The sequence below is a fragment of the Sminthopsis crassicaudata genome, chromosome 4 (assembly GCF_048593235.1).
Source record: "Sminthopsis crassicaudata isolate SCR6 chromosome 4, ASM4859323v1, whole genome shotgun sequence".
NCBI classification, from domain to species: Eukaryota; Metazoa; Chordata; class Mammalia; order Dasyuromorphia; family Dasyuridae; genus Sminthopsis; species Sminthopsis crassicaudata.
In genome coordinates, this window is record NC_133620.1 from 17,233,239 (window position 1) to 17,305,327 (window position 72,089).

General features: G+C 41.8%; 2 long non-coding RNA genes across 2 annotated transcripts; both read right to left on the reverse strand.

Annotated features, from left to right (window-relative positions):
* Nucleotides 1-9,593: 9,593 nt before the first annotated feature.
* Nucleotides 9,594-12,894, reverse strand: LOC141540500 (uncharacterized). Its single transcript, XR_012481553.1, has 2 exons — nucleotides 11,946-12,894; nucleotides 9,594-10,197 (listed from the first exon to the last, which is right to left on the reverse strand). It is a non-coding gene; the product is annotated as an uncharacterized LOC141540500 (long non-coding RNA).
* A 10,325-nt stretch (nucleotides 12,895-23,219) lies between these two features.
* On the reverse strand, nucleotides 23,220-44,572 carry LOC141541573 (uncharacterized). Its single transcript, XR_012481841.1, has 5 exons — nucleotides 44,141-44,572; nucleotides 38,213-38,352; nucleotides 31,334-31,446; nucleotides 31,011-31,133; nucleotides 23,220-24,112 (listed from the first exon to the last, which is right to left on the reverse strand). It is a non-coding gene; the product is annotated as an uncharacterized LOC141541573 (long non-coding RNA).
* Between the last annotated feature and the right edge of the window lie 27,517 nt (nucleotides 44,573-72,089).

Below are 72,089 nucleotides of genomic sequence, written 5' to 3' on the forward strand. Positions count from 1 at the left end.
GCAGCTAGGTGGCGCAGTGGATAGAGCACCAGCCTTCAATTCAGGAGGACCCAAGTTCAAATCTGATCTCAGACACTTAACACTTCCTAGCTGTGAGACCCCAGCCTCAGGGAAAAAAAAAATGAGAGAGAGAGAGAGAGACAGACAGACAGACAGACAGACTTGGGCTAAGACTACGTAGGTAAGAATAGATATTTAAACCCAGATCTTCTGAAATCAGATCTCACATTCAGTCTCTACCCATAGCATCCATGAGATTTGGAACTAGAACCTGGAGTCCATGAATTCCTTGGGGCTTTGGGAATAGAATTCACAAAATGGTGGACTTTGGGGAAGAGTATATTTCTTTTTCATTAATCTTTAACTGAAATTTAGCATTTCCTTCCATTCTAGATAGAGGCAATAAACCACAGTAATATGAAGTATCGCCAGCCTGCCAAAGAATCCATGACACACAAAAAAATTCACCTTCCCGACCATGTTTAGCCCCCCGATTTCGTATGTGAAAAAAGAAAAACCCTCTGTGGGAAGTTAATTTATTCCAATTCAAAAGTGGCAGAGGCCAGATTAGAACTCAGATCCTTTTCTCCCACGTTCACTGTTCTTTCCACTGCCCCAGGCTGCCTGCTCCAAGACCAGCCCCAGCAACCAAAAGCAATAACAAACCAAAGGCAATAACAAACCAGTAAACAGGCTTTTCTTTATGTTTTTTCATATGGTTCCCATGCAGATGAGGGGTCTCATCACTGGGAGAAATTGCAGCTTCTAAGCCAATTCCTATCTACCCCTCCTTGGGAATGATGTCCCAACTCATTGCCTCAGTTATTAAATATGGAAACTAGCTCAGGCGAAGATCCTGGATACCTGTATTTGTGATGATGCTGACCCAGCAGGAGACCGGCATCCTCCTGCCAACCCCATAGATCCTGTTTCTATAAACATCTGCCCTGTGAGAAGAAGTGCTCAGAGTACAGGCAGAGACTTTATAGGCCGTTACGTGCCAACATAAATCAATCGTGGACGCCAGCTGGGTGAAATAATGTTGCTCCTTGATGAAATAAGGTGAGCCTGAGTCTATGTCTAAGCTGAGTTTCCCAACCAGTTATTGAGCAGATATCCCTCTATTTGGGAGGGAAAAAGGGGTTTTGCCAAACTCAAAAAGAAAATAAAAGATCATCTAGTCTAACCCCCTGATTTGACAGAAGAGGAAACTGAGTCTCAGAAAGAAGAATCATGGAAAAAGCCACAGGGACCATTTGGGCCAAATTTTTCATTTATTTGAGGCTCAAAAAGTCTTGAGTCACTTGGCCAAGGACACATTGATAATGAGACCAGAACCAAATTTTTAATACGGGTTTACTATTTCCTTATTGTTGCTAATTATTCCTACTTATTGGGGCAGCTAGGTGATACAATGGATAGAGCACCAGGCCTGGAGTCAGAAAGGCTCATCTTCCTAAGTACAAATCTGGCCCCAAACACTTACTAGCTGTGTGAACCTAGGTAAGTCTCTTAACCCTATCTGCCTCAGTTTCCTTTTCTGTAAAATGATTTGGATAAGGAAATGGCAAACTACTCCAGTATCTTTGCCAAAAATTTAAAAAAAAAACAAAAAAGGGTTAAAGGGTTATAAAGAGTCAGATATGACTAAAATGACTCAACCACAAAATAAACCATAGGAAGTTACTTGTCCTCTCTGCATCCATTTCCAATTATTGCTCTACTCTTTACCCCATACTGCCCCTATAGAATCTCCTCCTTGAGGGCACAGTTTCCTGCTCTCATTTTCCATCTCTTAGGAATTAAATAGAGGGGAGGCAGAATCATCCAGTGAAAAGAGCAGCAGCCTGAAGTCAGAGAGAACCATTCAGATCCTGGTTCTGACACTAACTCTGGGATCTTGGGCAAGAGATTTAATATCTAAAGCTTTCATTCTGTGGTTGGATGAGGTTAGCTCTCTGGACCTTGGTTTCTTTATCTGTAAAATGAGAGGATTGGATTAGTTGGCCCATAGTTCTATCCCAATGATACTAATATCATGGACAATTCTCTCCTTCTCAGATGAAATAGTGTGCTTCACACACCCTAAAAAAGTCAGCTATTGTTATTATTCTTATTAATTATTATCATTATTCCTATTCCTATTATCCAGTTCTTCTCATTTTTTTTTTTGCAAGGAATTCCTGGTTCTGAAATAAGTCACTATCCTGCTATTATCCTTTTATATTTAATAGTCTGTGGACATGCCCAGAGGGGAAAATACTGGCTTTTTATAATTTAAAAAAATTATTGAGATATGTTCAACATTTTCAACAAAAGTATCCTTGAAAATTTCCAGCGGCAGAGGCAGCTAGATGGCACATTGGATGGAGCACCTAAAATCAAATTTAGCTTTGGGCAAATCATTTAACCACAACAGCAAAGAAAGGAAGAAGGGGGGAAGGGAAAAGAAGAGGAAGAGGGAGAGGTGGAGGGAGGAAGAGAGAAGAAGGAATGAAGGATAAAAGAAAGAGAGAGAAAGAAAAAGAAAGAAAAAATTTCCAGTTGCAGAAAAAATGGTATGCACTATAGCCTAGTCTTACATGGTCCATATAATCGGGAAATGTTGAGTATTTGATGTAAAAATCTATGGAAAATGCTGTTCTTAATCTCATGCATCAATGTTATATTTGGGCAATCATGGGCAATGGTTTTTTCCGTGCTCATGTTTGGTTCTGGGAGTTTATGTGTTGCCTTTCCAAAGATATTCTGAAATCTCTGTACCCAAGAAATTTGTAAGTCACGAGTTTATGAAAGTGAGTTTTTATTCTCGCCTCCAGGTGAGGTCCTACTAAGTATTTGACAGATGCTAAATATATTGTTACACTACTGCATATGTGTTATTACTATTGTCATGGTTGACTCTTTGTGACCCCATTTGGGCTTTTTTGGCAAAGAAAGCTTTTTGTCATTTCCTTCTCCAGTTCATTTTACAGAAGAGGAAACCGAGGCAGGCAGGGTGAAGAGTCTTGCCCAAGTGAATATCTGAAGCCAGACTTGAACTCAGGAAGATGAATGTTCTGGACGCCAGGCTCAATGCTCCATCCACTGGGCCACCCAGCTGTCTATTTCCCATATTATCGACATTCATTTAATCAATAAGTCCACACTCAATATAATGGCTGTAATTATGATCATTATTATTTTATCATATTTATCTTTTGATTTGGGGCTTTCTCTGATAGTTGATAATTATCTGATAATCTGATAAGTTTGACATTATTGTGATAGAGATTATCTTTCCCCTGGGACTTTTCACTGGCCCTTGAGGACACAGAGAACCACGTAACTCCATGAGCTCCTGAGAGCTCACGTCACAAAGTCAAACAGTCCCCGAAGACAATTGGCAAGAAAATGACGGGTCCTTGTTTCCAAGAGAAGCTTTCACTCGTCAAAGGAGCTTTGCAATTTCCTAAATGTAATCCAGCCTGCCATCCTCCCCTGTCTAATTCTGGGCTTGATATGTTTCATTTAATAAATGATGGCTGAATTAGATCGAATGAACCTTTTTCCCAATCTACCAGCCCCCTCTCTTCCCAGACTCATTTCATCTTACTACTGACACATTCTCTGCTCTATTTAATTGAGACTATTATTTTCTCCAAAACATGCCTCCATATTTTTACTCATCTCTCCTACATTTGGAACTCCCCTTCACCTTCCATCACTACCTTTTGAAATCCTATTTGTCCTTTAAGATGTAAAGGTCACCTCACCCAGGGAGCCTTCCTTGATTATCCACAAAAGGTGTTTACAGGAAGATACCCTATCTCTAGGACATGGGGACTCACCTTCTCTTGGCTTTTGACACTTAGCTGTCACTGATACTAAAAGAGGAAGTCCTTTTTTAGCAGGAAATCAAGGGCACGACAGTGTCCGGCACCTCTGGGTTCTAGTTAGCAGCTGCCAGCTCTCTCCTCTGGGCTCAGGAGAAGGCGGATCTGAATGTCAACCTAGTTTCAGAAAAGTCCAAAATAGCCCTGGCTTCTCACCAAAGGTCAGGCTTCAGACGCTATTTGAAAAGGGCAGTTTTGAGGGCCAGTTTCCTGAGGATGGGGGATTTCTAAGATCTTCCTCTGGCTCAGAGCTAACTGGGAAAGCCTATTATCCAACTGAAAGGAGAGACGACTAAGACCTGGACTTCTAAACGACAGAGATGAAGCTTTCAACTCTTTATTGGATCATCTGTTCCCAGCATGGGCAGCCAGGGTATGAGAAGGCACGGGAGTAGATTTCATTCACCTTGAAGTTCCCAGGTGGCATTTCTTCTGGCCCAGAGATATTTGTTTTCATCTGTTCCCCAGTTTCTTAAACTGTGGCTCATGATTCCATGGGGGGGGGTCGTGTAACTGAATGTGGGGGGTCCCAAAATTATGATTTATTATCAGTAAATTGATAAACTTATTTTGTGTACCCAGGTTCCAAGGGTCATGTCAAAATTTGAGGGGTGAAAAGGGTCATGAGTGGGAAAAATTTTAAAAACTTGGCCTAGTCCATCCATCTATATTAGTTAAGAGCTTCCTGTGTGCCAGGTTCTAGGAGCTGGGGATACAAGGACAAAGGATGAAACAATCCCTGCACATAAAACGTTTTCATTCTACTAGGGAAGAAGAAAAGGAACAAGCATTTTAAGCACCTACTATGTGCCAGGCATAACACTAAGAGTTTTACAAGTGTGAATCTTACTAGAACCCTGTAAGATAGGTACTGTTATTATCCCCCTTTTACAGAGGAAGTCACTGAGGCAGATAGAAGTTAAATGATTGTCCCAGAGTCACACACATAATAAGCATCTAAGTTTGAATTTGAACTCAGGTTTAGTTAACTTTGGCCCCAGCTTTCTATTGATTGCCCCTCCAGCTTCCCCTGCTTCTTGAAAATAAAAAGGAAACGTGTAAGTATATATGGGATCCATAAAAAGTGTTTGTTTTTCAAGTCCCTAGCATTTGAAGGATTGGGCTGATAGCAGGGAAAGGCCTCCTGTTGGAAGTGGTTTGGACATTGAAGGAAAATGGAAGTCATGAAAGGTAGATGAGGGAAGGGAACGCTTCCCGATACACTGGCAAAGGCAGGGAGGTGGGAGATGGAATGAACTCTATGAGGAATAGCAAGAAGCTCACTTCAGCTGGACCACATAGAGCATCAAAAATATGAGAATATTTTTAAATATTTAAATATTTTATATTTAAATAAATATATAAATATATATATTATATATTGTATTATTTATATATAAATATATATATATATATAAAAATTTATATATTTAAATATTTATATGAGAATATTTTTTAAATATTTAAATATTTTAAATGAGAATATAAAATAAGCCTAGAAATGGAGATTGGAAGTAGGTTATGTGGGGCATTCAATGCCAACCAAGGGAATTTATATTTCATCCTAGGGAAACTAGGGAGCTATTGAAGATCCTTGAGTTGAAGAGTGATGACTCCAGACAGCATGATAGACTCCAGACATTAGCCCATAGAACTAGATGCTGTATAACTCAGACTCAGAGAATCTTGCAAAAACATCAGTTGAAGGCAGACTTGAAGAGTCAGCACGGAAGGACTGGTAGATTTTAGCAGAGCCAGGACCTGGACTCAGGAATATTCCCAGGTACCACCTCCATCTGCTTGCCCCTCCTCCTCTGTGCAAAAGAAACCCAATCTAATCAACCTACAGCAGAGATCTAGGGGGAAGGACCCACAACTTGGAGACAGAAAACTCTGGGTGTGTTTTTAGGCAAGTCTCCCCTCCCCCCAGCACTTAGAAAACTCCCTGTGAAATGAGGGTCCAAAGAGATGAGCTCTGCCGGCCATTGTAAGACCAACATTCCACCTCCCTGAGACACTTTCAGCTCAGACTTTCTGTGCTTCCTGAGTTACACAACCTCTGCAAGTCCAGTAGACTAGCTCCTTAAATCCCCTTCAGCTTTGAAACTTTGTGTTCTAAGGCCCTTTCTAGATATAACATTCTAGCCTCCCACACTCTTTTTGCTGCTAATAGCTTCAATTCCAAAAGCCTTCTCAACTTCCTTCTTTTAAACCTCCTTCCAACTCTGACATCCCCTGTTCTAAGCCCCTTCCCAGATCTGACATCCCCTGTTCTAAGCTCCTTCCCAGCTCTGATATCCCCTGTTCTAAGCTCCTTCCCAGCTCTGACATCCCCTGTTCTAAGCTCCTTCCCAGCTCTGACATCCCCTGTTCTAAGCTCCTTCCCAGCTCTGACATCCCCTGTTCTAAGCTCCTTCCCAGCTCTGACATCCCCTGTTCTAAGGACCCTCTAAACTCTGACATTTTATGATTCAAATCAAGTTATCACAAAATAAAAACCCACAGGCCCAGGAAAGCAGAATTTTCTGGTATTAAAGTGAGGTGCTTTTTAAAAAAAGAAATCGTATTGAAAAGTCCATGTCACGCTTTAAGGTTTCTCAGCACTGCCCCGGGTCCTCGCTCTGCCCTGGGTCTCCTAAGCCCTGGCATAGAGGTTGGGGAGGGGTGGGAGGAGGCTCAGCCAGGATGGGCTCTGGGGATCACAGGCACATGACAACGTCTGACAGAAATGACAAATGTCAAGACTCTCCTCTTACATCTGAGGGCAAGATCACAGGATGTAGAGCTGAACCTCCATGTCATCTGGGCCAGCCCCTCTTCTTACAAAGTAGAATGGAAGCCCCTGAGGGCAGGGGGTCCTTCTCTTTTGTCATTGTGCTCCTAGCACAGGACCTGGTATATTTTCTTCCATCAGAGTAAACTCCCTTGGTTGTCCAGGTAAGGAAATTCCCCCTCCCAGTTCAGATCAGCAATTTCTCTGAAACTTCCTGGCTAAGGGAGTTATGGGAGGCAGTGAAGTAAATAATGGGGTTTGTGGGGCAGCTGGGTAGTGCAGTGGATAGAGCACCAGCCCTGAAGTCAGGAGGACCTGAGTTCAAATGTGACCTTAGACACTTAACACTTCCTGGCTGTGTGACCCTGGGCAAGTCACTTAACCCCAATTGCCTCAGCAAAATAATAATAATAAATAAATAAAGGGATTTATGTTGAGATTTAGAGACTAAAGCAGCCCCAGAGGCCCAGAAGCCCAACCCTTCCTTATAGATTCTAGCAGCAGTGACCAAACATTTAAGCACCCACTATGTGCTAGACACCACATGCCCTAAGTTCTGGGGTTACAACAAAGGGACAAAATCAGCCCACGAGGAGCTCACAGTCTAATGGGGGAGTCACCTGCCAACTACCAAGTCCAAAGCACACCCAGTGTAAATGGGAGATTATTTCAAAGGGAGACACAAGTAGTGGAGGGAGGAGGAGGGAGGCCCTCTTGCAGAAGGTGGGATTTAAGCTGGCTCTCATAAATAAACGTTCAGAGTAGAATCCAAACTCAGCTTCTTAATGAAACCCAGCATCTAGCCACCAGGCCACCTTGCCGTGACTCAAATCACAGCCAACGTGTGTCAAAGATGGGACTCAGACTAAAACTTCAGACCTCTGTCTACTATGTGACCATATCTCTCATACAAAAGGAGCTCGATAAATGCTTAAAGAAGATGAGGAAACTGAAGCCCGAGGAAGGAAGAAGTTGAGAAAACTGAAACCCAAGGAGGAAGACCTTCTCCGAGTGACTGAGTCACAATGTAAGGAGAATTAGGAGGAAATATTTATTTGTATCACAAAGATCCACAGAACCCACACATCTAAGTGAGAGTTCCTTGAGCAATGCACCTGGAGAGGGACAGAAACCTGATAAAGAGAAAGAGAAAAGGTGATTGCAATCGCCACAGTTCCACCGAAGCCATCCCAGGAGACACTTGAAGATGGGTGCTTGAGGCTATCAGCCCTTTCTGTTGTCTTATCTGGGGATATATCTTGGGAAAGATCCCTTAAGGTCCCTTCAGAGTCCTCCCTGGGACTCCCGGACAGTTTCTGAATGGAATTAGAGAAAGACTAGCTGAATCACTCACCCCTCAACCACTCACCGCTACCCTGGGGGTGGAGACAAAGGCCAAACAGGAAACTCTGGTGACTGGTGACTCTCCCAAAGATCAGATGCAGGTTTCCATCCCCAGGGCCCTGAGGAGCTTGCTTATTTGAAGGGATTGGAGTTTTTTAGCCTGGAGAAAAGAAGACTCAAGGCAGGAGGAATGTTCCCTGGGTCCAAGAATTTGAAAGGCTGTCACATGGAAGAAGGATTCGATTTGCTCTGCTTTCCCTCCCAAACCTCACCCCAGAGGACAGAGGGTGGAAACTGCAAAGAGCAGATTGAGAATTGATAGTGGGATAAAATTCCCTTTCTGTGGGAGCTGTCCAAAATTGGAAGGAGCTACGCGGAGAGGTAGTGGATTCTCTCCAAGAATAAGATGGAGGATCGATCAATCCACAAGCCTTTATTAAGGAAGTACTGAATACTCAACATTATGACTTAAATCGAATGTAGATATTGTACTGTTCACTTCTCGTGAACATACAGCCTATTAAAACACCAGATGTGCTTTTGTTGCTTTTTTTCCATAGAATTTATTCTTTAGTCATTTCTTGTCCATCTTGTATTTGTGAGATTTGGTGGTGGTTGTGGTTCTTGTTGTTAGCCTTGCTGTTGTTTTAACCCAAAACTTTATCTTCACATTTATCTCGATTACTTACTTCTGAGATTATTCATCATTCTTATCTGTTTTCATTCCTGACTGTAATCTACTCTATCCAATAGTTCTGTTGGTTTCAACCTTCTAGGCCTTGATCCAAGTCCTTGATTAAAATAAATAAACAGGACCCAGGATAGATCCCTGAAGTATTCCATTAATGACCTTATCCAAGTTGAAACTGATCCATTCTTTAGATATGAACATTTAATCAGTTTTTAATGTACTAGCTACCATCTTGTTGTCCACAATTCTCTGTTTGTCCATGAGAGAGAAACATAATAATGCCTTTCAGAAATATAGATCTACGTGGTATCTGTGATTTTATTCTGATTTAGCAAAAATTACTCAGTCATAAGAGTTAATAGCTTGGCAAGGACTGGAAATAAAAACCTCTAATACATTATATTAATCTCATATAGAAAGTGAAGGTGGGGGAAGAGGAAGGAAGGAAGGAAGGAAGGAAGGAAGGAAGGAAGGAAGGAAGGAAGGAAGGAAGGAAGGAAGGAAGGAAGGAAGGAGGGAGGGAGGGAGGGAGGAGGGAGGGAGGGAGGGAGGGAGGGAAGGAAGGAGGGAGGGAGGGAGGGAGGGAAGGAAGGAGGGAGGGAGGGAGGGAGGGAAGGAAGGAAGGAAGAGAGAGAGAGAGAGAGAGAAAGAAAGAAAGAAAGAAAGAAAGAAAGAAAGAAAGAAAGAAAGAAAGAAAGAAAGAAAGAAAGAAAGAAAGAAAGAAAGAAAGAAAGAAAGAAAGAAAGAAAGAAAGAAAGAAAGAAAGAAAGAAAAGAAAGAAAGAAAGAAAAGAAAGAAAAAGAGAAGGAAGAAAGGGAAAATACAAAGAAGACAGGGAGAGAAAAGGGATAATAAAGCTTTTTAAAAGAAGGAAGAAAAAGTTCAGAAAAATGCAAAAAACATTTTAATATTTTGTTTACTGTAGTTACATTTAATAAACACTTAAAATGTAACATAATTACATCATTCCATATTCAATCTTCTTTGAGTTATTCCAGTTTAAACAGCTCTTCTTATCAAGTTTTAGATCTTGTCACAGTTCTGTTGACAGAGAAAAGAGAACTTTGGAACATACCTAACTGCCATTGGATAAAAGCCTCTGAACAAGACAGCTACCACTGGAGAAAGAGATAAGAACTTTCACAGAATTTAGACCCACACTTGGACAATAATTGATAAGAAGAATTGAGAGCATGTTTTGGGAAAGAGACTTTTTCCCAGATTGAAATAGATGAATACAGAGACCTAGAAGTTCCTAAGAAGGGTGGCAGGGGAAGAGACTCGACTGGACCAGCAATTGATAGTTAACAATTACTAAAGACATCTTGTCAATATCTTAGTCATTCCCTTGATTTTCCAGAACTCAGGAAAAGCTCCAATTGGGCTCTCTATTAAAGCCAATACATCATTCAAATGTTTTATCTATATTTCTTTATAATTAGACATTGTTAATAAATGCCATGGGCAGCTAGGTGGTATAGTACATAGACCACCAGTTGTAAAGTCAGGAGGACCTGAGTGCAAATCTAGTCTCAGACACTTACTAGCTATTGATCCTGGGCAAGACATATAACCCTTGTTTACCTCAGTTTCCCCATCTGGAAAATGAACTGGAAAAGAAAATGGCAGACCATCCCAGCATTTTTGTCAAGAAAACCTCAATTGGGGAAGTGGAAATCTTCAACATAAAGAAGATCCAACTCACTTCCAGTTGATCAATGATGGACAGAAACAGCTACACCCAGAGAAGAAACACTGGGAAGTGAATGTAAATTGTTAGCACTAATATCTGTCTGCCCAGGTTGCATGTACCTTCGGATTCTAATGTTTATTGTGCAACAAGAAAATGATATTCACACACATGTATTGTACCTAGACTATATTGTAACACATGTAAAATGTATGGGATTGCCTGTCATTGGGGGGAGGGAATAAAGGGAGGGGGGGATAATTTGGAAAAATGAATACAAGGGATAATATTATAAAATATATATATATAATTAAAAAAAAAAAAAAGAAAACCTCAATTGGGGTCACAAACAGTCAGACATACTAAACAACAACAATAAATCTCAGTCAATAACAGTCTCTAAATTCAACTTTTGATACTCAGAGAAGATAATTCATGGGAGAAGAAACTTCCCACATCAATTCCTTACCAGTAGTAGGGGAGATACAAACTGATTAGAAAAAAATTAATAAAACCTTTTTATTTAAAAAAATACTTGTTATTGATGATATAATTAGAAAATCTGACCCCAGATTACCTAACAAATCAAGGTCAAAGATTGAATACTATTAAGTATATATTTATATAATAATATGATTATTATATCATAATAAACAAATATAATCATTTTATATTAGTTTATTATTATATAATTATTATATTTAATGCTTTTATAGAAGATATTAATAATAACTAATAAAGCATAGATATAATGTTTTTGAGAAAAAAAATCAGCAGCCTAAGGAATGATATATGTTTATCCCCAAGATCCCTAAAAGATTATTCACAACTCAGATGAAAAAGCCCCCAACCCATAGGGATGGCTGCTCATATACCGATTCTTTGGAGTGTTTGTGTACAGAGATGATTGTTAAATGCACAATAAAAGAGGAAAAGGGGGAGGCAGTTAGTACAGGATGGGAGAGACGTGACTAGAAAACAGTTCATGAGAAAAAAGTCTGAGGAGGGTTAGAAACTGCAAGCTCAATATGAGTCAGCACGGTAACTCCCAGCCAGAAATGCTAATGCGATCTCCCTACTTCCGTGCTTCCTCCAAGATCCAGGAGTTCCTCCCTGTGGGTGCCAGCAGAGAATGGTCAGCAGAGTCAGGGGAAATGGAAACTGCCACACAGAGATCCGGTCACAGAATGGGGGTGTTCAACCTGAAGAAGAGAAGACTGGGGGCGGGGGCTGAGGGATTCCCTAAGAGGGTGCTGTAGCAGGGAGAACTTGGGCATGTTCTGCTTGGCTCCAGAGGGCAGGGCATAGAGGAGTGAGCTGAAATCCCAGGAAAGTGCTCAGTGGGAGAGGAAAAATCTCTTAACAATTCTGTTCATATTTTTTTCAATCGCCTCCGGTTCTTGGGGTTTCCTTGACAAAGATAACTGGAATGCTTGGCCATTGCCTTCTCCGGCTCATTTTCCAGGTGAGAAAACGGAGGCAAACAGGGTTAAGTGACTCGCCCAGGGTCATACAGCCAATACGTGTGTGAAGCTGCATTTGAACTCAGGTCCTCCCGATTCCAGAGTGTACACTCTCTACACTGTGCGAGCTGACATTACAATGGTCCAAACCTTGGGAAGTAGTGAGTTCTCCATTGCTGGAGGTATTTGAACTGCTTGCCAGGAATAGCACAGAACAGATAGATGATTTAGGTCAGTCTGTTAATCATCCAAGATTTATTAAGTGCCTTCTTTGTGCCAAGCACTGGGCTAAGCCATGGGGAGGAGTCCTATCAGAGGTCTCCTGAGATTCCAGATAAAATAAAAGGGTTCCATCAGCTGTGTTCTAGCTTTAAATCTATACATGATACTGTGTCTCCATCCAGCAATGGGTGCATTGCCCCCACTTCCTTCTAGCAAAGGACAATGTCCGATCCATCTCTCTGGGCTGTCAGATGGATGAATCAGCAAGCATTTATTACACACACACCCATGTGCCAGGCACTGTGCTAAATTGTAGCGAGACAGAGACAAAAGTAGCACAGCCTCCCCTCGGCAAACTTCCTTTCTCTCAGGGCAAAGATACATATAAGTAGATGCAAAGTAAATAAAAAGACTAAGACCAGCCAGCATTCACATGGCTCTTTAAAGTGTACAAAATACACAAGAGTTCTTGACATCATGGAGGTGCAAATTGGATTTAATGGAGGGAGGGCTGGGTAAGGTCACTTTCCCTTCAAAGTTTTCTGGGTCCAGAGCCAAGATATAGATCAGGATGACTGAAGATGGTCCCAGATGCAACAGGAGGATTTCATCTCATTGGATGTTCACAATCCCCCTATAAACAAGGGGCTGTAATTATTCCTGTTTTTACAGATGAGGCTGAAAGAAATTAACTCATTTATCCAGGACCACCAGGTGCCGTCCAGCCGAGAAACTGCAGTCCATGGCAATTTTGAGGGGAAAATGGGGGCCCTGGGCCCTGGCGGTATTAAGAAAGGCTTCTCCCTGCTATCTGGGAGTCCTTCGTCTCCAAGCTGGAGGCTCTGGGCGCATATTTGAGGTCAGCCAGTTTGGGGGAAAAGATACTGACTCTTTGTTCTTGGGAGAAAATAGCCCTGACTTCTCTTTCTTTGAAGTTTCCAGGATCATTCTTTTGAACTTCCCACAAGAGAAGAAAATACCTGCAGAAGTCCCCAGATCCCTAGTCAGAGGCCGTCACGTCGCTTTCTATAGGCTCCTTTGAGCCTTTCTCAGGCCGTGTCAAATGAGTCTTTGAAATGATTTTGTTAAAAGACTCAATAACCTTTGGGGTGCAAGCTTGGGCCTTTTGGAGCTGTACATAGCTCCGGAGATAAGAGGATTTAGAAATAGGAGAGATCTTAGACCACAGTCTTGAGTTACCCAATCTTGGAAGTGAGCAGCCTGAGACTGACAGAAGGCACATGATTTAAACAGAATTCTGGGATCTGTTATTGAGCACCTACTGTGTACTAGGCACTGTGCTCAGAAGTGAGGATTCAGACAAAAACAAAACCTTCTCTTCTGTCAAGTGAGAGCCTTACATTGGGGGGAGGACAGGAAACAACATGCCATAGATGAATAAACACGGTATACATATGAACTATAAGCAAAGTCACTTGAGGAAGAACTGTGGACAGCCCTTCTCTGAAGGCCGGCTTCTTCAGCTTCCTTCAAGCCTCTGCTAAAGTCTCACCTTCCAGAAGAAGCCTTTCCTGCTCCACCTTAACATCAGTGCCTTCCCTGAGATTCCCTCCACGTGATCCTGCAAACATAGCTTGTGTGTCGTGTCCATTTTTAGATTAAAAGCTCCTTGAGGGCTTTTTTATTTCCATGACTTAGCACAGTGTCTGGCATCTATTAGGTGCTTAATAAATGCTTATTAATGGAACTAGGAAAGGTCTGTTATATGAAATAGAACATTAGCTGAGCCCTAAGTGACCTAGGAAGCCTAAGAGGTGGAAATAAGAAGGGGGAGCAGTCCAAGAATATGAGAATCTCCGAGGGGGAAAATGGAATGGCACGTATTAAGACATGTTCTGTAGTGGTCTACCTGACATCTGGAGGAGAGGGTGAGGGGGGGGAAAGTTGGAACAGAAGGTTTTGTAATTGTCAATGCTGAAAAATTACCCATGCATATATCTGGTAAATAAAAAGCTATGATAATAATTTTTAAAAAGACATGTTCAAGGTCACACGTCCTTGGGACAAGGTTCAAAGCCAGCTCTTCCAACTCCAAATCTTCCCCCAACACACACACCCTATCCCTATGACTTGGCAAGATACATACTTGAAATCCTTAGAGAAACAGTGGGGCGCACTGGTTGGTACCCCAGATTTCCAGAATACTAGGTCTGAAAGGGAGATCTGTTGACTTCCTCTAATCCCAAACCCTCACTTGCCAGCAGCTTTACTGGCTGAGCTGAAATGACTTTTCCAAGGTAACATAGCAATTGAGAGAGAGACTGGATTATAATTCACGTTTCCAGTCTTTGACTCTTTCCCTTCAGAATCAATCAAACATTTACTCAGTACCTCTTCTATGTCAGGTTCTATGCACTGAACATATAGATTTTGCTCCTAAGTCTGCTGCTTACTAACTCCATGAACTTAGACTCGTCATTCAGCATCTCTGAGCCTCTGTTTGCCCATCTGAAAAAGGGGAGCAATAACAATTGAACTCTTGCTCTGACATAGGAATTCCATGAGATTCAAGCCAAAGAATGCCTTTTATTTATTTATTTACTTACTTATTTATTTGTTTGTTTGTTTGTTTATTATTTTAGGGCCTAAAAGACACTGATGCATTTAAGCTCCTTTCATTCTTCTCCTCTCTTCCATCATTGTATTGTTATTATTAGGAGCAGATTTCAAAGTTCAGCATGAGGGCATTAAAACTAGCCATTCTTCTGAGTTGTAGGATTTTTTTTAATGTGCCTTTTTTTATTCCACTGAATGAGATTTAAATTTAGTATCCTCCTTTAAGGAGGAAATTCTGTCCACTTCCTCTTTACAAGTTATTTCTGACAGTGTCTCCTTTCTCAATATCTGACCTGCCCAACCATACCCTCCCCACTCAGAAGAACACGAGGCTTGTGGCCTAGGTAACAATCTCATTTCATTCTCCTTCTGAGTTCTTCAGAAATTAAAGCAAATCGTGCTGGCTTTGAGGATCTTATTTCCAGCCCCTTGGCCAAGTAAGCCAGGATATCTTTCTGATAAGTTTGATGACTCCCCGACTTTCTCTTCTCCACATATTCTAGATTTTTAAGCCCATTTCCTACCAAAGGGACATGCTTTAGGGACTTTGCCAAATATGGCCCCACTCATGAGATGATGGGATTCAAAGTGAGAAGGGATTTTATACTTAGTTATCTAACCCCCATATCTTAAAGAAGAAGAAAGTGGTCAAGGGAAAGGAAGTTACTTGCCTGAGGAAATAGGCATTTATTAGGCACCAACTACCTACCAGTTGCTGTACTAAGTTCTATACAAATATTTTCTCATTTGATCCAGACATAACCCTGGAAGACAGCTGCTACTACTGCCTTCATTTCCCAGTTGAGGAATTGAAGAAGGCAAAGCCTTGTTAAGAATTACCCAACAAGTGGGTTTCTAATGCTGGATCCGAACTCAGGCCTCTCTCCCTCTAGGCTCAGAACTTGAGATTGTAGGAAGTCAAAGATCTGGCCAAGCTACACTGCAGCACCTTGGGCAGTTCTTAGTGCCCGTTTTAGGAAGGGCATCAGTAAGCTGGAAAGCTTGGAGAGGAAGAGAAAGCAAGATGGAGCAGCCATTGGAGACCAAGCCACTGAAGAGCAGGTGGAGAGAGGGAGGATTCTTCATTTAGAGAGAGCAGGACTCTGATGGGGCCATAGAAGGGTACCACATGGCAAAGGAAACTTGCCCACAGAACTTCCAGGAATAGCTGAACGTGGCAGAAAGGTGGGCTCAGGAAAAGGAAAAACTTCCTCCCATCTGGGCCCCCACAGAGCAGTCATCCAAAATTTGGAATCAGAGAACTTGGGTTCGAATTCTAGATTTCTTACATCCTAGAGTTCTGCTTCAAGGTGCCAGTCAGGGGGACTCATCACCCTGAGTTCAAATCCAGCCTCAGATGCTTCTCAGCTGTGTGACCCTAGCCATGTCACTTCACTCTGCCTCAGTTTCCTCAGTTGTAAAATGAGCTGGGGAAGGAAATGGCCAACATTTCCAGTCTGTTTCCTAAGAAAACCCCAGAGAGGTCGGACACTACTGAAAAATGACAGAACAGATCACCAGCACCTAGCACACTGCTGGGAGGTTCCTTGGTTTAATAGCTGATTGCAATTGAGATCAGTCAGTGTAAATGGCAGTCAAGATCATCAAAGCCCAAGAAGTAGACAGAAAGGAAGGGGGAGATGGGAAGTAGCCATAATCTTATAATTGACATGGTTTTATCAGAAGACATCCTTTCCCCAGTGAAGGAAGATCGTCCGATCTAGGAGTCAGTGTCAGGCGGGCCTGATCCCAATGATCTGATATTCCCATGAAACAGAATATAACCCAAGAAAATGGTGACTTTGAGGAGATAGTGTCTTAGATGTGGATCTATCCTGAGACAATAAGAAGAAACTGAGCCAGGCTAGGAGGGCCGACTACCACTAGGGAGCCCTTTGTCTCAAGCCAGCCTAACCAAGGTTTTACCTGAGAGGGTCTCCCCCAAGACCCACTGGTCCTTTCTTTATCTTATGATCCTCCAGCATCAAGAAGAGTTTGAGTCTCAGGGTTTTTTTTTTTTTTTTTTTCCATTTGTAAACACCGATAATCTTTGCTTTTTGTCAACGTGGGGACTCATCTCAGAAAGGCAGATTAACAACTGTTCTATAACTTATCCGTAAAATCCTAAACACTTGCCTAAAGTCCAGAGATTAAGTGATTACCCCATATCACACAGTTAATAAATATTACATAGGACATTCAAACCTAAGTCTTCTGGACTTCATACCTACTAGGCTAGCCACTATGGCACGTTGCCTTTCATCTGGGAAAATAACAAATATTTACATTACCTACTTCACAGGGTAGCGAAGAGCAAATAAAATAGCATATGTTAAGCACGATGGGCCCCTAAATAAGTACTATCTCTTGTCCTTAATAAATCCATTGTATTTCAACAAAGAGAACAGAAGAGGTATCTCGAAACTGAGCCATGTTGGAAGGAGATTTCAAGTGTAGCTCAAATAAGACCTGAGCCAGATGCCAAGAATACAAACAGTTTCCAAACCACCAAAACAGAACTTATCTTAAATCCCCTGGACTTACTTTGGTCTAACAAGAGAATCTCTGAGAAAGGCTTGAAGAAAACAGTCTTAAAAGGAAGACAAATATTTAGAGTTTGCTAGGCTCGGCCTACAAATTAGGAAGAATGGAGAACTGGGGCATCAGCTGCCTTACTTTGTTGTCTTTAATTTAAAGCAGATTGTGCTTTCTGGTAGATGATGGAGGGAAATCGGCCTGCCTCCTCAACCGGGCTCTAGAAACCACTTCTGAAGAGGCCATGTTTCATGTTCTAGGCAACCACATTTAATAAGGTAGCTGAGAAAGTGAAGCCAAAATTGTGCTATCGGGGAATCAAAGGAAACATGGACTGGGTTTGATTGAAGTGGTTCCAAGCCTGAGGAGGCAGGGGAAGGGGTTGGGGGTGCAGGGAGAGATGTGAAATTGTCCATCTCCCCTTCTCTGCCTGGGCCTGAATGCAGGAAGTCAGAAACTGGAGAGCTCCATCAGCAGAAATCACTGGGCCTTGGACTTTCCTTCACCCCACTGGCCACAGGTTTGACAATTATCAGGAAATTAAAAATGTTTTACGGAATCGGAGCCAGAGCCCAAATATCCAAGAGACCCTTTCTGATAAGAGATGGAGGGACCACTGGCTTGACAGAGAACACCATGTCAATACCCACAGAGGAAACCAAGACCCAGAGAGGAGAAGAAAATTAGTGACAAAGACAAGACTTAATTTAATCCAGGTCTCTTAATTCTTAATTCATTGCAAGAGTGAAATAAATACTGACCTTGAGATCTAGAAACTTGGAAGAGAGAATTCTCTTGATCTTTAATTCTTAAGAATGCATCGTGGGGGATAAATAGAAATTCATCCTGATGGGGGTATTTTCCCATTACATGGCAAATGCTTCTTTTTGTACTCAGTAAAGAGTATGGATCTGGGGCAGCTAGGTGGTGCAGTGGAGAGAGCACCTTGAATTCAGGAGGATCCGAGTTCAAATCTGGTCTCAGACATTTAACACTTCCTAGCTGTGTGACCCTGGGCAAGTCACTTAACTCCAGCCTCAGGGAAAAAAAAAAAAAAAAAAAAGAGTATGGATCCATGGGCCCAAACTCAAGATGCAGAACATCACATTTTTCATCAACGTTTCCAACTCTGCTTTAGTTGAGTGCATTTCTTTAGATGATTCTTTCATGTATGGTAAAGCACTGACTGCCACTAACTGGACATGTCGGCCAAGTTATTGAAACTACCCTGAGCTTTCCTCTCCAAATCAGTCAAAGTAAGGGGCTGGACTGAATATTCATTCCCAGGTTCATCCCAGGTCCATGTAACATTCAGGGCTCTGTGGAACAAAAGGTTTGGTGATTGTCAATGCTGAAAAATTACCCATGTATATATCTTGTAAATAAAAAGTTATAATAAAAAATAAGTTAGGAAAAAAAAAACATTCAAGGTTTTGGGTTCCAGTTTTGTTTTTTTGTTCTAATAATATATGTTCTATGATTGCTATTCTACATGTGAATATGGTGAAATTGAATGGAGATAATATAAAGTCTTAGATTTGTGTTTGAGAGCTCACTATAGTGAGGGAGGAAGGTATTTTACCTGAAAAAGATCTGGGAGTTTTAATGACCTGCAAACTTAAGAAGGTTTTAAGAAATCTGTAAGTGAGCCAGAAAAGGGTGCAGCATTCAAGAATACAAAGGAGATAATCCTACTGTATCCCATGGAGAGAATGGGATCATTGTGGCTGCAACAATTTATGAAGAATTGTGCTGTGTCTAGAGGAGAATGATCTGGGAGAGAAGGCCTTGCCTGGGGTTCAAGCCATAAAAAGCTGAGTAGAAGAATCTTTCATGTAGAAAAGGCCAGGAATGATAGTTGACTTCAATAATATTAAGCTCCTACTGCATGCCAGATACTTGGTTAGGCTATAAGGGTAAAAAGATGTTTAAAAACAGTCTTGTTCAGGTTTTGAACAACAATCCTGCACAGTAAGAACACTTGCATTATCATTAGATTTATTTTACAAACAGAGAGCTTAAGGTGGGTAGGGAAGAGGAGGTAAGCTGCTTTCTCTTGGCCCCTGGAGGCTGAACCCAAAGCAATGAATGGAAACCACAAAGATCACTTTAATCTGGAGGACAGAAAAAGGTTCTTGACTAGAAGAAATGTCACAGAGTGGAAGAGGATGCTTTGAGGCAGTCGCCCCCCATCCCCAATGTGCTAGAGGCCTTCCCACAGAATTTGGATGGCCCCTACATTATAGGGGAGTTCTTGGTCAGCTCTGGTTTGGGTGACATGGCCCTCTCTGACTTAGTTTCTGTGATCTTATGGTTGCTAGAAGGAAGTCTCCCATGGTGGATGGTAGATCTTCCATCTGAGTTCAGGTGGGAAGCCTCCTGTTCAATCCAGGGAACATCCCCTCCTATCCCAGCAGGAAGCAGCCTCCAAGGGTGAAAGAAAGTCATACAGAAGTCATATTGTTGATTGCTTAGGGCCAGGCAAAGGGAAACTTGGCTAAAGAAAGGACTGAGAGTGAAACTTCCCACCCACTCCCCAGCATCTGGTTTCCCCCAGGGTTTATTTCCGGGGAAGTCCCTTTCTTAGAGAAACCCTGGCTTGGCTGCTGATTATTAGTTCCCCCAGGCTGCCCTTTACCTCCCTTCCAGGCTCAGGGTCTACCTCCTCTCTGAGCAAACCTCCCCAGAACTTTTGTCTCTGATAGCACTTAGCCAGGCCTCTTTACAAAGTAACCATGATCATTGTCTTAATTCCCATTAATGTCAACCTCCTGGGCAACTATTAAGCTCCTACTGATGGAAGTGGATATCTTCAACATAGGGAAGATCTAATCCAGTTTCAAATGATCAATGAGGGACAGAATCAGCTACACTTAGAAAAAGAACACTGGGAAATGAGTGTGAACTGTTTGCATTTTTTGTTTTTCTTCCCAGGTTGTTTTTACCTTCCGAATCCAATTCTTTCTTTGCAACAACAACAACAACAACAACAAAATTCGGTTCTGCACACATATATTGTACCTAGGATATACTATAACATATTTAATATGTATGGGAATGCCTGCCATCTAGGGGAGGGGGAGGAGGGAAGGAGGGGAAAATTTGGAATAGAAGGGAGTACAAGGGATAATGTTGTAAAAAATTACCCATGCATATGTACTGTCAAAAAAAATTATAATTATAAAATTAATTTAAAAAAATTAAAAAAAAAAACTATTAAGCTCCTACTGTATGCCAGACAAGTGGCTAGACAATAAGGGTAAAAAAAAATTTAAAACAGTCTTGTTCAGGTTTTGAAAGTTCTTTTTTCACAACAAACCTGAACAGTAAGAATGATTGCAATATCATTAGACTCATTTTATAGACAAACAACAGAGAGATGAAGGTGGGTAGGGAAAGTATTATCTCAGATTGTAGATTTAAAGTGGCAATTGATAGATCAACAAATATAGATACTACCCTAAGAACAACAATAATAATTACTAATATTCATTAAAGTTATCATAATATATTTCAAGAACAGTCATTCGACAAGCAATTATTGAGGATTGATTATGTGAAAGATTCTGCTTTGGAAACAAAGAAATGTAACAATCACCCTTACATTCTAATGGGCAATATCCACAGCCAAGAAGTTACAGACAGTATCATAAGAAAGGCTCTGGCCACTGGGAGACCTGGGAAAGGACTCTCGCAGGAGAATAGAAGGGGGCTGAGGCCTGAAGGAAAAAAGGGAAGCTAGGAAACATGAAGAAGAACTGGGCACTGATGGCACATCAGTTCCCAGAGTTCTAGGCCAAAAGTGTCAAACACAGGCCTGACATCCGTAATATTCCCAGATGCATTCCAAGACATTAAAATGCAACTGGAAGATACTTAACAAAATAAATAAAAATACACTAAAACACAGATAATATTACATTTTTAAACAAAATCAGTTAGGTGGCCCACAGTGATCAGTCTATACAGTTAAATAGCCCCTTTTCCCACCTGAGTTTGATATGACTTCTCTAGAAAACTTTTTCAGGTACAGTTGATCCAAATGGTGAAAGGGACCAAAAAAGGAAAAATGATGAACGTTGGAGGGGTTGGGGGGAAACAGGCACATTAATGGGTAAGGGGACAATCTGGAACTTGCCCCAAAGTCACTAGACTGTGCATCCCCCTTTGATCCAAGGAGGTCACTACCAGGTCTTTACCCCAAAGAGATCAAAGCCAGAGAACAAGGTCTCATATATACAAACACATCTGTAATGGTTCTCTTTGTAGTGGCAAATAACTGGAAACTAAGGGGATGCCCAGCAGTTGAGGGATTGCTGAGCTTGTGTTGGATAAATGGAATGGAATATTATTTTTTTCTAACATAGATTGGAGTAAGCAGAACCAGGAGAATGATTTATACAGCAGCCACCATGTTGTAAGGACAAATCATTTTAAAAGAGAATTTGGATCTGTACAAATCCAGCCTCAGGCACTTAACTAACAGCAGCATCCTGGAGATGACTGGTTTTCTTGGAAACAAAGGATGAACAACAGCCACAGATCTCTAGACAAATCATCCACTTCCATGAAACTCAATAAAATAAAATAAAATAAAATAAAATAGTAGCTACCTCCAAAGGAGGTGAGATTAAAATGAGATATTATTTGTACAACACTGTAAACCTTAATACACTAACAACCGCTAGTTATTAGTAAGAGTTGCAAAGTAGTTCTTCAATTGAACCCTAAGATTCTTGGGTCCTCCACAGAACCTAGGACTTTGCAAATGCTCACTATTTTATAGAGTGGATCTACCTTTCAGCTAAAGAGAATATGGTCCAGTGGAAAGATCCCTAACAGGAGTCAAAAGCTATGGGTTCAAATCCCACCTTTGGTTTTGATTTACCTCTGATTTTGGACAAGGTAAGAGAGCATTAGACAAGGAGTAGGGAATACCTGAGTTTAAATACTGCCTCCGGATGCTTACTAGATGCATGATTCTGGATAAGATCCCTAACTTCTCTCAGCCTCAGTTTCCCCATCTCTAAACCAGTGATAATAAAAGTACTCACTTCTCAGACTTGTGAGAATCAGATGAGATAACATGTAAATTTTATGGCATTATGTAAATGTTTCCATCATCATCATTGTTATTATTTTATCAGTTATAGTTATTATGTAATTATTATTATTATTACATCATTTCTATTCCCAGGGTCTCAGTTTCCTCTTCTGGACAATGATGGGGGACTAGATGACATTCAAGGTTCATCTTCTTGTTTTAAAAGCTACATTCCCATTTTCAGGGGAGCAGGAGTTTGGAGAGCCTTGGACCCTCACCTTCCACCCAGTTTAGCAAAAAATAAATAAATAAATAAAAGCCAGCTGAGACATGAGGTTTCACCACCACCATGTTAAAATTCACTGTGGCTTTAAAAAAAAAAGTGTGAGCTATTATTAGATTCCTCCAAGGGCAATCATACTCCCCAAGTCACGAGACTCTGGCCGGAAAAGGCTTTTAAGCTTTAAGCAATAGCCTGGGAGATTGGTGCAATGTTTGGTTCAAGAAGTGATTTCACAAGCCCCGTGGCAGTCAGGTGACACTTACTTCTGCAGCTTGATGGAACCGTTGCTGCCTCCCCTGGCTTGGACCAGCTGCCCACTGGGGGCCCCGGATGGGAGAGCTGTTGGACTCTGGGTCCCAGAGCCTTTGGTCCTGCTGCCCAGGAGGTTGCTCTACTAGTGGCCATTTCTAGTTTTTCCCTATTAGAAGGTAAACTAGAGTGCAAGTTCTGTCTTTCTGTGTTTCTCACAAAGTAAAAGAAAGGTCCCAGGATGAAATAAATAGGGGAGACAGTAGCACAATGCCTGGCACATGGAGCTTGATGGAGGTTTTCCATGATTTGATTGATTTTTGTCTATATCGTTCCTAATGTTCTTTGATTCTAGAGCATTCTACAAAAGTTTTAATAGAATTAGATTGATTAAATAGTTAAGACCTTTGGGACATCCAGCTTAATGATAGATTATAATCTTAATTCTTAAATGACTCAATGAACTTAGATTCTTTTTATTAATAATAATAGCTTTTTATTTTTCAAAATACATGCAAATATACTTTTCAACATTACTCCTGCAAAACCTTGTTTTTCCACATTTTTCTCCCTCCTTCCCCATCTTCCCTCCCGTAGACAGCAAATAAAGCAATATGTGCAATTCTTCCAAACATATGTTTCCCCCCCTTATCATGCTGTACAAGAAAAATCAGATGAAAAAGGAGGAAAATGAGGAAAAAACCAAGCAAGTAATGACAATAAAAAGGTGAAAATGCTGTGTTGTGCTCCACACTCAGTTCCCATAGTCCTCTGGGTGCAGATGGCTCTCTCCATCACAAGTCTATTGGAATTGGCCAGAATCACCTCATCGCTTGAAAAGAGCCAAGTCCATCACGGTTGATCCTCACATCATTTTCTTTTTCTGTGTATAACGTTCTCTTGGGTCTATTTACTTCCCTCAGCATCAGTTCCTGAAAGTCTCTCCAGGCCTCTCTAAAATCTTCCTGCTGATAGTTTCTTACAGAACAATAGACCACAATTTACTCAGCCATTCTCCATCTGATGGGCAGCCACTCAGTTTCCAGTTCCTCGACCCTTCAAAAAGGGCTGCTACATGTGGGTCCTTTCCCCCTTTTTATGATCTCTTTGTGATACAGACCCAGTAGAGACATTGCTGGATCAAAGGGTATGCTCAGTTTGATAACTCTTTGGGCGTATGAACTCAGAGGTTAAAGGAGTGGCCCAATTCTGGGATCCATGGAATGCCCAAATTACTTAGGAAGTCAGCCAGCAAGTACTGTGGAAAGAGTGCTAAGCCATCAAGAGTCCTGGGCTATGATCCCTTTTGATTCACTGGGTCAATTTGAGTGAAACACATTTCCTCTCCAGGTCTTAATTTTGTTATCTGTAAAGTAGAAGTATCAAACTGGAATAATTACACAATCCCATCTCAATTTAATATTCCACTTATTTTTTTAAAAATATATCCTGATTCTTAATGGGGAACCTCTAACCCATTTTTTCTTATCTTGGAATCAAGACACTTTCCCCAGTTCCCACTCCTCTAAGTTTTCTCCTCCCTTAGAATGGAAGTTTCCCTGGGGGGGGGAGGGCAGAGGGAGTAGAGACCATCCCTCCGTTCCCACCAGTTAATATAGTGGTTGCCACTAATGAGCACTTGTCTTAATCATTCATCCGTGGGTTCTTTCATTCATCTTGCCTTTAGTCCTTCGGGCCATGGTTTAGGAAGGAAATCGACAAGTGAGTTCATTGAGAGAAAGACAGATCAGGATGTCAAAGAGCTTTGAGCTTATGACACATGAGGAACAGTGGGAGGAAAGGGAGATGTTTCGCCTGGGGAAGATAAGGCTTCTAATTTAGAAGATTTAGACCTGATTGCTATCTTCAAGGGCTGCTACATGGAAAAGGTTGGAGACTTGTTTGGTTCTGCCTCAGAGGGCAGAACTAGGGGCAGTGGGTAGGAGTTTCAGACAGACAGGTTTAGGCTTGAGGTTTAAAAAAAAAAAAAAAAAAAAAAAACACTTCCTAACAATGAGAACTATCCAAGGATGGAATGAACTGACTCAAGAGGAAGTAATCCTCCTCACAGACAACTCTGACTAGCTTTCCTACTCAAGAATTTTCAGTGGCTCCCTATTGCCCCTGGTATGAAAGATAAACTTCTCAGCTGGATTTTTAAGAAAGAAAAGAAACATTTGTTAAACACCTACTATGTGCCAGGCACCGTGCTTTATAAATATCACCCCATGTGATCCTCATAACAACCCTGGTTAAGAAGGCACTGTTATTATTGCACTGTACAAGCGAGAAAAGTGAGACAGAAATCGGTTAAGTGACTTGCCCAAGGTCACACAATTGGTATCTGTGGTTGGATTTCAACTGAGGTCTTCTTGAGTCTAGTATCAGTACTTTATCCATCTAGTGATTCCAGCCTAGCTTTCCAGATTTATTTCTCATTATTCACCTTCCCACTGTGCTCCAGCCAAACTGACCTACTTGCCAAACCCTGACCCATCGCTTCATCTCCCCTTTCTGTGCCTTTGCTCAGGTGGTTCCCCATGCCTGGAATGCATTTCTCCTCATCATCATTTCCTAGAATCCTTAGCTGCCTTCAAGACCACCTTTCCATTTCCTATGGGAAGCCACTCACAAGGCCCTAAATTGTTAGTACTTTCTCCCTCTTCCAATTTTATTGTACTCCCCAGTCTGTAGAGATGTGTGGTCTTCTGGGAGGACTCTTGCAGACAGGAGCTGGGCTATTTTTTTGGTCTATTCATCTCAAGGCAAAGCACTGTGCCTTAAGACTGGGTTTTTTGGGCAGGATTGAAAATCCACATAACACACACACACACACACACACACACACACACACACACACACACACATGTGCATCCCTTGTCTGGGATGTTATAAGGAGGATTTATGGTCAGCTACAGATAAGGCTTGATGCCCCAAGTTTCCTTCCAACACTGAGACATGTGAGTAACCTCAATAAGTTATGTCCATTGCATCATTTGGATTAAAGAAAACAATTCAAATCCACTCTAAAACCTTCATGGAGAATTATAGGGCAACGTGTTCTTGTTCTCTCATCTCAACAAATAAATTTGTGGCGTGATTCCTGTGTGTTATCCTGTGCATAACTCATTAGATAAACTCCCCTCCCCTCTCTCTCAAAAAAAATGAATTTACAAAATTGGGAAACCAATTTATATGTCATGCATTTCCCTGGTTTCATGGAGCATCAGAAGAAAATAAGGAAGAAATCCTGGGTGGATGTTCTTGTGGCAATCTCCTAAGAAGACATGGACAAGAGTGGAAATGGATAGCAGTCCCGTGGGTAGGTCACAACAACCACACAACACAACAACAAACGATATTAATAATGATCATTATAGCAGCTAGTATTTGCACTTCACTTTGAGGTTTGCAAAGAGCTTTCCACATATCACCTCCTTTATTCTTCACCTCAAATCTACAATTTAGGTGCTCTATAAGTCCCATTTTACAAGTAAGAAAACTGAGACAGAGAGAGATCGAGTGATTTAGTAAGTACCAAAAGTTGAGTTCAAACCCAAGTCCTTCCAGTTTCAAGTGCAGTGCTCTTATCCACCAGGGATCCACATAAGAGAGATAACAGAGAATTTCAATGGTTGGAGACAGAGCCAAAAGGTACAGCTACACTCCAGAGATGAGCCAAGAGAAGGCATCCCCCCTGCACTTATTGACAGAGATGGGACACTAACAGTGTGGAACACCGTGTATAACGCCACATGTTTTTCATTCTGTCCATTCATTTTATTGAATCATTTTTTCTTCCTTTTTCTTCTTATTTTTTTTAATGATGGTTCTTTGGAAGGGAGAGGGAGAATATATATGGGGAATGTAAATTTTATAAAAACAAAATATCATCAGCAAGCATTTATTGAATGCCTACTGTATGCCAAGCATTGTGCTGAGTCTTGGGGATACAAAGAAAAGCAACAAAACAATCCCCTTTTGCAAGGACCCCAGAGTCTAAAGCAGGGGTTCTCAAACTATGGCCCATGGGCCAGATGTGGCCCGCTGAGGATGTTTATGCGGCCCGCCTGGTTATGGCAAATGGGCTGAGGGGCGGAGACAGAGTGTAAGCTTTTGTTTTTACTTTAGTCCGGCCTTCCCACAGTCTGAGGGACAGTGAACTGGTCCCTATTTAAAAAGTTTGAGGACCACTAGTCTAAAGGGTATGACAATAGGCAAACAGCTCCGTACATGTAGGATATATCCAGCATAAATGGAAGACAACCTCAGAAAAGAGGAACTAGCAGTTCGAGGGGCAGGAAAGGCTTCTTTCAGAAGGTGGGATCTGAAATCAGGTTTAAAGAAGGCCAGAAAAGCCAGGGGGGATAGAGGAAGAGGAAGAAAGCTCCAAGCATGGGGGAAGACCAGTGACAAGCCTGGGAGATACAGTAGTGTGCTGGAGGAATAATAGGAAGGCCAAGAGTGATGATTGCTACAGTATGTAGGGGAGCAAAAGAGAGGGAGCCTGGAAAGGTAGAAGGGGACCAGGTTGTGAAATTACATAATACAGGCAGCTAGGTGGCTCACTGGAAAGAGCGTCAGCCCTGTTCAAAATCTGTTCAAATCTGAACTCAGACCCTTAACTCTTCCTAGCTGTGTGACCTTGGGCAAGTCACTTAACCCCAATTGCCTCAGCAAAAAAAAAAAATAACAATAATAATAATAATAAATAAAAATAAAAAATAAATGATGTGATACATTTCTAATAGAACTCCACACAGCCAAGCCCAGTTATGCTGGCACGTCTGCAAATGACTGGGAATCAGGCAGCAAATATCTATTATATGCCAGGGAACAAGGTAAGCAAGGCAGAAAATCAGTAAGGAGACTCAGTGTGTGGTGAATGAACACAGGCTGGACTTGTTTGGGAATGAAAGGTGGACTCATTTTGTCTACATTTTGTTCCAAAATTCCTCTCACCCCCATCTATCCAAGTTGTTCTTCCATACTTTAGAACCCCCAGCCCACATATGATCTCTTCATAGAGCTCAGTCTCCAAAGCATTTAATCAGCTTAAGAAAATTAAGCTAGTTCAAAATGGATCTGTCCCACTTCACAGATGAGAAAACTGAGAAACAGAGCAATAAATTCCACTGTTCAATGCTTTGCCATACATTTAGGTAGAAAGTCAGGGCTCACACTACAGTCTCTTGTTTCTCTCACCCATGTTTTTGGCCACATACAATGGATTTTTCCAAGTTTGTCTCTCATGGAAGCATTGAATTTTACTCCACTCTTCCTGGGTCAACTTTGAACTGGATTGAGTTTCAGGTCTGGCCAGATGCCCAAGTGTTTTGTTTTGTTTTGTTTTGTTTCACTGGAGTGTGTGTGTGTGTGTGTGTGTGTGTGTGTGTGTGTGTGTGTGTGAATCACAGCCAAAACAAAACCACAAGACTTTCTGAAATCTTCCATCAAGTAGAAGTCATGCTTCATATCACTTGCTTGCTTTCCTAGTATCATGTGCGATTAATAAATGCTTCAAGATTATAGAGAACAGGAGAGAAAACACTGCTTTTCTTTTGGAGTCATGACAAAGAAAAGATTTTTAAAACTCGCTCAATCTGATGAGAATCTCAATTAAAATCCAATCTAGCCCATGTCCCCTTCCCTACCTCAGTCCCTAGTTATCTGCTACCAGAAGCCAAAAAGAGAATGTCAGAGCTATTTTCTGACCTACTGGTATTAACCATGTAGCCTAGAGAGCCCTGAAATGAGAAGGACAAGGATGAGGATCTGTGCTTTCCTCTTGGGAGAGATGTCCCAAACCAATGAGCCTTGGGACAGGGCTCAAGGGGTTAAGATGGTTGAGTAGATGGGAAGGCCCTAAAGAGCCAGAGTATTTCTTTTTTTTTTTTTTTTTTTTTTTTTTTTTTTTGAGGCTGGGGTTAAGTGACTTGCCCAGGGTCACACAGCTAGGTAGAGTATTTCATATTTGATTTGAGATGTTCCTTCCCACAGAACTATGATGTACAAAAATCAAGTGTTAGCATTCTAACTGGAAAACTGAGGCTCAGAGAAGAAAGTAATCACCCTAGAGCTAGTAAAAGCTGGGACTTGAATTCAGATCTTTTCATTTCAAGGTAAGTGCCCATGGCTCTTTTATTTGATTGCTCTTGTTGTGTTGATGGAGAAGAGGGGGAAAATGAGGTGAATTTGGGAGAACCAGTTCTGACAAACAAGGAAGAAAGGAACTACTTAATAAATTAGAAATGATTGGAACCTTGGAAGATTATGAATAACAACTTCCCTAGCATCTAGCTAGGGAAGAAACGCAAAGCTGGATATAATTGGATATAAATTCTAAATTAGGAAAGAGTTTTCTCTAAGGTTTCTGTCTAACAATCTATAGGTTCTTGTGACTTCTATAGAGAAAGTCAATCTAGGAGCAGTAATGAGATTTAAAAATAAAAAGAAAGGATTCTACTAAGAATGAAAAGTGGGATGTTAACTAAAGGCACCAATATGGATGTATAGGGAACTCATCAATCAATTTGAGAGATCTCTAAAGAAGACGGCAGGACAGGTGATAGAAGATGTGTGTGTGTGTGTGTGTGTGTGTGTGTGTGTGTGTGTGTGTGTGTGAGAGAGAGAGAGAGAGAGAGAGACAGAGACAGAGAAAGAGAAAGAGAGACAGAGAGAGACAGAAGAGAGAGAGACAGAGAGAGAGAGAGACAGAGAGAGAGAGAGAGAGAGAGAGACAGAGAGAGAGAGAGACAGAGAGAGAGAGAGAGAGAGAGAGAGAGAGAGAGAGAGAGAGAGAGAGAGAGAGAGAGAGAGAGAGAGAGAGAGGTAAGTAAAAATAGGGTGAAAGTGTGAAGCTTTAAATGAAACTAGTAAGAAAAGCTAAGGTCATTTTAAGGGGGAAAAAGAAAACATTTATTCCTATAGCTTCAAGACAACAAGGAGGCATTGTGGATGAAGAATCCAAAAGACCTGCGTTCAAATCCAATCTTGGTTGTGTGTCAGGGGGCAATTCACTACATCTGTCTTCCTCAGTTTCCTCAACTGTAAATTGGTTCCCAAGGTTGTCTTGAGGATCAAATGAGATCATATCTTGTAAAGTGTCTGCCTATAGTAGATACTAAATAAATATTTATTCCTTTTTTTATATCTCCCCAATATTGGGGAAAGAAGAAGACTAAGGAAGGAATAGGATCTGTGCTCAGCGAGAATAGGATGATAATAATGAATGATGAAGAGAAGAAAGAATCAGTCAACTCTTCTCTTGCTTTGGTTTTCTCTGTCAAGGAGAACAATCTTTGGGCTACGAAGGATAGAGCAAAAATAGCTAACCGAGAACTGAAATCCAAGAGAATCTGGAAGATTAAGGTGGAATATCTGGATTTCCATGTTGAATTCAAGTCCCCAGGTCCAGACAACATGTCTTCCAGGAGAAAGAGCCCAAGACCAAACCCAGATTCTAGGCTTCTCCATAAAGTTCTCCAAAGTTGGCCTAGAAGCGCTCCTGGCTACTCCTACCTGTAATCTCACCGAGGTCCTTTCTCTGGAGCTTGTCTAGAAGAAGACAGAGGAACTTTAGACAACAAGCTGGCTAAAATCTAGATAAACTCCATCAACCATCTTGCACCTAATCTGAATGATTTGTTCTTGCTGAATCCACAGTGTGACCACTGCATGATTTTCTGGATGTCTAACCAGTATCCCTTTAATTCCATATTTTTAGCAAGCCCCAAAGCAACTTCGTCTGGCCGATAATTTGCTGACTTTGACTTTCTATCCCCCTAATATTAGAAAAATCAGGACATCTACCCTTCTCTAATCTTACTGCACTGCTCTCATTTTCTATATGCATTTCAAAATCATAGAAAGTGGCTCAATAGTCATACCCATCAGTTATTCTTAATTTGTTTCAGTGTTTTTTGGGGGGCTTGTGCCCTGAGATATGATTGATAGGAGTCTTATTTTTAATTCAAGCTTTATTATCTTCCCATGTTTCCTTGATAGCACTTACCTCACTGGGTTGGTGTGAGGACCAAATGAGATAATGTTTCTACAGTGGCAGGCATACAGTAAGTGCTTAATAAGTGCTTGCTTGTTTCCTTTCATCATAACTTCATTTTAAAATCTATCAACAAAGCCATTGACACAATTCTTAGAGGCAATGACCCAAAAGCTCTTGCTCATGTCAGGATCCTCATTGGAAAGAACAGCAGCAGAGGATGTGGTTCACCAGAGGATGTGGTTCACCTTAGCAACCTTACCTGGGTGTTATTTAACTTCCCCAGGGCCTCAGTTTCTTCAGATGTAAAATGAGGGGGTTGGATAAGATGTCTTCAAAGATCACATCCAGCTTTGACCAGTGATCCTTTTCCAACTTTAAGATTCTGTGATTTAATATATGGTCTTTCAAATTACTGAGGGGGGGAATAAAATGAGAGAAATTCATAGATTGATAATCAAGTAAGCAGGTGGATAGCCACAATCAAATGGATAGTAATGAGAAAAAGGGGGAAAGGGAGGAAGAGAGAGATAAAAGATAATCAGGTGAAACTGAGACATACAGACAGAGATGAAACACAAATACCTGGAATGCAGCAAGCATTTAATAATTGTCCAATTGAACTGCAGAGCACTGTCCTAGGTGCTGGCAGGGAGGAAATATTGTTGTTGATGATGATGATGTCTTCCTCATGGTTGCTGTTGTTGTTAGGGGAGGACGTCACCCTCAAAAACCTTATAGTTTAGTGGGGCACAAAAACAAAAACATGGAAGAACACACACACACACACACACACACACACACACACACACACAAGCAAACAACAGTGCTCTATTTCTGACTCCATATGTCAGTGTTCCACTGGGAAGCTCTGTGTGGGTGGGAGCCGGAGCTGGAGCAGCCAAAAGCACAGTTCTGGGACCAGGAAGGGAAACAGAGGTAATCACTCCAGTCCTACTCATTACCTCCCAAGATGATGTTGGGCAAATTGTATTGTATGGGCCTTCAGTAAATAATGTTTGGAAAAGTGAGTGACAGAGCACTGTCCTAGGTGCTGAGGGACAGGGGGTCACAGGGACACTCTGGGCCAGTTGCAGGCTGCTTGCCTGAGCTTCCCCTCCCAACTTCTCCCTCAGTGCCATCTCTCCTCTAACAAAACTGATCTTACTGGATATCAACATGGGAGGAGACGTACCCACATCCTTAGTGATCACCCTATCAAGGGTCTGCAGAAACCTTTTCTCTCCTTCCCCCATCTCGGCTTAGGGAAATACATACTAAAATAGAAATCTGATTTCTATTTTTCAATAGAATTTCTATATTTCAATAGAAAAAATTGATTTGTAGATGCCTTGAATCCATCAACACTGATTAAGTACCTGATACATGCTGAACATCTACCATGTGCTTTGTTGAGGGGCAGAAGTTGAAAGTTAAATAAAGTGTTCTGCACATAACCCACTGACACTCTAAAGACAAATAACTTGGAAAGATCCAAAAACTCTGATCAACTCACTGACCAACCACCATTCCAAGAGAAAAGTCTTGATGCTGCTCATCTCCTGATAGGTGAAAGACTAAAAATGGAGAATGAGAGGTCTGTTTGTTGTTTTTTTTCTCCCCACAAGGTCCGTGAGGGATTTTTTTTGACTGACTAGGTATATTTGCTACAAAAGCTTTTTTTTAAGTCAAATAAATTTTAGGAAAAGAAAACAGATTTTTGTTCATTGAAAAAAGATTAATTTAAAAAAGAAATCATTTTTCCTTTCCTGTGACCCTAGTTTTGCAAATTTCACTCACTATTCTGCATGACTTTCTGGTTTCACTTCTATGGGAAGATTTTATAATCAAAAACATCAAAGCAAATAATATCTCAAGAAACAAGTTAGGGAAAGTGCTGGATTTGGAGTTGAGGCTAGAGTTGAAATATCAGCTCTATTCAATCCCTGAGTAACTTTAGGCAAATCATAATTTCTGAAAGCCTCAGTTTCCTCATTAATAAGTAGCAGGCCTTCAAGATTTCAGAAACACATACCAACAGGCCTTATTATAGGTTTATACTTTTAATCCCAACCAGTAACTATTCACAGGTTGCAGAACATTGTGTGGATCTCTGCTCCAAAAACTATAGTTCACAAGGCTCCGCCAATGAGTTTGCCTTTAATTGTGGGAATAGACACAATTAGCTTAAAGAAAAGGCCTTTCTTGCAAAATGGATAGTTTTGATTATATTAAGTTAAAAATTGTACAAACAAAATCAATGCAGACAAGATTAGAAGGGAAGCAATAAACTGGGAGGGGATTTTACATTCAAGGGTTCTGATAAAATCCTCATTTCTAAGCTATATAGAGAACTGACTGAAATTTATAAGAATCAAGCCATTCTCCAATTGATAAATGGTCAAAGGATATGACCTTTGATTCATTTTTTCAGATGAAGAAATTGAAACCAATTCTAGTCATATGAAAAGGTGCTCTAAATCACCATTGATCAGAGAAATGCAAATTAAGACAAGTCTGAGGTAACTCTACAGACCTCTTAGATCGGCTAGGATGACAGGAAAAGATAATGACGAATGTTGGAGAGAATGTGGAAAACTTGAGACACTGATACATTGTTAATGGAGTTGTGAACTCCATCAATTAATTCAATTAATTTTGGAGAGTGATTTGGAACTGTATCCAAAAGGCTGTCAAACTGTTCATTCCCTTTGATTTAACAGGATCTCTACTGGGCTTGTAACCCAAAGAGATCATAATGAAAGGAAAGAGACCCACATGTGCAAAAAATGTTTGTAGCAGCCCCTTTTGTAGTGGCAAGAAACTGAAAACTGAGTGGATGCCCATCAGTTGGAGAATGGCTGAATAAGTTATGGTGTATTCCATGTTATGGAATATTATTGTTCTGTAAAAAATGATCAGCAGGATGATTTCAGAGAGGCCTGGAGAGACCAATGTGAAGTGATGGTAAATGAAATGAGCAGAACCAGGAGATCTTCATACATGGCAACAGCAAGAATAATAGGATGATCAATTCTGATGGATGTGGCTCTTTTCAAAATGAGGTGATTCAGTCCAATAATCTTGTGATGGAGAAAACCAACTATACCCAGAGAAAGGACTGTGGGAACTGAATGTGGATCACAACATAATATTTTTATTCTTTTTGTTGTTGTTTGCTTGAATTTTGTTTTCTTTATCACTTTTTTTCATTTTTAATCTGATTTTTCTTGTGCAGCATGATAATTGTGGCAATATGTATAGAAAAATTATACATGTTTAACATATATTGGATTACTTGCCATTTATAGGAGGGAGTGGGAGAAGAGAGGAAAACAATTTGGAACACAAGGTTTTGTAAGGGTAAATGCTGAAAATTATGTATGCATATATTTTGAAAATGAAAAGCTTTAATAATAAAAAAGAAAAGAAAATGCATTTCTAATATGTCTTAATAAGCTGTAAAATATACCATTTTTGCATTTGAACTCTTTTATAAATTTAAAAAAGGAGAAGGAAAGAAAACTGGAGACAATTCTGATAGTATTCCTCAGAGAAAAGTACATGGGGAGAAACAGAAATGGTCCTGAGAGGACCTGAAAAAAAGAAACCCTCAAAAAAAAGTTGTTTTTGAAAGTGATGGTCAAAGTATTTTGTTTCTCAGCAAGAAATTTGCATATGACTATTATGAGGTTTTTCAGGTTGAGAGCTGGGAAACTGATAACTAGAAATTTTGGGTGTCTTTGGAACTGCTCTATAACCTATTTGTGAGAGATGGTAATTTTCATTTTTCACTCTAAGGTCGAAGTGAGTCACTTAATATAAGGTAACCCTGCTTTAAGGCAAGAAGGGAAATAGAGGCTTAAAGGGACCAAAGAGGCAGAGTAGAAACATAATCAGAAGTAAAATGCAGAAGGAGGGTGAAGACCTTCTTCCCTGATACCTGAAAAGAATCAGCAGAATTAAGAAGTGAAAAGTGGCTCAGTGGAAAGAGCCCCAAACCCTACAGTCAGGAGGATCTGAGTTCAAATCTGGTATTTAACACTTTCTAGCAATGTGATCCTGGACAAGTCATTTAACCCCAATTGCCTCAGGAAAAAAAAAAATAATCTAGAGAAGAACTTAGAGCTTGCATTTTCTCTCTTCTCTATTATCCCATGAGTCAAATAAACTTCCTTGAGAAAGATGGAGTTTGCATTTGGTTCTAGGAGTAGAGCTGATTAAAAGAGGAAAAACTTTTGCTAGGAGGAGCTCATTGGACAAAGAGGAATCCTCTGCTGTTAACAGATAGCTTGAAAAAGAAGAGGCTCATCTCCCTGGCCATTTACTGCCACCTGTAACTTTGGCTGGGGGGGAGAGGGAAGGGAAACCCTAAGAGCCAGACAAGGAAGCAGACTTACTTGCTAAAAGATTATAATATTATTTTAGGACTCAGCCTAGGAGTTTTAGTAAATGAGTCCTATTTGACAGATGACCTTTTTCTGTTGATTTTTTAATTCAATAGTCTTATTTTTCCAATTGCATGTAAAGATAGTTTTCAACATTCATTTTTATAAGATTTTAAATCCCAAATTGTTTTCTCCCTCCCTTATCTCCCCTTCCCTAGACAGCAAACAATCTGCTATAGGTTATACATGTGTGATCATTTTAAGCATATTTCCATATTAGTCATTTTGTGAAAGAAAAAAAATAGAGCAAAAAGGGAAAATTACGAGAAAGAAAAAGCAAACCCCCCCAAAAGGTGAAAATAGTATGCGTCAATCCATATTCAGTCTCCAAAGTTCTCTCTCTGGCATTTTCCATCTCAAGTCTATTGGAATCAGCATATTGGAATGATATTGGAATCAGCAGATTGCTAAGAAAAGTCAAGTCTATCATAGTTGATCATCACATAATCTTGTTACTGTGCACAATTTTCACTTCTCTCAACATCAGCTCATATAAGAGTTTCCAGACTTTTCTGAAATCGGGCTGCAGATCATTTCTTATAGAAAAAGTAATATTCCATTGCATTCATATATCATAACTTATTCAGCCATTGCCCAATTTGTGGCCATCCAGTCATTTTCCAGTTTCTTACCACCACATAAAAAGCTGATACAAACATCTTTGCATGTGTAGATCCTTTCCCCTCTTTGATGATCTCTTTGGAATATAGTAGTGGGCACTTTTGGATCAAAGGATACACACACACACACACACACACACACACACACACACACACACACACAGAGTTTTCTAGCCATTCGGGCACAGTTTCAAATTCTGTCCAGTACAACTCCACCAACAATGTACCAGTGTCCCAGTGTTCCCACAGCCCCCCAACATTCATCTAATCTCTTCCTGTCATCTTAGCCAATTTGATAGATGTGAGGTGGTATTTCAGAGTTGGTTTAACAGTCATTTCTGTAATCAATAGTAATTTAGAGCATTTTATATGTCTGTAGATGGTTTCAACTTCTTCATTTAAAATTTGTCTGTTCATATCTTCAACAAATGACTTTTAATACAGACTAAATTTGTTTCCTTAAGGAGACCAAGTACACCAACCTATAGTCCAAAGTCTTGGATTTTCCAAAGCACATGGGAAACTCCCTATCTGCCCTGCACATATATTAAGTACCTACTATGTTCTAGGCACTGGATAAATGACAGGGATACAAAAAGGGGGCAAGAGACTGTCCCCGACCTCAAGGAGTTTACATTCTAATGGAGAAGAAACATCCAGATAAAAATATATACAAAGCAAACTATAGGGAAAAAAGGAAATAATGAACAGAAGGAAGACACTAGAATTAAGAAGGATTGGATAACAAAGGTAAGTACCAGAGCTATAGTGAAAAGAATCTCAACCTTAGCATTTTTAAAATGTGGGTTCAAAATGACAAATCTCTGAGCCTCAGTTTCCTCATCTGTAAAATAATACCTGCCTCACAAGCTTATTGTGGTGATCCAGTGATAAAATTTACCTAATGGCTTTAAAGAACTATATAAATGGCCAAATTTCTTTTTTAGTGGCTGACACTTCTGATTTTCTGACTGTAGGAATCTCCAGACGAGTAACACTCTCCCCCAATGCAGATCCACATCTGCTCTTTAACCCACAGTCCTAGAATCTCCCTCAAGGCGCTGAGAGGTAGGAGTAACAGTCAGTATGGACCAGAAGAAGACCTGGATTTTGGAGTCCTAAGTCCAGTTCTCCTGCCATGGCACCACACCATCATTCCAGCTATGGAAGTGACAAGGATGCTGATTTTCATGAGGCTTTTCTCCTAAGGACCCTCTGTGGCGGAGAATGAAGGGAACTAAGCTCTAGAGAGGTGGGCTAGTCACTTGCCCATGGCTAGGTGAGGCAGCTAAGAAATGCCAGGGATAGAGCTGGAACTAAGGTCTCCCATTCTATGTCTAGAAGACTTGAGTTTCTAGACTGCAAGATCATTGGTTGGGAATAACCTTAGGGGAACCATCTACTCCTTCTTTGTATAGATAAAGAAGCTGAGCCTCCAAAAGTGGAGATGACTTACTCATTCTCCTATAGGTAATGGGTGCAGAGACAGGATTCAAACTCAGATCCTGGGACCCCGGTTCAGCATTTCTCCCACAGAACCAAGCTGTTCTTGCACTCCTTTGGTTCTTGTGGAAGAAAATCACAAATGATAGTAAAAATGTGGTGGAGACTTTTATGAGGGATGGAGGGAGAAGGGAGGGACCTTGCAAGTGATTGAATCACACCCAGAGGCAGCCTCTGACTGGGCTAAACACAGTCCCAGAACTCCTGAGGGGAGCCCCAAGGGAATCTCTCATGGGTACCTGAAAACTGATGCAGAAACTTTGCCATGAACATTTCTATTTCTTCATTGGAAAGATGTCCATTTAAAATTGGAGCCAGCCCTCCTCCCAGCTCTGAGCTCTACAGCTCACTGGCCACTCTTGTCAAGGGAAGGCTCCTGAGCAAAGACCTGGGTCACCTTGTTCCTATCAAGAGCCTGGACATGGACTCTGCTCGTGGAAAACTTTATTTAATGAATGAGTGGCTTTCAGAGCAGCTCGAAACCTCCCTGTTGGCTGTAATCTGCTCAAGTGATCTTCAAAGTCCCGCTTTTTCCTGGTCTCTCTTTCTGAAAATCTAGATAAATAGAAACGGGGCATGTCAGAGCGGAGAGGGGCCTTAGGGCAGAATCTGGACAAAATGTTACAGACTCAAGACTTAAAATTTAAGGCCCGAAGGAACCTTCGAACACAGAATGATAGAGTTTCAGTTAGGATTGAGGGTAGGGCCTACTAGAATTATGAGAGAGCTTCACATTTATTTATCTCTACCAGTTATGTTATTTTACAAACGAAGATCCTTGAGACCAGAGACATTACTTTATTGTATAAGGTCACACAGCTAGATGGTAACCTCACATGAGCTTGAATTCAGGTCCAGAAACTCAAAGCCAAGAGCCCAAAGGGAATCCATACCTGGATTATGGCTGGTTTCAATTGTGGGCAGCAGTGAGACTTCAAGGCAAGTCATTCGTGTCTTCAGGGCAGTGCCAGGAACTCTGATGGCATCAAGAACCACAGGGGAAACCAGGGGAGGTGAGGAGATGGGGAAGTGCCTGCTGAAAGGAGGGAAGAGAAAGCAGCTGCAAGTGAGTCATGCAGGGGGAGGACTCCCCCGGCCCTGGCTTTATGTGTCCCCCACCCCCATGTGCTTCTCCTGTGCCCAGGGTATGAGGAGGAGAGAGGCCCCCTGCTCCTCTCTGTTCTTACTGTTCTTTCTAATAGGTACCTAACCCTCCTGATACATTTATGAGCCTGTGGGCAGAAAAATCACCCATGAGTGGCAAGGTACAGAGAGGCAAATCTGGCCCTGACCAGAAGGAAGAAATTCCCAGCAGTCCTATATAGTGTAAGTGACTGCCCTAGGAGCGCCTAGGAGCATTATGGGAAGGGCATGGCAGTGGGCAGAGGGCATGGACGGAATACAAACAGGAAGGGGATGCTGGGAGTCTCCAGGCCTCAAAGAGTATGAAAAGCTCACAGCTAATTAATGACGGAGAGTTTCCTCAACACCAAATCCAGGGTTCCTGCCCCTTCCCCCCCAATCCACCCGGGTCTGTTCATATACCATCACTGTCCATGTGTTCTACCTTCTAGCCAAACCAGAAAACTACCTGCTCATCCCAAGCAATCAGTCAATAAATATTAAGAATCTACTATGTGGGGCAGGAGCCCCAGCCCTGAAGTCAGGAGGACCCGAGTTCAAATCCAACCTCAGACACTTAACACTTCCTGGCTGTGTGACCCTGGGCAAGTCACTTAACCCCAATGGCCTCAGGGGAAAATAAATAAATAAAAAATTATTTTAAAAAAATCTTCTATGTGCTGGGGATTGCTCTAATCACTGGTAATAAAGAGGCAGAAGTCAGTCCCTGCCCTCGAGTGCCTTAGAGTCTAAGAAGACATCATTGTGTGATCATATCTGTACGCATATCGCTTGCTGGGCAGGGACCGTCCTTCCCTCTGCCCACATGTTGAATTTCCAGCCCATCTTTCCAAGAAGTCTCCTGAGAACCCCATCAATGATGACTTTCTCATGCAACATAACACAGAACTGAGTTTTATACCTCTCCACTACATCATGTATTCAATAGGTAAACTAATGGATTAAGCCTGGTAATATTGCAAGTTCCCACCCCTGTGTGAAGAGAGCAATGAAGACTACTCTAGGTAAACTTTTAATCTCCCCCCGGGTCTCCCCCAGAGTGCACACAGCAGGTGCTTAATACATGTATTCTGGGTTCTATATGTTGGACTAGATGATTTCCAATGTCCCGCCTACCTCCGAGGCCCTGATTCTGAATGTGAGTGACCCGAACCATGAGCTCACAACAAGCTCTGAAGTTCCATCCAACCCAACTCCCCAAGCACCTACTGTGCGTCAGGCCATGGTATGGTCCCACCTGTTGGCTCACTCGGTCTCTCTGGGCTTTATCTTCCTCATCTGTAAACTAACGTGGTCAGACTAATGCAGAGATCTGTAGATTGACTTGACTCCCAGAGAAAAGGTCATCGTGACTTTTTGGTTTAAACTTAGATAAAAGTGATTAGAAGCAATGAGTATATTGGTATAGTGGGAAGGGAGGGGGTCTTAAAGTCAGGTAACCTGGATTCGAGTCCTGTCTCTGCCATACAGTCCCTCTGGGGACTGCCCAGTGTAGTCGATCAGTCTGACAAGCATTTATTAAGCGCCTATTATGTGCTGGGCACTGGGCCAGGCCAAAAACCTCACCCACTATTCAAGCTTCCCTTCTAAGAGACAACATGTGACTGTGCACCCACAAAGGAAGCCACCCTTGGGAAGCTCGGTTCCTTCTCTAGAGCGTCTGGTTTAGATGTTCCTAAGGCACTGAGTTATTTACAACCGGTCCACACTGAGTAGTCAGTGTGGAAAAATGTCCATCACCTTTCTCATCAATGAGACTAGCCAAAAGTAACCCAGGAGGCAGAGAATCCCCAATCCCTAAAGCTCTTCCAGTCACAGGAGGAAGAAACTGGGCCAGCGGCCCGAACCAAGGGGCATAGAGGCTGAGGCAAGAGAGGTCAAATGCCCGGCCTGACATCACACACAGCTGGCCCTGAGCTCGGGCTTCCTGATCCCCAGACCAATGGCCTTTCCATTTTCACCCTTGCTACCTCTTCCTTGGGTCACTTTCCTTGCCTGCCAAGGCTGGATTCCGTAACGTCAATGGGGTGAACTCAACTCTTGGCTCTTGCTTCCTGTGAGATATTAAGGGGGAGTGAGGGCTTACTTCCCTTAACTGAACCTCAGTTTCCTCATTTATGACATTAATGTGTAGACCAAATGAGTCCTAGAGTTCTTTCGAGCTCAGACATTCAAGACAGGGTGGGGTCATGGGAACCCATTGACTCTACACCAAAATGAAAGGAATGAACAAGAAGAGTGGAGACCCAGGCCTGTCTGTGGGGTCACCTGCCCTAGAAGGAGTTAGGGGAGGGAAGCAGCCCTCGGGTCCATGGGATGGGAGTGAAAGCAGGAAGTGTCCCTTCCCCTCACCATCAGTTCATTCTAAAGGCAACCATTCTGGCAAAACATCAAGTGGAAAAAAAGGTTTCTCCTAATTCTCTGGTGGGCAAAAATGCTCCAGTCCTTCAGTCTCCTAAAAGCAGAGGCCTAGCATGTTCCACAGGAGTCACGCCATCTTAGATGGCACAGAGCCCCCGCCCCCCCCATTTACCACCTCTATTATCTTGAGCAAGTCAGGGTCAGCACTCTGAGTCCCGATTTCCTCCCTTGCCAAATGGGAAGGGGAAGGGCCAGAGGATTCTAAAATGCAGCTTTGATAGCCAAGGAAACTCGTGCAGTGGAAGAAGGCTTTGCAGTCAGAAGTTCTGAGTTTAATTCAAGATTCCTTCCTGCGTGACCTTGGGAAGTCACAGATTGTCTGAGGCTCAGTTTACTCATCTGTAAGATGAAGGGGGCAATTAGTCCCAGAGACTTCTAATGTCCCTTTCAGCTCTCCGTCTTTGACTCTGGGATTCTGAGGTCTTTTTAAATAGGATCCCAGAAGAGGTTTTATCCCCCCAGTCACTCATGGGACTTGGGATTTGGAGCTGGAAAGGACCTCAGAGAACAGCCTTCAAGGAGGCTTTGCTAAGTGCCAAAACCTTTGGGCCTTGGGCCCCAGCCGGGCTTAGTTGCTATGGGGAGAAACAAAGGGTTTCTAGCTGTCGACCTCCAAGCAGATGGGGAGAGTTTCCACTGGCCTGTGGGCCTCCCTGGCCTTTGGCTAACCTGACCCAGGGAGATTAGCTCACTGATGCCTATCACATACAGGCAGCCCCAGGCAAGAGTTTCCAGGAGGAAACCTAAACCTACTGGACCAAACAGCCCTCTTCCCTCTGGGTCCCAGCCTGCCTTCTTCCCCAGAGTTCCTTCTGCTTTTTCCATCCCCCTGCCTTTTAGTAAAAGGCCGTGCCGGGGGGTGCACTGGGAAATGGGTGACAGAAGATGGAGAGAGAGAAAGAGACAGACATATTAATACACACAGAGAGAAATAGATAGGCAGACACAGATTAATAAACATAGATCAATAGATAGACAGATTAATAGACGCATAGATCAGTAGATAGATAGACAGGCAGAAGATAGAAGATAATGATTAAGGACCCTTCCAGCTCTAAAATCTGTGATTCCACTAGTGCAGTGGAAAGACCAATGGTTAGAGGACCTGGGTTCAAGTCCTATCTCCATCATGTACTACCTTGAAGTCCCTCAGCCTCCTTCAGCTCTTGTTTTCTCATTTTCTCACCAACATGGTATCTTCCAGCTCTAAATCTCCACCCTAACTATAATCAGTTTTCCCCATGATCCCTTTCAGACAAGTAGTATGGGGACCCTGCTGTGTGGGTTTCTGGGAGAGGTCATCCATTTCTGCCCATCCTTTCAGGAACAGAGAGCTGGGGACAGAACCAGGAAAGGGAGCCCTCGATGGGACCTCAGCAGCGAGGGAACTCGTGTTTCAAGCAAGAAGATGGAAGAGCAGCTGTAGATCTTGTTGTCATTTGTCCTTTCCCAGAGGGGACCATGACTTCAAGGAGGTGATGACCTGATTTACAAATGAATTGGATTTAAGTGATGGAGAGATAGGCAGTCACCAGAGTCACTTTCTCCTCTGGACCCAGTGACAAGCCACAGATTAGGATGACTGACATGGAGCAGGATGCAGGGGAAGATCTGGACCTTTTTAAGTTAATGTCATTCTCTGATCTCAGTTCGTCTAAGACAGTACTCATTCAGTGACTAAGGTAGATAAGAAATGAGAGGCAGAATGGCTCAAGCTGGGAGGGAAAGACCCTCAGGGTTTCTGGCCAAAACAGAAATAATTGCTATTTATACTCATTCAGAGCCGATCTGGGCCCTGACAATGACCACATGAGGCTTGGGCTGGGATTTGCTGTTGACTAATGAAAGACAAACTACATGGTCCTTAAAAAGAAATCTAACCTGTAAAGCCTGAGATAGTTTGTGAAGTTTTAGAGACAATAATGGAAGGAAGGAAAGAAAGGAAGGAAGGAAGGAAGGAAGGAAGGAAGGAAGGAAGGAAGGAAGGAAGGAAGGAAGGAAGGAAGGAAGGAAGGAAGGAAGGAAGGAAGGAAGGGAGGGAGGGAGGGAGGGAGGGAGGGAGGGAGGGAGGGAGGGAGGGAGGGAGGGAGGGAGGGAGGGAGGGAGGAAGGAAGGAAGGAAGGAAGGAAGGAAGGGAGGAAGGAAGGAAGGAAGGAAGGAAGGAAGGAAGGAAGGAAGGAAGGAAGGAAGGAAGGAAGAAGAAGGGAGGGAGGGAGGGAGGAAGGAAGAAGGAAGGAAGGGAAGAAGGAAGGAAGGGAGGGAGAAAGGAAAGGAGGTGATATAAAGATTTGCCATGAATTGTATTTAAGGGAGGCAGGGCTGCACAAACAGCCACACTCTCTCTTCCAGAACCATCTGGGTCCAAAAACATGAAACAGACCAAGAGGACCGGACATGGCCCCAGCTGTAGCTCTAGAGACACCAGGAGGAGTCAGGTAAACCAAGCAAGGCTTTGTGGCCCCGGTCCTGAGCCAGGGAGCTGTAGACTCCTCTGTGGGACAAAGTCCTGGGCCCTAGAACTGCCTCCACTCAGCACTACTAGAAAGACCTGGGAGTTACTGATTTTCCATCGTGGAATATTAGTACCAAGCTATGTTTTGCTACTTTCTCCTCCTCCCTCTCTCCCCAGGCAGAAAAGATGCTCATTCCAGGACTTATTTTGTTTGAAAAGTTACTTTTCTAAAATCTATCAAGATAGCTAGAATTCCTTTTTTGAGCTAGGCTTAAACCCACTGCCCTCTCACTACGGTTGTTGCTTGGTTTGTGAAGGGGGAGAGGGAAAAGGATGAGAAGCAACAATGTCCGGGCGTTTGTCCGCAGAACATGACGAGATCTCAACAGCAGAGAAGCCCCCCAGGTTCACCTGTGCCCCTGGTGGCAGAGCCCTCCAAGCTCATGCTGTGCCATCGGGCACACTGCAACTCGACTGTAACCGAGTGCTGTCATTTGGGTGTCCCTGGAGAAGCAAGACCAACCACCGTCAACCTACAAGGATACAGAAAAGGCTGAGACCTCGAGCCAGGCTTTCTCCTAAGTAGCTGCTCCATCAAATGGAAGGGAAATCATATTAGTTCTTAGTACTGATTAATCTGGAAATTGGAAATTTGGAATTCCGAAGTAATTAGAAAGATTATTTCCTTTTTTCATACTTGTGATTCAGCTGGTCTGAAGACCTCCCAAGACCTCCTTTGATTGATTGGTCGATTGATTGATTCCACCGTTTTTTCCACAATTCGGTCTGAGGGATGGCGACTCACCTAAGGCCACACATAGTGAGGGATCTACAGGACATCTTGTTCGGCTCTCGCATTTCTGAAGACCAATGACATCATCCAAGATGGGGCTTAAGCCCAAATCTACTTGGATTCGTTCTCCGGCTCCAGCTGCGTCAATTCCACGTGCTCGGTATAAAGAAAATGGTTTTCTTTCTTTTTTCTCTCCCTCTCTCCATCATGACCCATATACATACGAAAGCAGGCTGAGAAGAGTGAATTTTGCCAGAGACCAGGAGCCAGTCATCAGCTCACTGATAACTTGAGTCCCTAAAAGTGAGTGGCTCCCAATCACAACAGTCTTTCCCAAGGAAATCTACTTTAGACCAATCATTTTAAATTAAAAAAAAAAAAAAAAAAAAAATACCTCCCAAAAGGCAGAACTAAACCAGATCTAAGGTTTTCCTTCCTTTGCCTGAGGCTACCCATGAGTCAGAGGACCATTTTGCTTTCTGGGCCAAGGCTGGGCTAGTTGGACACGTGGCCTGATTTCAGCTTTCCTCCTCCCAGTCACCCTCCCCTGTGTGAACATCCCTGGGCAGGCCGGGGTGGGGGGCAGGAACTGGACACGGAGAATTGTCTAGTGAGTCCAGTCTTGGAAAGCAGGAGCCAGAAGAGGGGAGAAGTCCTCCTCCTTCACCTTTCCCCTTCAAACCTAGATCCAGAAGGGGAGAAGAGCCTTCTCAGGGCCTTAAATGACAAAAGCCAGGATTCGAGCCGAGTCTCCCCCACTCCACTTTCTCTTCTAACAGGGCTATTTGCTTCTCCTTCTCTTACTCATCCCTTAGGAGTCTTCTCTCCTCTGTCCCCTGAATTACCAAATCAGCACAGCACTAAATAAATCCCCTTCTCAGCATCTCCAGCAAAATGGCACTCAGACCTTATGTGAAGCTCCCTGGTTAGGGAAATGGCCTACTGGACAGAGTGGTGGACTTAAAAGCCAAGACCTGAGTTCAAATCCTGTGCCGGCAATTTCCTATCTCTGTGACTAGACAAATCATTTAATCAGTTTCTTCATCTGTAAAACGGGTATAATAATAACATTCATTTCCCAGGGTTGTTAGGAGAACTAAATGAGATCACATACATGTCGGGTTTGGCCAGTCTCAAGGCTTTATAGAAATTAGGAAGTCTGCTCTCTCTTTGGGCAACCGTCCCCTTTCCCTTTCTGTAATTTTTTTTTTTTTTCAGGTGTCAAAGTCACACAGTCCTGAGATCAGCCACAGGAACCTGACCTTATTCCACCTCCAGGACTGCCCCAGGGGCTTTCAAACAGCTGATTTCTAAAGAGGTAACCCACTTTGAGTGACAGAAGGAAGCTTTACTCTCAGCTCTGCCTGAAAATACAGCCCTCCTCCCCTGCCCTGCTAAAATTAAGCTCAGAACAGGCCTCTGGAAGCCCCACTTCCTCTGGGGCCGTTGCTTCCTTCCCTGAGCTCAAAATTACTCTGCATTGGTTGTGGGTGAAAATCGTGTCTGCTTGTGCCTCTGGGGAGTTAGCCAAGGGGCCTAAAGTTGTGGGCTTGAAATCAGACGGCTCTGAGTTCAAATCCTGCCCCAGACATTGACCAAGCTATGTGTGCCTAGACAAGTGTCCTGTCTGACTCGATTTCCTCCCCTGTAAAATAGGATTAATAATAGAACCACAGGGTGGTTGCAGGATTATGTGAGACGCAATCTGCAAAATCCTGCCAACCTTCGTAAGGCAGGCGTGCTGGAACTTGTCACGTTGTCAGGGGTTTTCTTCCTCAAAGATGGAAGTTTTTGGAAGCTAGAAAGTCTGGGGGGGAGGGTCACTGAATGTATGTGCGTGCACATGTGTGTGTCTGTGTTTCCTTTGTGTCCCCTGAAACTGGCAGAATGCCAAGCACACCAGAGGTGCTTAATAAATGCACAAAATGCACGAACATCGAGGTGTCCCCATTCAGGATCACTCACACCCTGAGCACTGTCTCCCAGGCTCCGGGCCCTGGACTTAATAGAGTGGATAAAGCCCATGGAATTTCTTTTGTGGTCCCCAGGTCAACGTTTCTATTGAACAAGAGGAGGCCGGAGCCATTCCTGCTCAGTTGTCCGCAGAGCCATGAGGAAGTCGATTCTTCCTGCGCCTCAGTTTCTTCCCCTGTAAAATGAGAGTCTGGGGACAAAAATGGGAAGGGCGCTCAAATTCCCACCCTCCTCTTCCTTGTTCCAATCATATTGGGGGTTAGAAAAAGAATCAGAACCAGAGCCGAGCATGGGTTTTATGAAGAGTGAGAGGGCCCAGGGCAAGGCTTTGGAGTCCTTCGAAAAGAAACCCAGAAAATTCTCAACCTGGGGTGCAGGGATCACCATCTACTTCAGGAGGAAGAGGAGCCAGAGAAGAAGTGTCTAGAGTATGGGGAGGACCGAGGAAGAAGAATCAGGGGTTGAACATGCAACATTATTTAAATTTAATTTTTTATTATTTATTTTATTATTTTTTATTTAAATTTAAAGCTCATCTAATTCAACTTCTTGATCTTTCAGATGATGAAACTGAGGTCCAGAGGTGACTTGACCACCATTGCACGGTGAGTAAGTTGCAGAATCAAAATTTGAACCCAGGGCTCCTTGACAAAGTATTGGGCTTCTTCCTTGTGCCATTATTGGATAGCCAGAGCTAAGTGCCCTCTGGACAGTAAGTATTCTGGATTTTCTTTGGATGAGTTAGACAATATGGCAGATGGGCCCATGAGTTCTGTGCTCAATGGCCACTAATATTTCTTGATTTATTTATAACGATTATAAATAGTCATTGCTTAAAACAACGAAGCAATAATAGCCACAGAACCAGGACTATGGAACCTCTAGGTAGGAAGGAACCCCGCCGGCCTTTCTGGGCCGTACGTGGACAAGAATCCCATCTACCCCATCTACCCAACAATCAGACGGGTGACCATCCAGGCCAGGCTTTAAGGCTTCCAACGAAAGGGAACCATCCAGCACTCCAAGGCTGCCCATCCCAAAAGCGCTGTGCAGTTCAGCTTCAGAAAAAAGAGCTGGGAGAGACTTTGTACGAGCAAATTTAGGAAGGAAAAAGTTCCACGCAATTAGTGCTACTTAAAAGTGAAAGGAGTTCTCTGCAGTGCATTTTCTCTCCCTTCAATCTTTACACACAAACTGCATGACCAACGAGGACAAAAATCATTTATTAAGCACCTACTGTGTGCTGACACATTCTTTCTGGAACCAGGACTTGAAAACACAAAGGAAACAGTTACATCTCCACAGCAAAACTGTGCCTTTTGGGGAGATGTCACAAGGAGTCTCCATCAGCAACAGATTAGGTTCATGAGCTTTTGGGGTCTCTTGGAACTCTGATATTCTGTGATTTTTTTAAAAATAAAGCCCTTCTTAGGGGGAGGAGGGACTACAAAGAAACATGGTTTCTAAAGTGTCCTGCGATGTCAGAGCTCCACTTTAAGTGACTTTGAGCCTCCGTTTCCTTTTGTGAGATGAGGAGATTGAACCGGATGAGCCCAAGCTTTCTTGGAGCAGAACTCAATTACATATTGTAGAGAAGGAAACCGAGGCCCAGAATGGCGTGGCTGAGGTCACACGGTGCTGGAGCCACAGCTTAACCAGGACGCTTGGATTTGCAGACCAGAACTCTTCCATGGCACCATGACAACAGAAGTCTGGGGACGTGGGGGCAGAGAGGGCCGTGGGCCCTTCTTTATTTATTCTGGTAAAACAGCCCATGGCTGGGGAATCTGCGGACAACCTCAGAAACCCAATTTCTGCTAAAAATCCGTTGGGTGACCTAAACTTTTCAGAAGATCTGGTGTTCCTTATCATTGCCATCATTGTTTTAATGCCAAATGGGAAAAGCCAGAAAGATTTGTGAGGCAGCAGCGGCTCGTGTAGATCGGGCGTCTTTGGCCATTTTGTGAAATACAAAGAAATCACTCTGAGTTTTCAGATGATTATTCGTGTTTTTATTTATTGGAGGCAATCAGGGTTAAGTGACTTGCTCAGAGTCACACAGCCAGTAAGGGTCTCAAGTTGGATTTGAATACAAGCTGTACCCACCAGCTCATTTCTTCTTTGAGCAGGGGGCACAGCTCCATTGCTCCTTCCCCCTTCATTGTCCATCTCTCAATTTTCCACGTTGTAGATGTCTGATCCTGAAGTTGCCTCACCTCCTGATTAAAATGGAAGCTCCTCCAGAGCTGGACCACTGTTGTTTTCCTACTTCCAGGACCTGTCTCTGTGCCAGGTACAAAGTAAAACTTGCCTAGGTTTGTTTAATTGAATTGAATTAAAGCCCTTTTAATTGAATTAAAGCTGAATCGAATTCACCCTATTTCTCCAACAACAGAACTACAAGACAATTTACTCAATGAAATCGAAGGCTCTCTCCCCAGAATGCTGGGCTCTGCTCTCTCCCTGTGGCTGACCAAGACCTTGGTTCTGGCACAGACGGCAAGGTTCTACTTCCAGACCACCCTTCCCCAATGCCCAGGGAAGCACGTGCTGAATGATAAGGCCCTAAGGGCAAAGGCCAGGGGTGTAAGTCTAAACCCTGGCGCCTCACCCCTCCATTTTCTGTCACCTTGGCATAGTGGACAAGACCTGAATTCCTAATTATAATCCTGGCTCCAGGTGACCTTGAACTAGGGGAGCAGCAAGGTTCCATGGAAAGCTCTGGCTTTCACTCCTTCCAATCAAGGAAGGGAAATGCTCTTAAGACTGGCCTTCAAGGCTCACCTGTCGGGCTCCAATTTACCGCTCCCTTATTGCCTCCCTATGCTCCAGACGCAATGTCCAGGGAGCTGGCCCCCAAACTCAACATCTTGTCCTGAAGACTTAGCAATGATCTGAGTCTTAAAGGAATAGAAAGATTTTAAATAGGGGAGAAGGGAAGGAATGGGAATAGACTGGAGACATAAACAATAATTTGTTTCTATATAACAAATAATTATGTTTATAAATATAAAGAATAAAGAGGATGTCCAGGACAAGATGGAGAAGGAAAGGTCAGAAATTAAGAGGAGCACTCAGGGTGGGCTTCCTGTGGTGTGTGACCCCATCTCCCAGAACTGTCCTTCACTCCATCCTCTGGAGGATGCTGTGATTGAGCCCCTTCCCCACCCCCACCCCCCAATGTGGGGACGAGCATGGAGGAAGTTCGGTCCTCATCAAAGGCCCAGGTGGCGAACCTGCAGCACTTAGATCTGGAGGCTCGGGCTCAGCCCCCCCCGACACCACAATGACATTTAAAGCTCCCCTTCCTCACTCGGAGCCCCTCACACAGGGAGGAAACACCCACATGTCCCAGCATTCACCAGAAATGAAAGTAACCGCGGCCAGCTGGGAAACAGAAACAACCTTCCACCCCCAAAGTGTCAGAGCTGGGAAGCACCTCAGAAAGTTAAGTGTGGAAGGTCAGAGCTGGGAGGCCCGGTAACTGAGGGTGTCGGGGAGTGGGGGGGGGGAGCTCAGAACAGAGATGTTAGGAGGAGGGTCCCTGAGAGCAAAGGATCAGAAATGGGAGGAGCCTCAGAAGAGAGAATGTCAGGGCTGAGGGCCAAGCCAGCCCTTACCTCTCTCTTGGGTCTAGAGTGAATCACCTACAGGTTCTTGAACATCTAGAAGTCCCAAGAATCTCTAACTCAGCAATATCCAACATTGACTCCATGATCTCTCCCCTAAAACCACCCCCTCTTCCTCATTCCTTACAGTAAGGAAGCATTATTATTTTTTATTATTATATTTATTTATTTTGCTGAAGCAATTGGGGTTAATGGGGTTAAGTGACTTGCCCAGGGTCACACAGCTAGGAAGCCTTAAGTGTCTGAGGCTGGATTTGAACTCAGGTCCTCCCGACTTCAGGGCTGGTGCTCTATCTACTACCTAGCTGCCCCCTTACTTTACTCTTCATTCCAGGGCTCTGCCAGGCTGCCGCTTTGTGGACTTGTTGGGCTCCTCTCTCACTCTCCCCTGTTCCCCCCCACCCAGCCTGTCCCCTTCCCAGAGGCTCTCACACATCTCCCCCAGGGAGGGAAGGCAGCACCTACTAAGTGCCAGAGGACAAGCTTTCGTAAGCAACCACTGTGTGCCAGGCCCTGTGCGCAGTGCTTACTGCAATTCGGTTATTGTCTCCGTTAATAGATAAGGAGAACCGGCTAAGGGATGTTCTCAGCCAGGCGCGCTGAAGAGTGTCCTGAAGACTCTGAATTCAGACCACCAGCTGACACAGCTTTTCAAGCCCCCTCCGGCCCCCTCGGTTAGGCACTCCCCCCCCCCCTTGGCCTCCCCTTCAGTCACCCCCCCAGTCCGCCTTCCCTCCAGCTCTGTTAGACTGGTCTTCCCAAAGTCCGAATCATGGACACACACACACACACACACACACACACACACACACACACACACACACACACAACCACACACTCCAGGGGCCCCTGGATAAAACAAACCTCCCTAAACCTTATTCACCAACTGCCTCTTTGCACTTGGCTCCCTCCACATGCTCTGTGACCCAGGTGAGATCTCTGGCTGCCCCGGCCTGGCCCACTCCCTACATTCGACACTTTCTGGGTTAGTTATCGGGGTTCTCTGTCTGAGCTTCTCCAGGGCAGGGGCCCCGTCTTTGCTTTTCTCTGTATTCTCAGGCCTTACCCCGGGGACCCGGCACCCCACCAACTCCTACCCATGCTTGCTGACTGGACGGACTGAGAGGAGCCGTGGCTCACAGGACACTGGGGTTCTCAGAAATGAGCCACCCTGATATAGGGTATCAGAGCCAGGAATGACTTCAGAAACCAGTCCATCCGTCGGCTCCTTCCACCTGCACTTCACAGATGAAGAAACCACCAGAAGGAGCCAGTTTCTTCTCCAGAGTCCCGAAGCAGCCAGCAGCAGGCCCTGGGTTGGGATGCTGGTCTCTTGATGTCCAGAGGAAGCCAAAATGTCCCCACTCTTTCCCAGAGCAGACCCTGGAGGGTCCATCCCTGAGGCAACATTTTCTCTGGGAATAATGCTGGCCAGGTGGACCTTCATCCCAGACTTTCCCTTTGCCTAGACCGGTCAATGTGGGAGAGATTTTCATTTGGGTCAAAGGGTGACCTCATTTCTGCCCAAAAATAAAATAAAATAAAATAGGCCACCTAACTCAGCCCTGCTTTGAAGAGTCTTCCAGGAAGGTCACCCATGTTTTCCTCTAGATGAGAGGAAGGGGATGAGGGATGGGAGAAGGAAAGTGTTCTTACAGGAAATGGGGAGGGGGGCAGCTCATTGATCTCAAGACCTCAGATGACCTAAGTTTAGCTCAGAAATAGTCTAATTAGGTCAAATCACTTCATAAGTTTCCTCAACAGTAAATTCAAATTGATGAATTAAGAATATACTTCATATACTATCAATATAAATGTAAGTTATTATTTATCCACGTAGTAAGTTAAGTAAAAAAAGGGAAAGAATGAGGAAAATAAGCCTCCAAGTAACTGTGATAAAGACAAGATAAAAATTATCCCCTTCCTCAAATAATTTATACTCTCTTGCCAGTACACATTTGTACAGATAAATACAGTCGTGGTTCTAGGACTCCCATCCTGGGCTTCTGACTGATGGGAATCTATCACACTCCTCCCTAGTCAAACATCCCCCTGCTCTCCACACATTCCCACTCCGTGCCCCTATTCCCACCCAGAAGCTTCACCTTCCTGTCATGGACACATCAGAGAGGGACTTCTTCTAAGGCATTGGTAAACCTTGAACAGAGATACCAAGTACATTTTCCATCAGATTCCTCCTCTTGGGACAACATTGCATCATTAAAACTAGTAACTCTCTGGATCTAGCCATTCCAATGTTTCTAAGTCCATCGAGTTGCACTGTTATCCACTTTATATCTATTGACCTTGTCCAGCACCATAGCATGACGGCATGACCTCATGAAATGGCTTGCCGAAATATCACGACTTCAAATCATAGTGTTAATAAAAGCAACAATTACTGGGGTTTATCTGGTGCTTTTAGGCTTACAAAGAACTTTACAAATATCTCGTTTTAACCTCACGACAAACCTGAAAGGTAGATATTATTGTTATCCCCATTTTACTGATGAGGGAACAAAAATAAAAGTGACTTATAAGGGGACACAACTAATAAGTATCTGAGTTCATTTTTGAACTCAAGATTTCCTGACTCTAAGTCAGGAACTTTCGCTACTGTGTCAACATGTAAAAAACCAAACCAAAAAACGGTAGTTGTCAAATCTGTTTAGTATTGATTTAAAAACAAATAGAGAAGGAGATAGTGGATAAAAAAGATTCAGAAATAATGGAACTCAATAGTTCAAGATTCAATCAGTCAAAGAACTTGTATAACAAAGATTTGTGGGAAAATATGAAAAGCGGTTTATCGTACCCTCTCCTCCTCAAATATCATCCTGTAACATATGCTATGATGGTACACAAATGGATATGAAACATAATTGCCAAAGGACATTCATTAAAATTAAAAATTACAGATGAAAGGAGATATCTTTCACAATGGCAAGCAAAGGATAGGGGATGTATTAAAAGAAAAATAGAAAATTCAGAGCATGTAAAATTTTAATTCTTTTGAACAGACAAAATCAATGCAACTTGGATAAGAAAGGAGACTTTCAATTGGGGGAAAATTAGTGCATTAAAGTTTTTTGATAAAAGTCTGATGATCCACATATAAGGAATAACCTATATATATATATATATATATATATATATATATATATAAAACTATATATATATATACCATTATATATATATAACTATATATACATATGTATATGTATATATATATATAACTACATATACATATATAGTCATATAAAACTATATATATATACCATTACCCTAATAGGCACATGGTTGATGGTTGAAAAGTGTTCAAAAAGAATTGCAACCTTTCAACTGTCATTTGAAAGGCTGAGTTAAATCACTAAGTATAATCAAGGTATAAATTTTAGAACAATTCTGAAGTTCCACTTTCTGCTCAACATTGGCAAAAGATAGAAATAGTCAATGCTGAAGAGAAACAGGCATGCTAATACATTGTTGGTGCAACTGCTAATTGGTCCAAACATTATAGAAAACAATTTGTAATAATGTAAAAAGTCACAAAATTATTCATAGCCTTTGAGTCAGAAACTCCACTGCAGCATAGAAACTCAGGACAGTTCAGACACCAAAAAACATGACTACACAGAGCAAAATTTCTGGAATAACGCTTTTTTTAAAGTAGCCAAAAACTGAAAGTAAAATGAGCATCCATCTGTTGGGAAATGGATGATCATATTGTGCTTCATGTAGACCAGGGAATATTACTGTGCAGTAAAAAATGAGAAAATTGAAGAAATATGGGAAAACTTGGATGATGACACACAGAACGGGATAAATTGAACCACAGAAAACAATATACACAATGGCTACCATAATGACTGAAAAGAACTCTAAAACAAAATTAAATCATATGAAAGTCAAATAAATAAATCATTTGCTAACTACAAGACACTGTACCGAACTTTGGGGATGCACAGAAAAGCGAAAAAATGAGTCCCCACTCTCAAAAAGCTCACATTCAGAATGGGGAGATGCCATACTATGTCCGAACATATTTTGTTGTTCAGTCATTTCAGTTGTGTTCGACTTTTTGTGGTTTTCTTGACAAAGATATGGGAGTAGTTTGCCATTGATTCTCCAGCTTATTTTACAGATAAGGTCATTGAGGCAAATAAGATTAAGGGACCTTCCCAGGGTCACACTGCTAGTAAATGTCTGAGATAATATATAGGCGGACTAAATCAGAGACTAACAACAGAATGAGGGCATTAAGGAGGATCAGGAAAGATGGAAGATGGAATTCTACCTGGGATTTGAAGGAAGATAGAAAATCCAGGTGGTAAAGAGGAAGAAGGAAAGAGTTCCAAGCAGGACAGAGAGCCAAAGAAAATACCCAGTGGGGAAATGTAATGTCTGAGGTGAGAAGTAGTAAGGAGTCCTCCTCTGTCCAGTGGAGTTGGATTATCGATTATATAGAGTGGAATAAGGAAAGGAATCCAGAAGAATAGGAAGGGAACAATTTGTCTAGGAGCTCAATAGAGAATTTTTTTGCTACATATTATTATTGCATATTATATTATGTTATGTTATATTGCATTATATTATGTAGTAAATGCCATATAAATGTTGACTATTTATCATTATGTCTGTTATTTATAGCTAAAATTTTTATATAGCACCTACTATGTACCAGTCATTTTGCTAAGTACTTTACAAGTTTATTTGCAATTCCTTGTCCTGTTAGTCTCTCTGCCTGAAGACTGTCCCTATTCCATCCTCTACTCCCCTGATCAAGTGACCTCCCTACTCCATAAATTCCAAGGGCTCTCTCTTAACAGCAAAACGAATAGCTAACATTTGTGCGTCATTTAAAAACATCCTACACATATTTCATTTTCTTCCCTCACAACTCTAGGAAATAAAAGCTGTTATTATTTTCATCTTACAGGCCAAAAAACTGAGACAGAAATTAAATAACTTTTCCAGAACCTTACCACTAGGAAGAATCTGAGACAGGATTTGAATCCAGGTTTCCCTGATTCCAGATCCAGTTCTCCACTCAGCAGCCTCAGGATGTAATCTTTTTTTTTTTCCTTTCTTTCTTTCTTTCTTTCTTTCTTTCTTTCTTTCTTTCTTTCTTCTTTCTTTCTTTCTTTCTTTCTTTCTTTCTTTCTTTCTTTCTTTCTTTCTTTCTTTCTTTCTTCTTTCTTTCTTTCTTTCTTTCTTTTCTTCTTTCTTTCTTTCTTTCTTTCTTTCTCTTTCTTTCTTTCTTCCTTCCTTCCTTCCTTCCTTCCTTCCTTCCTTTCTTCCTTTCTTCCTTTCTTTCTTTCTTCCTTCCTTCCTTCCTTCCTTCCTTCCTTCCTTCCTTCCTTCCTTCCTTCCTTCCTTCCTTCCTTCCTTCCTTCCTTCCTTCCTTCCTTCCTTCCTTCCTTCCTTCCTTTCCTTTCTTTCTTTCTTTCTTTCTTTCTTTCTTTCTTTCTTTCTTTCTTTCTTTCTTTCTTTCTTTCTTTCTTTCTTTCTTTCTTTCTTTCTTTCTTTCTTTCTTTCTTTCTTTCTTTCTTTCTTTCATCTTAAGAGAAGCTCATGGCAGGTGTAAGAGGAGGGGAAGTGTCTAAGAAATGGCTGAGTTAAAAGCAAAAGGCACCTTAAGTTAAATAACTTGAACTCAACACCTGGCTAGGTGCTAGGAGTGAGTATAGTGAAACAGACACTAACTAGCTCTAGAATGAAAAGGACCTGGGTTGAAAATACTACCTCGGATGCTAAGCCCCTGTATGACTTTGTATAAATCACTTCTCCATGAATCTCAGTTTCTTCATCTGTAAAGGAAGGGACAGAACTAATGATCTTCCTTCCTTCCATCTCTTTTCCTTATTTATCTCGAGTATCAGTTCTTCCCAATCAACTAATTTTGTTCTGACTTTCTCAGCCCAAGGATCATTCTCCTTGTCAGAGGAAGCAGAAACAAAATAGTTCATCTTCTCCTTGGTCACCTCCTTCCTCAACAATCTTCTGTGGCTCCCTGTAATTCTCTGTTCCTGTTCTGGTCTTGTTCTTCTGGCACAGCAGATGTGGCCGGCCCGGGGCAGAAGACGATGCCCTCCTTCTCTCATGACCTGAATACTGTGCTTCTGTTTATACAACCTGAGATCCCATTAACCTTGGGGACTTGGTGTCTAAGGCTTCTTCTGGGCTCTCACAGATCAAACACCGATAGCAGGGCACAACTGGGCCACGCTGAGGTCTCGGGCACCTTGGCCATGAGGAAGGAACATCTTTCCCCAGACGGTTACGTCCTTTTTAATTATTAAAGCTGATTCTTAATTCAGGTTGATGTTTCCTCCCACTCTAGCAGGTAGAGAAGTCAGAATGTCTTCCGGACAGTTGGAAAGACCCAGCAAATGCAGACTCTTTCTTTGCCTTTCTCCCCACTGGGCTCCCTCACCACTTCCGCTAGGGCTCTGAGATACCCAAGGGAAGGCAGGAGCAGGGACTTATCATGGCCAACAGTTACAAGTGCCTTTGACCTTGGAGCAGTTACCGCCACTGGGCCCCCGAGATTTAGGCAGCTTACAGCTCAGCCCAGAAGATAAGACTTTCTCCAAGGACACATAGAACACAAAGGAAACCAAAGAGGGAACCAGGATGACCAGCACCAGCCCTCTGCTCCCCCACCAGTGCGAGGACACTCCTCCAGAAGAGTTATTTTCTGGCCTTCGCTCACTCCAACACGTCCAGGGGTCAACCCAGAACTGGGGACCAGCTTAGAGAAGAGCCCCCCAGAGGCTATCTATCCCCTCGAGGCTTAGCTCAAATGCAAAAGGAGGTCACCGGATCTTCCAGGAGAACCTTTGCTAGCCACATAGATAAATTTAAATAATCTCTGTTTTATTGTATTTTTATTTATTTTGTCAAATAGGTCAAATCCCTGATTTCATCTGATTCTTTAAAAAATTATATATAATATATAATATATATATATATGTATATATATATATATATATATAAATAAAAGGGCAGATATTAGTCTTATTTTACAGATGAGAGAAACTGAGACTCAGAGAGGGCGAATCAGTCTATGTCTTAATCTAATTCAGAGCATTCTGGTGATACCGGATGAGTGACATTTCTGGTTTGAGAATGAGAGAGGGACCAGCGCCCTAAGGGTTAAGGATGTCAGTAACAGCTGCTGCCATCCCTTCCCCCCCAACCCCCTGTTTAATTTTTCTTCCTGATTGTCTCTCTAACATGTTCTTCTGATGAAACTCACAGACCAATCTAAGAATGATATTTTTAAATGCGTGAAATAAAAGGCTCAGGTTTACAAAGGAAACCGAAAGTTAAAGAAAGTAATGTTTTAGATACTTTAACATGTTTAACATGTATGGGACTACCTGCCATGCAGGAGAGGGAGTGGGGGGAAGGAAGGGAAAAGTAAGAACAGAAGGGTTTACAAGGGTCAATGATGAAAAATTACCCATGCATGTTTTGTAAATAAAAACTATAATAATAATAATAAAAATAAAGTAATGTTTTTCCCAGCCAAGTTTATTTCCCTAAACCTATTAGCAGACTCTTTGGGGGTCTGTAGACCCCCATCTCTCATTTGGACTGGGCACTCCCACCCTGAGTCAAAACTCTATTTTCTGTCTCTCTCAATGACTTTGAAGGTTGACCTTGGCATTTCTTGAGGGGTGAGAGGCTTTGGATCCCAGGGCCAGGACTTGCCCAAGTCCTCCGCCTGGGGGTTTCAGTGCAGCTGGTAACATGATCTAGGCCCTGAGAAAAGTTGGAAGAAGGTTTTATATGAACTCTCAGGAAAGAGGGAAAGGGTAAGAAAAATCCATACCTCTGCTTAATTAAAGATGTAATTCCTGGACAGGAGCCAGATGTGTGTGACCTCTGGGCAGCAGACTGGTACAATGGCTTCCTTTCTGGGAGCGAAGAAAACTGGGTTCTATTCCTGGCCACTCACTTACTGTGAGATCCAGAGCAGCTGATTTGCCCTCTCTGAGCCTCAGTTTCTCTCATTTGTAAAAAAAGACTAATATCTGCCCCCATTTACATCAATTTTTTTTTTTTTAAGAATCAGATGAAATCATGACATTTCATTGACAGCACTTTTGTGATCATAAACTGCTGTGCGAGTTCTTCCCCCACTTTTTGCCACAGACCTCTTGGACAGGCAGGGAAAGTCAATGTTTTTAAATACATAAAATAATAGGCAAGTTATTAAGAAAATCAATTAAATCAAACTACAATTATCCAAATATTTTATTTTCAAATTTGTTTACAGACCCAAAGCAAGACCAGACAACAAACATCAATTATTAAGTACTTCTCGAACTGGGCTAAGTGTTTGGGGATACAGACACAGGCAAAAAGAAAGTTCCTAAACTAAAAAAGTTTGACATTTTCATGGAGGGAGACAACACGGAGAAGGGACAAGGAGATAGTTTTAAAGTCTAGAAATTCTGGAGCTGAGCTGGGAAGGGAAAGCCCATGGGGCTTTATTTAATAAAATGGAGGTCCCCCAGGAAGAATTCACCAGTGGAAGAAGGAAGGATATTCCCAGGTGAGAAGGGTTAAGGATATTGACTTTACAAAAGTGTAAAAAAGCTTTTGGAAACATGAATAAGTAAATTAACTGATTATTAATCATATTAATCATAATTTCCCTCAAGCCGTTTTCATGTTGATGGATGATATTTGTAATTCAATTCAACTCCACTCAATTCAAAAAGCATTTCTGAAGCTTCCAAGCATTCAAAGACAAAAGAAAATAGTTTCTGTCTTCAAGGTACTTATAATATCACCAATAAATATTTCCTTTGTAAATATTTAACCTGCACTCCTGGGATGTGAACGTTCAGGGAATACCATGTTCTTGAGGGTAAGGAATGCTTGCTTTTGTCTCCTAAGGCAGGACCTAATTGTCATTTAATTAGGGCTTGTGGGTTGATTTATTGATGAAGAAAAACAAAAAAAAATATACACAGTAAGCACAAAATGATCTCGAGTCAAAGTGGGTAGGGGCCTTTGACGCAGGTATGACTCTGTGACCAACGCAGCCCTTGAGCTGAGCTCTGAGCAAGAGGCAAAAGGCAAAGGTGATTCCAGTCATGATATAAAGGCCGTACAAAGGCCTCGGGGCCAAAGATGGATTATTGTATCTGGGGAACCTGAAGTAAGCAATCTGACTAGAATGTAAAGTATATGGAGGAATTAATATGAAATAATAATATTTTAAATAATATTTTATTAAATAGTATAATTTTAATTTTAATAATATTTTATTAAATATACTGTTTAAACATTATAATTTTAATAATTTTTATTAAAATTATGATATTTAAATATTATAATATTAATAATATTTTATTTTTTCCCAATTATATGTAAAGACAACTTGTAATTTTCTTTTTTTTAACTTTGAATCCCAAATTTTTCCCTTCTCTTTTTCCCCTGAGACGGTAAACAATGTTACACAAGTTATATATGTGCAGTCATGTGAAACATGTTTCCATGTTAATCATGTTGTGAAAGAACAGATCAAAAGGGAAAAATAAAACATGAAAAATAAAGAATAGAACGCTTCATTCTGTATTCAGACTCCGATAGCTCTTTCTCTGGAGATAGTTTTCTTTTTCTTTTTCAACATGAATCCTTTGCAATTCTCTTGAATGAGTGTATTGCTGAGAATAGTTAAGTCATCCTGCTGTTATCGTGTACACTGTTCTCCAGGTTCTGCTCACTTCACATCACATCAGTCCATATAAGTCTTTCCAGGTTTTTCTAAAGTCAGCCTGTTTTGTCATTTCCTATAGCCTATTCTATAATAATACTCTATCAGAACCATACATCACAACCTGCTGATCCATTCCCCAACTGATGGACATCTTCTCGGTTTCCAATTTTTGCTGCTAAAAAAGGAGCTGCTCTAAATATTTTTGTATAAGTAGTGTCGACACTAATTAGTGACTAACTCAGGACTTTTTCTTTTTTTCTGAGGCAATTGGGGTTTAGTGACTTGCCCAGGGTTACACAGTCAGAAAATGCTAAGTGTCTGAGATTAGATTTGAACTCGGATCCTCCTGACTTCAGGGCTGGTACTCTATCCACTACCACCTAATTGGTAGTGGATTAAAAAAAAAAAAAATTACTCTCTTTGGGATTTTTTTTATTCATTTCTAATCCTCTTTTTTGTTAATCCCTTTGGGATGCAAACCTAGTAGAGGAATTGCTGAATCAAAGAATATACATAATTTGGCTGACCCATGGACCCAGTTCCAAATTGCTCTCTGGAAAGGTTGGATCAGTTCACAACTCCACCAACATTTATCAGCTGATTTTAAAGAGCTTTACATGTTTGGTTTGCCTTCAGCTTTGCCTGACCATTTCCTGGCCCAAGACTCCTCTTGCATGGATTCCTATATCAACCTCCTTTTTGGGCTCCCTTTTTCTAGACTCAAAAAAATTAATGGAGTCCCTAAGGCCCCGCCCCAACACAAACATTTCAAGCTCTCCAAATGCAGCTTAAGAATCACCCCCGGAGCCTGATGGGACAAGACAGAGTATGAGTTCACCTGACTCCGCCATACTAGGCCACTAGAAAACTCTCCAATTTGGCAGAAAGTTCGTGTCTAAGTGAACGCCCACTCCAAGGAGCTAGAAACTCATTAGAACAGCTACTGTTTGGGTGTAATATAGGACACGGGGAATTGGTACCAGATTATATATGGAAAGAATCAAGGAGGTTCTCTCCATTTCTACTATATTATCATGGCTGTCTGAAACCCAGGTGGCAGATTATACAAAATACCAGATAATCTAAAGAGAGGAAACTGGGTAGCCACGTAGGTAGAGTCCCTAAAGTCAGGTAAAAAAAAAAAAAATGACATTATATGCATATTACACATTCATAATCTCCCCTCCACCTCACATACATACACATGCACACACATGTACACACAGGAATGAGGAGAGGTATCTTCTGATATCTCTTTTTGGAAACCAATCTTATTCTTTGTAATTGTGTAAGATTCATCTTTAATTTCTTGGTGGTTGCTTTCCATTTTCATTGTTAGAATCATTGTGTTTTTCCTGGTTCCAATTAGTTCATTTCCCATCAATTCATGCAAGTCTTCTGATGTTTCTCTATACTTGTAAAAGATGATATTATCTGTGTTTTATTGTATGTTAATTATTTTGTTAAGCGTTTCCCAATTATATTTTAATCTCATTAGGGCCACACCCAGAAGTATTATGGGCCTATGAGCCACATGTTTGAAACCTCTGTTTTATGTTTTATTCATTGCATTGCATTCATACAATTAGTTTAGCCTTTCACTAATAGGTGGGCATCTTTGTTTCTAGTTATTTCTTATCACAAAAAAGACTTATTATAAATACTGTATGTGTGTGTTTGTGTGCATGTGTGTGTTTAGCTTTTGCTTTTACCAGAGACCATTTCAGAACATTTGCTTTCAAATAGATCCAAGTAGACCACTGCATTTGTTCAATTCCAAATTGCTTTCCAAAATGGCTGTGCTAGTTTACAAATTCACCAACAATGTATAATTGTGCCTATCTTTCCACAATCTTTCCAGCATTGACTATTTGCATCAATGGGATTTGAGATTAAAACCTCAGAGCTATTTCTCTCATTACTGAAATTTCTCTCATTTTTAGTGATTTTAGAGCACTGTTAATAAAGACTGTTAAAAGTTTACAATTTTTCTTTTCAGAGCTGTTTATTCATATCCCTTGACTACTCATCCACTAGGGAATAGCTTTTGGTCTTATATATTTTTATCGTCTAATATAGTTTGAATACCAAACCATTATCTAAGATGTTTAACACAAAAACTTTTCCCCCCAATCCACCACTTCCTTTCTTATCTTAGATGCATTGATTTTGTTTATGTCTTTCAATTTTATGCAATCGAAATTATCTCTTTTATCTTGTATAATTGCCTCCAAACCTTGTTTGTCAAGAATTCATCATGTACCCATAAGTTTCTATTTTCTAATGTCCCTCCCTGCCATGACCTTCTGTGTTCTAACACCATGTTCTAAAGTCCCTCCTAGAGCTAATATTCTGTGTTCTAAAGTCCATCTCAGTTCGGACACTGTGAATTCTAAGGTCCCTCCCAGTTCTTTTAAATTCTAATTTGTTTCTTTGAAGTTGTGAGTGGGAGAAGGAAAAACACAGAAGGCAACAGAAGGTCTATAGCAGTTGTTTTTTTTTTGTTTTGTTTTGTTTTGTTTTTTGTTGTTTTTGGTTGTGTTTTTTTTTTTTTTTTTTAAACACCCAAGGTTTTAAAAGCATAAGGACATCCATTGGATTCCAGCTTTACCTTCTTTCCTTTAAGCCCTGAGTTCATGAGGACATCTTGCCTTCGAGGGAAGCCTGAACAGCCACTTCAGCTTCACTCTGGTTTGTGGCCAGGGCTAATGAGGATCACCAGGCTGGCCAATTAGCCCCATTAGCCCTTCTAATTCCGTACCAGCTGCGGTCTTTCTGGACAAGGAACCTTTCATAAAATGGCTAAGTGTGTGTGTGTGGAGGCGGGGGGAGCATAGGTTTTAGGGTTATTAGGTCATAAATGTAGGATACTGATGTCAAAAGTAATTGAGTGGAACTCTATGTTCTAAAGGAAGGATCATTGGTAAATTAATGAATTACCCTTCTGTTTGCTCTGCCATTCTGAGAATTAATTGTGGTTATAAATACACCTCCATTCCGTGATCAGAGGTGTTGGCATGTAAGAAATATGGCGCTGACCTTGGCTCGGAGAACTCTGAAGGAATTGATGGATCAGCTAAAAAAAAGCACATAAGAACTGTTGGCTGACAGACCAATCTAGTCCCGTTATATCATTTTACAGATATGGGAACTGAGGCCCGGGGAGACAAAGTGAGTTTTCTGGAGATCACACTACTCGTTAGTTAGAACCAGAACTGAAATCCAAGACACGCAATGGTTCTTTCCACAATTTACCTGCTTCTTGGCTGTTGCCTTAGGTGTAACTCCAGATGCCCGGGACCTGAGTCAGAAAATGTGGCTTGGAGTTCTTACTTTACCTATTAACATCTCCTAGAATGGAAGCCTCTGAAGGATGAGGACCGATTCTTTTTTGCCCTTAGATCCCTGATGTCTAGTATCATGTACATATAAACTCATCATTGATATTTTTAAAAATGAGCTAAAGATATTTAGGAAATGTATCTTCCAATTTTTGAAATATCACATGGCAATCTTTTTTTGCTTGGACCCAAAGGATGTTGAAGCAATGGAGGGCAGAGGTACCAAGGAGAAAATCTGTCTCCATACAAAGAAGAAATTGTAATAATAAGAGATCTCCAAGGGGCAAATGAGCTGCCTCTGAACTTGATAAGTTCCTTATCACTGAAGGTCTTCAGGGCAAAGCTGGATGGCTACCTGCTTGAAAATGTCATGCTGGGTATTCTTCTTCATGAAAGGGTTAAATATCCAGTCCCTTTCATCTGAGATTCCGGGATTCCTTGAATCAAATAAAAATCATTCCTTTGGGGAATTAAAGAGATCTTTAGGGAATGAAGAAGTCCCATGAGGGGTGGGAATTTTAACTTGTATCTTTTTTCTGTGGGAAAAGAATATCTTCATATGGTCTAATTTGTCCACAGCTCAGCAAAACAGAGAATACCCATAATCCTACCTCATTTTTTAGATAAAAATGAGGGACAGAGAGATTAGCTAATTCTCCACAGATCACAGCGAAACAGAAACTGGCACTACAACACAATTATAGAATGCCAAGGGTTTGCAAGGACCTCAAACTTCTTTGACTTCCAACCTCTCAACCTTCCCAGTTAAAGCCCAACATTTCTTTAGCATCTATTTTGAACAAGACACCGAAAAGACAGAGAAAACTCAAAAGAGCTCTTACCCCAAGAAAGTTTCATCCTATTGGTGGATTATAAGATGTACACAGATAATAATAACAACATCGATATTTTCCCCGACCAGAATAGAAAGCTCGAGATGAGAAATTCCTCCTACTGGAATGGATCTATAATTGCTTTTCAATTAATATTGTTAAAGTTGTTGCCTGGATCCTTAGTGACTCACCTATGGTCATATAGCCAATTTGTTTCTTGAACCTGAATCTCCTTTCCTCTAGGGATTTTCAGTATTGGCTAGGCACACTGCTTGTCATTTGAGTTTTTCCAAATCACTTTATATACATTATTTCTCCAGATCCTCACAACTACCTTGTTTGAAAGGTGTTACTACTTCCCCTATTTTCAGATATGGAAACTGAGTCTCAGAAATTTGAGTTTTTCCAAATCATTTCATATATATATATATATATATATATGTATATATATATGTGTATATATATGTGTATATATATGTGTATATATATACATATATATATATATAATTATTATTATTATTTCTCTAGAGCCTCACAACTACCTTGTTTGAAAGATGTTACTACTTCCCCTATTTTCAGATATGGAAACTGAGTCTCAGAAATTTAAGTTTTTCCGAATCACTTTACATACATTGTTTCCCTAGATTCTCACAACTACCTTGTTTGAAAGTTGTTGCTATTTCCCCTATTTTACAGATAAGGAAACTGAGTCTCAGAAATTTGAGTTTTTCCAAATCACTTTACATACATTGTTTCCCTAGATCCTCACAACTACCTTGTTTGAAAGGTGTTGCTATTTCCCCTATTTTACAGATGAGGAAACTGAGTCTCAGAAAGCATACAAGGAAGCATCTTTGCTTTCTTATTGTTCAGTCTAATTAGACTGGAGGATGAACTACAAAACATATCTGAAGGAACTCTAACGTAAATAGGTTCCAAAGAAGGGAAGGAACACTAATAATGGGGCCGGGTGAAAAAGTAGGAATCTTTGTTAAGCTAAGCAAAGAGTCACCCAGCTTCTCCTTAAATACTCCAGAGACAGAAGACTGGCTCTTTCTTTCTTCCCTGAACAGTGTGCTAGGGGTTGCCCCTGAGGGATCTGCTTTTCTCTGGTCCCTGCCTATTTGTGTTTTCTAGAGGAGACAGAAAAAATGAAATTCAACCATTAAACAGCCGGGAGATTGTTGTCTCTCTCCACAGTGCTAAAGACAGAAGACAGCACCCCGGTAGCTGCCTGGGAAGCCAGAGCTTGATTCTTTAGGATCTTATGTAACAAACCATATGGACTTTGAAACTCTTATGTAATGCAGAAAAGATAACAAGAGGAAGTTTAACAACAACCCCAAAACACAAAGCACTTTCACAACAGACCACCATATGTTCTAGTGTTCCCTGACAGCAACCATCCCAACTCCTACTCCCTCGCCCACGTGGATCTTCGCCACAAAAACAATTTTATTACCGAGCACTTTTTTTTCCCAAATGGTGACAACTTTAAAAAACAAAGAAAGACCATCTGAGCTGCTCTGAGAAGAAATCAAAGTCCTAGTCCCAGCCCTGGAAAAACTAGGACATGGAGGTAAGAGTCAGAACAAGAGGATCCAAATCTACATTGTACAGAGAGGTCTAGACCCCCAGTTAGGAAGCTCAAGAGTTAGATCTGACTTTTGTAACTAGCTGTGCAGCCATCACTCAACTGTCTTGTGCCTCAGTTTCTTCATTTGTAAAATGGAGAAAATAATACCAGTAGCCCCTATCTCCCTGGATTGTTCGGAAGTTCTAATGAGTTGATGTTTATAAAATGCTTTGCGCTCTTTGAAGAGCTATTGAAGTAGGATTCATCACTCAAAAACTCAAGTGGACAATCTCTGGAACCAGGATCTCATAATACATGAGCATCAGGAGCCAGGATAATGTTGGTAGGTGGTCCCAAAGCAGGCTGATTTGGAATCCCCTTCTGATCTCTTTTCTACCACATTGCCACTGTCACTACTGAAGAATTGGGCGATGGGGCCCACATAAAACTAAAGGACATTTTACGTTGCTACATGGTGGCAAAACTTGGGACATAATCGTCTCTGAAGAGGTAAAGATGAATATCATGTGGAGGGCAATGGAAAGGAAGATGGTGGGTAAGAGCAGGCTGCAACACATGACCAGAAAAGAATGTCCAAGAAGAATGGACTTGGGTTTGAATTCTGCCAACAATACTAGTCATGTGACTCTGGGCAAGTCACTTAATGTCTCTCTGCCTCAGTTTCCACATTTGTGAAATGGAAACAAAAATAGCCCCTGCACCTAGGATTATTATGGGGAGCAAATGAAGTAATATATGTAACATGAACTCTTAGAAGAACTGGTTTATTCCAACAACAAAGGAAGTCAAAAAGAATTGTATGAAAGAAAGAAAAATAGGCTTTAAAATATTGAGAGCAAAGGATGGATAGCCACAGTGTCCTGCCAGTAGGCCCTTTATGTTGGAGTAATGGGGAAGACCCTCAGCACATTGGGATTGACATGTGACAAACTTTGGTTGAGTCACACTGATAGGTTGCAATCTGTATCTTTTCAGGGACCACTTGAATCATTGAGAGCACAGACTCAGTGGTGATTCTGAATGTTTCTATGGGTTTTCACGTCTAAAGAACTGGTGAGCATCCAGAGTAGGAACTGAGCATCTCCTGCCAAGGCTTCTTCTTGGTGTGATGGTTGAACATGTCCAAGCTTGGACTGTGTGGGAATGGCCTTGGAGAAGTCTAGGGTTACACACACACACACACACACACTCACACACTCTCACACACACTCACACACACACTCACACACTCACACACACACACTCACATACACTCACACACACACACACACACCACACACACACTCACACACACGCATATACACACACTCACACACACTCACGACACACACTCACACACACACACGCATACACATACATACACACACCTGTGAGGAGCCACCTGAATAGAACTTCATCAGTAATTATTAATGGTGAAACAAAGAGGCGGTTTAGTTCAGTGGAAGGAGTAGCAAATTTGGAGTTTAATAACGAGTTCAAATCCTCAATTTACATCCTCTGTGACCTGGATCAAATCACAAGCTTTTGGGTCACCATCTTCCTTAACTAGGTGGTTGAGGTGGGATTCCCTAAATGACTCTTCCAGTCTCTAAAACTAAAAAATGATGGATTGAAGTAAATGAGATTCAAGTTGGCTCCAGATCAAATCTCTAATTCCATGATCCTACTTGGAGACTGATTCTGGTCTCCAGCCCCCTTTCTCACTCTTCTTCTTCCTTGACTTTGGCTTTTGATCCTGCGGACTATCCCCTTCTTCCGGAGATTTGCTTCTCCCTTTTCCATGATGTCACACTCTCCCAGCTCTCCTCTAAATCTCTGACTGTCCCTTAGATACAGTTCCATGACCAGCCTCCCATCCTATACATTTTGGGATTGCCCAAGATGCTGCTTTCAGCCCTCCCTCTTCTCTTCTCTCTAGGTTCTCTCCCATAGCTATCTCTTTCCCATACATCTCTTCAATGCTCATCTTGGCTAGGATGATTCCCAAACCAGGGCATCTTCTACTGAATTTGTCCCCATCTTCCCAAACACCACAAATATTTATCAATTATCCCCCTCCTATTCTCTCCTCCTGACTTCCTCTCTGTTGATACCCCATTATGTGCCAGGTATTACACCAGCTTGGCTTAAAGCCTCCGAGCCATCCATCATTCCTTCCTCTCCCTCCACCTCACATACAATCAGCTGCTCTGTCTTCACTTGAGGATCCTCCTACCCTCTGACTTTCTTTCTGTTCTTACCAGCATAGCTCTAATTCAGGCCCTCATGAAGTCACTCCTGCACTATTCTGAGGGCCTTCTCATTGGTTCCTCCTGTTCCAGCCTCCTCCTCTCTCCAATTATCCTACACATAGATGAAATCAATCAATAAATAAGCATTTAGTAAGCTTGGTGCTAAGTTCTGGAGATGGACATGAGATGCAAAAACAGCCCCTGCCCTATAGAAGTTCATATTCTAATAAAAGAGACAACACATAAATAACCAGGTAGGAACAAGATACATACAGAGTAAATGGAAGGTAATCCCAAAGGGAAAGACAGATGGGGAGAACCAGGTAGGAACAAGATACATACAGAGTAAATGGAAGGTAATCCCAAAGGGAAAGACAGATGGGGAGAACCAGGTAGGAACAAGATACATACAGAGTAAATGGAAGGTAATCCCAAAGGGAAAGACAGATCGGGGAGAACCAGGTAGGAACAAGATACATACAGAGTAAATGGAAGGTAATCCCAAAGGCATAGCCTTTGGGTTGAGTTTTGAAGGAAGATAGGAATTCTAAAATGTGGAGAAGGAGAAGCGTATTTCAGACACTAAGAACAAATCCAAAGTTACTATCACTATGTGATGGGATACGAGGCATTTTGTGCCAGGAACATGTTGCTACTCAAGAACTTTTAGTGGCTCCCTATTGTCTCTGGAAGAAAATTCAAATTCCTTAATCTGGCATTCAAAACTTTGTCCTTGTCACCTGCCCTTGACTTTTATGGATCTTCTGTTCCAAATAAGGCCAGTGCTCATATTCAATTTACAGCTTGCTCTTTCTTGTCTCAATACCTTGGCTAAAGTCATTCCTCCACCTGTATGCCCCCATCCCCCACCCCTGCAAGGGCTCTTCCCCAATGTTGTGCATTCAGAACCTAGTTCTATTTCAGGATGAATCTAGGAAATTCTCATTGACCAGTTCAATCCCCTTCCTTTGGAGAACTATAAGATCTTACGCTTTACTGCTCTTAACCTAACCCCCTCAGGGCAGAGCTCTCTGGTTGTGCTTGTAGCTTATGATCTTTCTTCAAGCCAGTTGGGAAGCAGAAGGAGTACATTTTTCAAACAAGAAAATCGAGGCTCCGTGTGGCTCTCTCCATCGGGCCACTTCTCTAGGGAAAGCAGAGGAAAAGCCATAGAGAGACGAGAACAGAAGGTCATAGATTTCAAAGTCTCTTTAAAGGTCATTTAGTCCCACTATACACATCTATACCCAAACATATTCTACAGAGAAGGAAACTGAGGCTCAGAAAGAGGTATAATTTTCCCAAAGTCACACACGATGGTATCAGATCTTCACGTAACAAATCCAAAAAAAACTAAACACGAGGAGTTTCAGTCCCTCCTGGATTTCTCAAATCGCTTCCTTTCTCTTCTGGTTTTTCCCCCTCTTTTTCTCTTTCAACAGCAGAACGACTCGTGATCTCCATCTCCACAACACACTGCAATGAGCTGCTTGCCAGTATGACTAAAACTACCCACCAGGAAGCCTTGTAAAGCCCAAACAGGAAAAAAAATGTGTATCTAGGAATCTTGGAACACAGGGAAGTGCCTGGTGAAAGTGGAACCTGGCATAAGAAGTTCAATACCCAGGATTCACGTCTGACTCATTACATCCTTTGTTGTTGTTCACCCTTGGTTCTTGAGGAGGAACAGTGATGTCACGAGGGGGATGTCTTGACTTGTGCATGAATTGGATTTAAGGGAGACAGAGCTAAAAAAGTCATCAGCTCACTCCTCTACAATCATTAAAGTCCAGGGGCAGGACAAAGGTCAAGACAACTGCCAGTGGTCTACTCGTCCTGCCCCTGAGGTCCAGCCGGCCCGTGGGTCTCCCTGCCCAGAATCGGGGAGAAAAGTGATTTGTCAGCAAACCTTGAAGATTTTAAGCCACGAACTTTAGGCAGTTCTAGAGCCCTGTGCAGGGCCTTTATTGGTCCCCTTAATTCTGTGGCAAGCTGAATTAATAGGGTTCAGACTTTTAAAAATGCTTTTTCTTCTTGATTAATTTTTTTGGAGGGTTTGACACAAGTGGATCACATGGCTCAGGCAGGATTTGAACTCAGGTCCTCCTGACTTAAGAGTCAGTGCTCTATCTACGGTGCCATCTAGTTGCCCCCAGGTCAACTTTTCAAAAGTCACTTATAAAAGTTTACAAAGTAATATAATACTTTCCAGTTCTTTTTTTTCCCCTGAGGCAATTGGGGTTAAGTGACTTGCCCAGGGTCACACAGCCAGGAAGTGTTAAGTATCTGAGGCCAGATTTGAATTCGGGTCCTCCAGACTTAGGGCTAGTGCTCTATCCCCTGCCCCACTCAGCTGCCCTTTTCTAGTTCTTCTAAAGAAAAAAACTCCCCAAACACATGTAAGACAGAGGAGTGGCCATCTGCTTAAAACCTGGCAGAGTGTCCCAGGACCTGGTTTCTTTCTTCACCTTTACAATCCCAGCTCAGAGCTTGTTGTACTGACATAAGGTTGGAGCCTGAAGAGTCCTTAGAGCTATACAGAGTCAGAAATGGGAAGCACCTGAGAACATGAGATATCAAAGCATGAAGCATAGAACACTGTGGCTGAAGAGAGTCTTGGGGCCCGGCTGTGAGAACATCAAGTGCAATCTGTCAGGGGGGAAAGATGCTTTGAAACTTAAATGTTCAAAAAAGAAAGACCTGGACTGTCTGAGATGGCAAAGGACTGTTGTAGCTGAGAGAGACATTAGAACACAAGGTCAAACACTCATTAATGAGCCCGTCAAAGAATCATATAATTTTCAAACTATAATATAAAGTAAATTGCCCACAGTTACATCAAAAGAAATGATGACGATGGTGTCAGTGGGGCTGGCACGAGTGATCATGATGATCCGTTTTTATGTTTACAACTCAGTTCACGTACGTCTTATTTGATTCTCCTAACAATTCTCTAAGATGGAGGCCATAGATATTATTTTCTTCATTTTACATTTAGCAAAGAAAACTAAAAGAAATCCAGTGATTTGCCACCAAATCACCCAAATCTTTCCAACTCAAGTCTTCCTGAGCCCAACGTTCTAACAGAGCTTGGTCTCCAGGTTGAGTCCTCTGTACATAACACCCGGGTTTTAGTAGATAAAGGCTGGTGAGACTCCAAGAAATACTGGGATTTATACAAAGTTCAAAAGATAAATAAGATGAAAATGTGGAGAAGAAATAATGTCTTACTAATTCTCATTGGGTTTTTTTCTGTTATTCTAACCATTCCACCATTTAAATGATTGGAACAAATCACTAAATTCTGGAAAGCAATTGGGGTTAAGTGACTTGCCCAGGGTCACACAGCTAGGAAGTATTAAGTGTCTGAGACCAGATTTGAACTCGGGTCCTCCTGAATTCAAGGCTGGTGCTCCATCCACTGTACCACCCAGCTGCCCCATAAAGCTTCTTTTAAAAAAACTCTCTGAAATGACAATAACAATAAATTCCCTACTAACATACAATGTTGTCTATAATGAGCAGCCCCGTATTAAAGCATTTTGAAAAGTTCAAGGCGTCATACAGATAAATGAATCTGACCAAGGCCAAGTGTCTGTACAATGAACACCTTGGGGGTTGGGAAATTGCTAAGTTGAAGACTATGGCTGCTAAAAGACTACAGAGAAGCCATTTGTTAGTTCAATCAATGCAGTTTTGTCTCCAGCTACTGAAGAATAATGACCAATGATGTCTGAATGGACATTTTCTTCGAATCCTTTCCAGGACTGACAGGACAGTACCACAGTCCATTTGTTTGGGGCTCTCGTCAGTAAACAGTTGATTCTTTAGCCCTAAATCACCATCGCCATTGGGTGGATTCCTTCTAGGTCATTGCTGTGGAGTCAATAATGAGAGCCCTCTATGTGCAGGAGAACGAGTGGGAAAATGTTAACCCTCCCAGGGATTTTAGAACATAGAACAAAGGGTGTGAGTTTTGGAGGGAACTTTAGACACAAAATATGAGAACATGCAATGTCAGAGCCACAGGGAACCTGAGAACAGGAAATGTGAGAAGATAGGACGTGGAATGCCAGAGCTAGAAGAGGGTCCTAGAACATGGAACATCAGGACGTAGAATATCAGAGCTGATGGAGACCTTAAAACGTAGAATATCAGTGAACACAGAACGTAGAGGTGAAAGGAAGCTTAGAACACAGGATGTTAGAGTATAGAACATAGTGTTACAGCTAGAAAGAGCTTAGAACAGAAAATAATAAGACATAGACTATAAAAGCAGGAAGGTAACCTAAAACAGAGCATCATACCTGGAAGCTCCTTTACAACACAGAAAGTTAGAACTGATAGGAAGCTGAGAACCCAGAACATAAGAACATAGGATGCTGGGGCTAGAGCTTCTGCTACAAATCCCATTTCAACCCCTGAATTTTATTAAAGAAGAAACTAAATCTTCAGGGAGTAACTTTCCAAGTTGACTTCCAATGTGGCTTTTTCTACAGCACAAAGAAGCTTAACTTGACATCATAGGACGGTCGATATTGAGGTTTTAAATGCCTACTACGTACCAGACACTGTGCTAAGCCATGGAAATTCAAAAAGAGGCAAAATATAGCCCCT